General features: G+C 39.5%; 1 protein-coding gene across 3 annotated transcripts; it reads left to right on the top strand.

The window, feature by feature from the left end:
- Positions 1 to 8,289: 8,289 nt before the first annotated feature.
- gpr156 (G protein-coupled receptor 156) lies at positions 8,290 to 56,953 on the top strand. Of its 3 annotated transcripts, none has more exons than XM_066706882.1 (10): positions 8,290 to 8,868; positions 24,068 to 24,241; positions 29,570 to 29,694; positions 30,142 to 30,277; positions 35,060 to 35,170; positions 41,929 to 42,054; positions 42,432 to 42,527; positions 47,564 to 47,800; positions 53,538 to 53,699; positions 54,252 to 56,953. In XM_066706882.1, the coding sequence occupies exons 2-10, from the start codon at positions 24,125 to 24,127 to the stop codon at positions 55,566 to 55,568; spliced, it is 2,427 nt and encodes an 808-aa protein (XP_066562979.1). In that variant the 5' UTR covers positions 8,290 to 8,868; positions 24,068 to 24,124; the 3' UTR covers positions 55,569 to 56,953. The 3 variants fall into 3 exon arrangements, with proteins under 3 accessions (XP_066562979.1, XP_066562980.1, XP_066562978.1); XM_066706883.1 differs by lacking the exon at positions 8,290 to 8,868 and adding an exon at positions 15,698 to 16,073 and having other exon boundaries at positions 29,573 to 29,694; XM_066706881.1 differs by lacking the exon at positions 8,290 to 8,868 and adding an exon at positions 15,699 to 16,073.
- Positions 56,954 to 60,948: the final 3,995 nt, after the last annotated feature.

Here is a 60,948-nt window from a genome sequence, read left to right on the forward strand (position 1 = left end):
ATTAAATAGGGACCTGGAGTATATTGGAACTGGTAGGGATTTCAAACCAATTAATCCAGCAAGGCTTATTTGTAGAGGTATATTCAATCACAGGCCCAGTCCTGAGCTGAGTGAGCTAATCCTGAGCTAATCATACCATTTCTGTCTATAGGTCTATAGCATGGTCTAAATGTTCCCAGACACGCACAAATAAAATATTGTGCAATGTGTGGCAACAGATGAATAAGACTTCTTTTCAAAATTAACAGAAACTAACCCTCCTCTTGCTTTTCGATAAATGGCACCACAGTGTAATCCCATTTTAGCTATGTTACTTGAATTGGGTTTTGCTGTGGTATTTTGAAACACATCTGAGTGTGTGTGGTGTTTTTGTTGTTTCATAATTACACTTAATCTGTCCGTGAGCCTGAATGTTTCCTGTGGTGTGTCTACCAGGGCAGTGGCCATCAGACTTCATGAATGTGCGTAGAGGTTTGTGTCTTTCCTTGAGCTTCGTATTTCATAACACCCTTTCTTGGCAGAGAGCCATGATTCTGTTTCAGGAGCTTTGATGGTGCTGAGTTGTGTGCGTCGGTCGCAATGATGTCCCTCTGGCTTTTTATCAAAGAAGAAAGCCCTGCAGATAAGTGTCTTTCATTGGCACAGGTGCTGCCCTTTCTGTCCGACCTCTGCCTTTTCTATAGGTCTAGAAATAAGTGCTTTTTTCTTATTTGTGCCCCGTATTCAAAACTGTGGCAAGTCCATGATCAAAACACCTGATGTAATGCCCTTTTGTTCCTGACCACTTCACACACAGGAGTGTATTAAACAACAATGCATCTTATCCTCACTGGTCTTTTTCTGCTCTCTCCTGCACTCCACTTGTGTGTAATTGTGAGTATATGTTTGTTTTTCTTGTAATTGGACTATTTTCTGAATATATTTTTGATTTTATATTTATATTGATGGACATTGATGTATGTCTATTGGCTGGCATGCAGTCTCCTATGCTGAGAAGAATGCAGGAGATGAGGAATCTGGACTTTCTGGTCAAATTCATGAATGGGTCTTTAGGGAGATAGGATCCCTAATTACATTGTACTACAGTGCGGCCTCACAATTTTCTAGCAACAGCATTCATTTACCTAAGGTTTCATACTCAATCTATGTTCTTTTACTTGAGGATCAACTTAAAAAATGTCCTGTCTCTAAGCGTCTGTGAGATGATGGAGCAAATGGTAACTCTACCTATCAATAACTGGGTGCACACATATTGAGAAGTGTGTTTTTTAATGATATTAATAAAGTCAGGGGAAAGTGTTGTAGACGACGTGATTCCCTTTCAAGTCGAAAGACAACCATTGGCAAGAGCCTTCCAACCACTGAAAACTTGTACCAAAGCTGCCCAGTAGGGGCCCTGCTGGGAGGAGGATTCCTGCCCCCTGTGTGTGAATTGTTTCCTCCTCACAGTAGTAGCCTGCCAATTCTTCATCCTGAAGGTTGTCAGGCTGAGCCTGTTTTTAAGGGAACCAGGGTTATGATAATAACCTAATGTTCCTTTTCAAGTCAAAATGGGAAGGCTATACCATAGCTGTCGCAAAGTCCTGACACCTGATTCAAGCCCAATTCGCATTTGTGGCAAGCGTAGCAGAGCTTCACAGCACTTTAGGCCAAACCACTAGTAATACCTGAGTGCCCAGGGTATGGCCCACATGGTCCACTATATTTAGGCGATAGAACCTTGTGAAAGTTTCTCAACTGGACCAGGCCGCAGCATTACCAGCGTCACAACCTTGGGTAGGAAGGCTGGGTTCAACCTCACTGTGACCCTGTCGTAGCTTCCAGAGAAGATCAGACAGGCTTTATCCACAGACAAGGCATGAATTTCACTGATTCTCCTCAACGAAGTTATCACTGCAAGGAAAGAAACCTGGAGCGAGAGAACACAGAGCTCCGTTGTTGAAAAAAGCTCAAAGGGAGCTCCGCTAAGTCCCTGAAGGACCAGTTCCAGATCTTCTCAGGGAGCAACAACAGGGTCACACTGAGGTTGAGCCTAGCCTTCCTACCCAAGGTTGTGTCTGCTTTTCACATTAATCAAACTATCATCCTGGAGACATTCCTCTGCTGGAGTCAGATGAGGACCGCAGACTTCACTCATTTTGTCCTGACAGGGCCGTATGGTGTTATATGGAATGGACTGCACACTTCTGCAGATCCGACCAGCTTTTTGTCTATGGTTCTACCACCAGAGGGTGGGCAGTGACTAAACAATGACTGGCCACTGGGTGGCAGATGCTATCCGTCTCACCTATGAAACAGCCATGGTTCTCAGCGTACTTCACAAGGGGACAGGCTATGTCGTGGGCTCATTTCATGGTGCTTCATTGAAGGACCTGTGTAATGCTGCAACCAGGTCCATTCAATACATTTTCCCAAGGTTCTATAGCTTAAAAGTATCGAACCGGGTGTGCCTTACCCTGGACACTCAGGTACTACAGGCTGCTTGCCCTCAAGCGCCATGAGGCTCTGCTATGCTTGTCATGAAGGGAAATTGGGCTTGATTCAGGTGTAAGGACTTCTCAACAGCTCTGGTATAGCCTTCCCATTCAGTAATGGCTGTCTTTGAACTTGAAACGGAACATTACATTATTATCATAACTCTGGTTCCCTGAAATAGAAAGAAAACCATTACCCTTTCAAGGTCGCTCGGTCAGATAACCTTCAGGATGAATAAATGGCAGGCTACTACTGTGAGGAGACAATTCACAGACACGGGGGCGGGACTCCTCCTCCCAGCAGGGCCCCTATTGGGCAGGATTGGTACAGGTTTTCAGTGATTGGCAGGTCAGAAGGCTCTTCCCATCCGGTAATGTTATGATAAAACTCAAAACTAAAAAGAGGGTACTCACCTGGGAGGGGGTCTGGACGGGTCTGGAGTGTAAGGGGGTGGTTTGTGTCTGCACCAGCAGTAGAGTCTCTTCCACCAGGGCTTCTTGACTTTTCTCTCTTGCAGGCTGTCCTGGGAGACGGTCCAGTAGCCCAGTGCCTGAGCTGCATAGCTCCTTGCCGCTCCACTGGGATCCTGCTGCAGGACCCGCTTCAGACCTGGAGACACGGGGAGAGGACAGGCTGAACAGGCAGCACTGGTTGTGTCTGAATGACAGAGAGAGAGCATAGCAGCAGGCTGATACACTCTGCTCAAAGCCCAGCAGCAAAGACAACCAGGATACACAACCAGGACCAGAGGAGCACAACTCTGTGCTTCAACATGACAGGGACCTCAATTGCTCGCTCCACCTGAGCCCCTATCGACCTAATTCGACAATTTCCTCACAGTACTTATAGCTTTTGATTTCATATGAAGCCTGCTGGGCTGTGACCTCTCAGGACCAGGCCTGTACACCACTGTAATATGGCATTCAATACAAATCACTGATATACATGTGTACCAGACTTTGCATATTTGCCAAAGCATGTTGGTAACAGATGAAAACTCTTACAGGCTCTAACCAACAGAGTGACAAAATATGTGTCCTGGAGGGCCACAGACCAAGTGTGGTGAGGCCCTTTAAAATAATTGTCTACACCTCAGTAGCAGCCTGGGAAAAGGGTTAGATTGGTTGTATGAAAAATCACGTAAAGTATGAAGAGTTCAGGTGGAATGAAATTCAGAAGACACTGCAGGTCCACTCCCCCATACGTAAACTTCTGAGGAGGGACTCTGGCACATGTTTAAACAGGAACCCTAAAGATTAGAGAGAGCAACACTGAATAACAATTCAACACAAAGATACTAAACAACACAAGAAAATATCATCCTGGCTGCCGCAATAGTTCCATGGAAACATTTAAATTCAATGGTTTTATCTCAGGATCTCCCCTTCACAAACCTAAAATCTAATTCCAATAATAAATTGCGGATTGTTTCTCACACCAATCCATTCTGCCATCCCCCAAACTGAGAGGAACCACTGCCAAGTAGTCTGTAGGGTTCTAGTTAATGATTGTGGTTTTGAAGCAATAGTTCTACACTGTATCTATACGAAATGCTAGCTGCACTCACTTAACAATCAAAACCACAGAGTCTACAGTGACACAGTACTATTTGAACCATGCTACAATGTCCCCTGTGTCCCCAATGTCCTCCTGTCCCCCTACAATGCTCTATTATGGGCCTATATCCTGCCCCAGGTTTTTCTGAACTCCTCACTGATAAAGATGGCTGTGCTGGCCCCAACTTGGGGAAGATTGTGGCTCAGGCAGTCCATGGAGCAGCTGAGGGTCTGGAAAAGGACCTCAGGGAAATCAGACACCTAGAAAAACAGGGAGCCGTCGGTTCCAGAGCTCAAAACTTTGAGTAAGAAAATTGAGTCAGATTCTTAGACTCTAACCAGAACTTTAACTAAAGAGCCCTGCCCCAAACATGGTGCATTTTTCTATCTTTCCTACAAAAATCAAGCCCTGCATGATGCATAAGCCATACTGCTTGTGTAGTCTGTCTAGTACTACACATCTGTCTAGGTTTCTTTCTTGAATACAGCACAAAGGAAACTGGAGTAACTGTAGAGTCTCAGGAAAATTTGAAAATTAAAATCTACTGAGAGTGGACAAACTAGAGAGACAGTGAAATAGCAATGCACCACAAGACATCATCATCTCATTCAGCTCCATTAATTGTCATAATCATGTCATTGATTGGTATTGATTGATAGTGTAACAGCCAAATCAATTGAAGAAAGTGAGTGATGCAATGCACAAGGATGCCACTTTGCACATTATGGTTATACTGGTTCTTACCAAGAATGCCGCAAGATCATCCAGGAAGGGGTGATAAACCAACTTCCACTGCACTCATTCCTGGATATCAGCCTCCTGAATGTGTTCAAGTTGAATACTGATCCAGTGTTGACCAGGGACAGGAAGCAGTTTTATGACATATTGTATTTAGCTGCCCAGCTGTATTACTTTGTATGTTGTGCTGAAATCTTGCAGTGAGCAACATCATCCAAGTGTCGGCATTCTTGGATGAGTTGTGCAAACACCCACTTCATTAGACTTTATCATTAGGCTTTATCATTGGGCTTTTATCATTCGGCGAAAGCAGAGTGAAAAATAATAAACTCGTATGGTTTCCCATTCTGACAGTGCATCTCCTTTACTCCATGTCTGAACATTTAATATATATCTCATTTAACATGGAATACGAATGATCACAGATTTAATGGACAAAATGTACAATAATAATTCATTATCATTAGAGCTTTAGTTTTTCAGTGTTTATTTTCCTTATCACTAAACTACTAATCAATTGCTATTAAGGCATATCTTCATACTAATTACAGGGAAATTGTTTCATCTCAGGTCCAGAACAAAGCACAATGAGATTACACTTTGGAAGGCAATGCTGGCCAAGGCTGAGAAAGACATTGCAGTTGAAATATGACATACAAAACATGAGATTCAAAATAGGATGAATGAGTGATTAGCTCCTGTGACAAATAAGGTAAAAAATAATTGGCATCTCAATCGAGACATGAAAGTGAAAAATAAGCAACTTTGTTTGGCCATTAACAGCTCTTTCCCGGTTTATTTAAGAAAGCAAATTGGCCTTAGATATGCTTAAATGGAAATCTGAAATCTTGAAGCCCTAATTATAATCTTTGAGGATTAAATGTGTGGATGGTTATGTGTTAATCAAACCAACAAACACAACAAAATAAACCATATAACTAAAGCGGTGTTGCAGGGAGTACAAAAATGTACAAACCCACTCCCTAAGAGCCCAGTTACTGCAGGGTTTATAGGGGTCTTTATTGCAACATTTCAAACTAATGGTTCATTTGAGCAGTTCACTAAATAATTTGTTCAATCACGTCAATATGTCAAATGAAGGTCAAATGAAAACCAGAAAGACGAAGGGGCCCCTGAGGACATGCAAAGTCCTTGGATCAAGGGATGAGACACATACTAGGATAAGAGAGTACAAATTTTCTACCCCTAATCAAAGACTTCTGTAGAAGGAAGGTATATATGTTCCATAAGACTGGCCCTCAGAGCCAGCCATGAGTAATATAGGATATCCTCCCTTATCCCCCCTGCGCTTGCCTGTTTTATTCAGGCCTTGATCCTCCCAGACCTGGTTGTCAGATTATGGGATACTGTTGAAGGTCTCCAGCTTTACTATGTGCCTCCAGCCAGAGAATCCACCCTGTCCATAATGAGACGGTATCCACAGAGAGAACGTTAAAGGCTGCAAGCACCTCTGGGACCCCTCCCTGCCATAATGATTAAATGCACCATTGGTTTCAGAGGCATGGGAGATGATAACATTCCCCTTCTTTGCTTAGATAGGAGATAAGGAAGTGTGGGCTCCCTGGCATGGTATGCCTAAAGGCAGATTAAGGCAGACACCATTTGAGATCCGTTCAACAGGATCTTCTCACAGTGGGATGGACAATCACAGCAGTAGGGTTTCACAACATGTTTTCATTTAATGTCACATGCCTGTATTAAATATAGCTGCAGACTTCAGAGTTGGAGCCATTTCCTGTTCAACTGGGTTTCATTTCCATTTCTTCCATCATTACATGAACTGTGATCCTTGTTAAGACCAAATACATTTCTAACGCCAACAATAGCACCTGCAAAGTCTTAACCACCTGCCTAAAAATGTTAATAGAATATAATACAAATAGAAGATAATCTAAAAGGTGGTTTCGCCTCCTCATATTCATGATATGACTGGATAGAATCCTTGGATCACTTAGTTATTAATGGACACCAAAAAAGTACGATGGGTCGTATGCCTCCTCTCATTTGTAAACTTTCTTATGTTCTTATGAATTAAAGACATATATAGTATATATATGTATAGTAGTATACATAGTATAGTATAGTCTCAGTCTATTCAAAGTCATTGCCTGCTTGTATAGGCTGACCCTGAGTATCATGTGACACATTCTATTTGAGTGCAGTTTAGGTTTGTTGTTCTGCAGTCCTGCATTTAAACATATTTTTAGTATGACTCATTCCAAACACATTTCACTGGAGCAGTGCTTCCAAAGGTCAGTGCAAACACAATGCAGATTAACTGTTTATAAAGCTGACCTCAAAATGCACTTTACAATGACATTACAAGTCTGGAGTTGGGATGTAGAAAACAATTGATATTATTACTGTGCCATTTAATTAAGGAGATTGTTACTCAAAATTACCTGTCCAAAATGGGAGCAGCTGTATGCAGTGGCAGAAACTCTATCAATAGGATGGAGTAAGGCTAGGTAGTGCTGTGCACCATCATGAAAAGGACTAGTTATCTATGCATATTGTTTTAAGGACAGCATTGAGTTCTATGACCCACGTCCTGGATAATAAATCAACAGACTCTTGGATTATGAACTACAGTACTTTATTTCTGAGATTTAAAGACCTAGGTAGACTATGAGTTACAGTAGTTGGTACAAGATGTAACAAAAGCATCTTTCCACCTGCAAGACATCACGCAAAATGGTTATTTCTTTGCTTTGGGCAGAGACCTCTACAGTACCTCTCTTAAATTGTTGCTTAGATGGGAAGGCCACTGGATACCGTTTCTACATAAGTGAATGAAAATGGGCTCCAAGTAATATCCCCAAACAGTATGAAAAGTCCCATGCTGCATGTGCTTGATTCTCACATGTAAAAAACATGTAAAATAAGAATGCAACAGGAAAACTAATTACACAACAGACTCGTACATTTATATTTATAGGGTCTTGTCTCTACCGTTATTTGCTGCAGTCTATAAATAAAAATTTGGAGGAGGTATGACTATATATTTCATAAGTAGTACACACTGGGGTCTGCTATTAGAATACACTAGGCACAGAGGCTTTTAAATGCAAAGCAGAAGCTTGTTTCACATTGGGGAAAAATGCACTATTCAGTCTTGTTTGTAATCAGTTTCATCCATTCACACAACTCCAGGGAGTTTTGCAAAAGAAGGCTCCCGGTAACTCTGCCTAAGATTAGTGTCCCTAGTGCTGAAATAAAGATGGTTTAAGTCTTGCTGAGCAATCCGGATAGGTTAGGACAAGGAACAGTAACACAACCACTTCTCCAGGAAAAACTGCATCAGAGCGACCTGTTAAGTTGAAAATCCAACACCTCGAAAATCTTTCTGCACTTTCAAAAAAGCAGTTCTTAAGACACTAGTAGAAGCAGGGAAACCCGGGTGCAACTACTTAACAGAAAATACGTGTTTAGTCTGGGTTGTATCACATGCAGGGCTGTAGGAGGAGCTTCCCTTTCAGATGGAACAGCAATAAGCACATAACTGGATGGCATCCCAACACCATAAATCACAGCTCTGAAGAGACTGATTAACCTTGAGAAAAAAATTGCACCAAAAAAAAAAAAGACAACAAAAATGCTGCCTGGTTGCTTTGCTAGGACGGGGCATTTGAAAACAAGTTGTGGGATGGGCAACGCAAACAGCTAGAGAAGGAACAAGTGTTTCTGTTTCCATTTGGAAGGAGCACGAGGCAATAGACAAAGTGAGGGTTCTTATTATCCGCTTCCAGCACAGAGACGATCAGGCTAAATTACGTCAAGCAGGTGGGTGGCTCTGATTACACCCGGGCAGGTGGCAGACGCTGCTGACAGCTGGAATGTGAGAACGCTGGCAGGAGAACGATGCAATGACTGCGTGGAAAGCAGAAGCTGGGGACAAAGTGCATGCCATATGTTCCAGAGGTGCGCTAGTATCAGGGCCACACATGGGGGACAAGCCCAAGGAAAGAGATGCCTCTCTCCTGTAAAGTAAAAAACGGTCATTTATTGGATGCTGGATCCTGAGAGGAACCCATGGTGACACACACACATTTCAGTCTTCTTCTCCCTCAGCGCCAGGTATGTTTGGATTTTGTTTGTTTGGCTGTTTTGTTCTGAACCCAGCTTGGAAATGAGTTTGGTGTTTTTGCTGAAGTGGCAATGCGAATACTACTAGTACTTGGAAGATTCTTAGAGTAACCAGCAGTAGAAGACATTCGATTTATGTTTGGAAGAGAAAGGACACAGGGAGATACCAGAAAATCTTTTAAATCGCACAAAGTTGTGAAATTATGGAGGAGGTGAAAGTGAAACTTTATGACAATTTGAGTTGAACTAATGACTTAATTTGGAACTCAAACAAGCTATACTGAATGACACCAACTCTCTTAGACCAGCCGTTTCTTTAAGCAATGTGTCTGACATTAATTAACGCTGTTTGAACGGGGGTGTTTCTGTCCATGTCACTCAAGGGCTTTGGTTTGTTTCATACGAGACATTTGCGCTTCATTCATTAAAAGAATCTGTCAGAATCAATGTGACTTCAGAATACAGGTGGGTGGAATGACATGCTCTGAGTGAAGTGAAATATTAGCCAGGAAAGGGTAAAGAATTGTAAGTCACAATGGTTTTATTTCAGAATCTATCAATTATAATTGTTGTTATTGTTGTTTGGCTCCACATGATTACTCCCATCCCCTGCCTGCCATTATATACATATCATCATCATCATGAGCCTATATCAATCCACTGCTGTGTTATATATATATATATATATATATATATATATATATATATATATATATATATACACAGAGAGAGAGCAAGCAAGAGAGAGAGAATGGCTTTTGTCTCACTTTCCTAGTTAGCTTTTGCATCCTCTCTAATTTTATCCTCTCCATATTAAATTGATATCTGAAAAAAATAAGAAAAAAATAAAAATAAGTAAGCAAGAAGGAGATGATATAGAAGTAGAAGGGATTGCTGAATATATAAATGCATCTGCAAAGAGAGGATTGCTGTGTATCAGCTTTGCGGTGCATACATTTGCCAGTTTATCTGTTAGACTCACTTCCCCTCACAAAACAGCAGAATGTCTCCATGAATAGAGGTGACACTTTAGATCTGAGAGTGCCTGCCTGGTGGGCTGCCAAACTCCTTCTTATTGCTTTGGACCAGACAGATATGCATATTAAGATGTCATTCAAAACAGCTCTGTAACACACATTGCACAGCAGACTCAGGATATGAAAGTAAATGAGGAGGTTGAGATAAGTTATAAATATGCACAGTCACACATAAGAGAAAACTAAAATATTTATACAAATCTTCTAACTTTAATTAATAGGAAAGATTAAACGTGCAACAATTCCAGTATTCCCAGATTTGTACAGTAAAAGCACTGTCATGACTTATTTAAGGTGGTTAGATGTGGATCAAGTTTTAAATTGCTTTCATTTATGACTATTTACACATTAAACAAACAGCAACGCAGCAAAGCACAACTGTCCAAAGTGGGAATGGTTGAATTGATGTAGAGTTAACCAAAACACTCATTAAGGTAATCCAGACATACCACCTTAAAAGAGATCATGATTCATTTCCAGCATGTACACATAGCCATGGAGGTGACTTGGAGGTAGTCTTATCAAAGAAAACTTTAAACCTGCAATTAATTCAAGAGGCACTGGCACATGCAATGTTTCTTTTATTTCATTAAGTCCTGATATGGGTGCGTATTTACTGATTGGTAACATGTGAACCAGATATGACACACTGTACACTAGTCTTGTGTATAAAGGCAGTATTGTTAAACTATCAATCTCTTTTCTTTTGATTGTCATTTCCCTGTAGTTTTACATCGCATTGAAAACACATAATCCAAGGCCATGCTAGAGGTCTCCATAGCCACTCCAACAAGTGTTCACACTGACCAGCTAGCTCACACGACCAGATTGTAAATGTAGCAAAATACAACAATGCTCTACCTATATTAAGCTGTGTTGTTTGACCATTTATTTTTGGACAAATAGCTCATATGTCAGTGGCTGCAGGCAAGCAGTCTGCATTCATCTTCTTAATTTGTTTTTAGTAGCTTTACCAACTTTGCATTCTGACCTTGTATGCTATGCAATGCTATGCCTGGTCCGTGATGAAGATGTAGACGTTTTTGGTTTTGTATTCTATCAATTTTGTTTCCTTATCTGAAGTGTCCAAAAACATACCTTGCAGGAAATTCAATTTAAAATCAGCACAAAGACAAAACCATTAAGTGTATGTATGGAGATAAAGGAAACATTACCAGTATAAATAATATTGCCTAGAACAATGGTTCTCAACCCCCTACCCACATGTATTTTGTTAAAACTGAGCTCTCAATTACTTAATTGAACCCTTAATTGTAGTAATACTTATGTAATTACGTAATTAATGTTTTAATTATTTTAAACAGGTTTTAAATTAGGTATTAAATTGTATAGTTATCATCTTATTAAGGAACCTACTTTTGATCAGTTACACAATTTAAAGAGTCAAATGTAACCAAATCATTACTTTAATTAAGGGATCAATTGAGAGCTCCATTAGAACACAAACCAGCAGAGTAGGGGGTCCCACAGGACCAGGGTTGAGAACCACTGGCCTATAATAAGCATTTTCATCTGTTTTGAACTGCAATACCGTCCAATTCCTCCAGGCCCTGCTCTAAAGCTTTTCATGAGATTCTATCACAGATTCACTGTTTTTTCATTACAAATATATTATTCATTTTTAAAAGTATTATAGAAAAGAGCCATTTTTGACAGTTATGCAAATTTCTTTTCTAATAATGAAAAAAGGAGCAGCATTCTGTGCTAAACACCATGCACCCTTAACTCAAGGCATCAGAGTCCTAAATCATGGCTGCTGACATAAAACACAGTCACTTAACTTCATTGACTGCAGCTAAGCCTGAGCTAGCCTAGTAATAAACAATTCTCATTCTCTCAGGAGATGTTATAGTTACATACAGAAGTCGAAGCCTATTCCTCCTACAGTCCTGTTGACACTTTTCGATATCCAGATTATAATCATCAGTGGGTAATGAAAATGTAATTGTCACTTACAACTCATAATGTCTGTATCCCCACAAAATACACACAATAGTTAGAAAAATATAGCCTTCCTGTGCAATGTCTTTCACAAACATTCATTATCCCAGAGAGTTGTATCAAATGAGCCAAACATTTAAATCCCCTATTTTGATTTGTCCATTGTCACGTTTTCCTGGGTGTGTTTGTGTGTGTGTATGTTAATTATTGCTTCAGAGGTCTCTCTTTCTATAGTAATATATGATCTTCCACAGCTTTGTCCTCAAGAAAAACTGGTTTCTTTATTTTCTGGAAAGAATTGTACATTGCAGACCCAGCCAGGACACAACATGCAGTAGGTACTGGAGAAAAGCGATATTTATTTCCAGTAATCGCAGGTATTTGGGGGGTGCCATAAGATATATTCAGATGAAAAAGCATAATAGATAACTTTCTGCTTTATTTATTTAGAACCAGGACTCGGTTAACACGGAGCAGTGAACTGATATGGATGTGTTAATTTGTCTTTTAGTTTTATGAGAGGATGACAATACTTTTGTTTTCTGTTTCCGATGGTTAAACGTGAGCCATTCATCTTGAAGTTCAATCTCCATGCCCACAGGTGTTTTTTTGAGCATGTCTGAATTCTTAGATACCGTTTCATCTGATCTCAGCTGATAAGATGCACTGGATCCATTCCCCTCAGGAGGCTTTCAGTAGATGTATGACTGCTATGTGCTGTAGGCATTGATTGATTCTCACTCCTCCTCCTCCCACATCTCCGTCAGGTGCAGCATTTGATGTAGCTTGTTCTGTGACTGTTGTTCCTCAAGGAAACGAGCATCAAATGACAAAAGACAAGGGAGTTTAATCCCTGGCATCCATGATTTATCTGGGCAAGTAAGCTCTAGTTACCTTTGCATTATTTATATTCTGCTTTGACATGAACAGCCTGCTTGAAAAATAAAATAATAATCATACCGAGAACAGGGAACACACAAGCAAATTCAATGGAGAAGGATAATGCACCAGGATGTATGAATAGACACAGACATGCAAAAAGAAAACTCTCCCTCCATTCAAATCTAGCGTGTCAACGTTGATCTCTTGCCATTTCTTTTTGTTGTGTACGGATTAGGACATTTTACTGCTTTTGATCAGGATATAATACAGGGATTATCTTTTTACTGTATCCACAATATCTCCCACCGCCCTGGCTCTATTCTCATACATTCATAAACACATCCGCTTACATCAGCCTTCCTGTTAAAGCTACACCTTGGCATTCCTAACACATGTGAGTTGTGGGCTCAGTCTGAAGTAGAACACTCTTGAATAGCCATCAAAAGGCATGCTTGGTACAAGAAGTGGTTAATGTGTAGTGAGTAGATTAAAAAGGCAATAATTATTTGTTCATAACTGTCGTGGTTGGGACCCAAATTCCAGGCAACATTTTATACATAGAAGTTCAGAATCCTTATAATGCAATCTTAATAAGTTTTACTAAGTCTTCCTGTTGAATATAAACATGAAAGTGTAACCGAGGGAACTACAACTGTTATTGAAGCGTGCTATTAAGAGTACAAAATCTACACCTGCATTATTGTTACTTTGAATTACACTGTATCAAAAGTATGAATGCATTTGGAGGTGACTAGCTGTTTTGCTGATTGAGCAATAAACTCATCTGTTTTCCTCCTCATGGGATATTCCCCCAAACATGACATTATGTGAAATGAACCTATAGGCTTTATGAACGAAAACTTGGATTTGAAAACAGAAAGGAACCAACCCAGACAGAAATGGTGTGATTCACAGAAGAATGAATCATGTAACCACTGTTAGATCTCTGAGCTCTCAAGCATTATTTTATTGTCGGTAGTGGTGGTAAGGTGAAGGGGTGGTTAAGTACAAATATGTGACCACTGAACAGCAAGAGCAACAGCAACAACCTACAGTTTGTACATTCTGGGAGGGAACAAAAATTTAAATAAAATGTTTTTATTTTTTTGTTTTCTGTTTTCTGCTGCTTCTTCCTCTGTTTCTCTCACTGCTGGCAAAACCTGTTCTCTCAGGTCCTGGGCTGCACAGCGTATGTGTAAGCCTTGGTAATTGACAAGTTACCTGACCAGAAACATCAAATATTGAAATGCTTGGAACTCTTTGTGCACAACAACTGCTGCACAGTAAACTTGATAGCAGGTAGTAGCACAAGGATACACCATCTCAACACATAGGCAATGTTTAAAATGTAAGCCAACCCAGGTATTTGTTTCGAAGGACAATATAGAGTTACAGATGCTTGGTGTGGATACCATAATTAAAACAAACACTTTCGTTTCAACTTGGCTCTTTTTTATTATTACATTATTTTTCTCCCTATGCTTCCTTACAGATACAAATGTCTCTGTTAGCATGATTTTATTTTTAACAGTGACTCAAAGTTGTACATATTCATTTCACACCTACAGTGGTGATACAAGTAATATATTAAAATACAGTGCTGTAACAACACAAAATTACTTTGAGATTAGCATGATTTGAAATATAGGAAACAATGACACCTATTGGCTCAGTAACATCACCTTTGTGTAACACTGGACTTCAGTTGTGTCCCCATCAGGTGGGAGATGTGGGTGACCTGCAGTAGACTTCTCCCAGGCATAATTCATGATGACAAACAGGGAGTTTTACAATCCAGTGCAAAGTTGAAGCCATAGGATTGATTAGATATTAGACCGTTATTATTAAAATACACCTTTTGCATGTAGTTTCCTGGGAATTAAATACATAAAATCATGAGTATACTTATAAGGACGTGGATGGTTGTGGTTTTCCCCAAAATGAAGTCCATATTAGGGAAAGTAGATAGTCCATTTTATCTTGAATGTTACTGGAGGTATGTGTAGGCCATGACTTAATTAAACTAGGAAGATGAGCCCTAGCGGTCTCCCTACAAAGAAATCGCAAAAGATGAGACGTCACAAATCCAGACTCTGAGAAGAAACTTCTGGAGGCATGTTCCAGACTTCTGACTACTGCTCACAAGTGTCAGTAATATGACTCATACTTACACAATCATACCTTTGCGGAGATAGTCATCAAAAGCATGATGGGTAGTTGAAGATCACCAATTTCTGTGACTGCATTCAAACGATGCCTCATTGGATAGCGCAACGAGGTGGAAACCACATGCTTCCACTGTGGATTAAGGCTGAAACATTTAACAATAGATGTGTGTACAGCCTGAATTAAACTCTTTGCAGAAATAGACTGGATTCTAGTACCGCATGCTAAAGGACTTTTCAGTGACAAAATGCACAGTCAAGAACATTTTCATTCTGGTTATATGGAAAAGTGGTCAACTGCTGAAGGTCAATGCTTAGGACATAGCTGTCGGTTTGCTTTGTTTGGGGTTCTTGCATTCAAACCTGGTGCTTGTCCTTTGGAAACGTTCTTTAGGATTTTCCATTTGTGGTGAAAACCCCTTCAGGATACAGTACTATCTTAATCGAATTATAAAGCGGACAGTTTTGTGCAGATAACTGGCAACTTGTGGCCCACTTTCAAAGTCTTCCCCAGCTTCCTGTTCTTGCCATGACTGCACCTTCCTTTGGCAGATGTGCTTTTTCTTTGTCCTGATATCCAGATGTTTTCTCCAGGCTGTGAACGATTGACAAGGACCATGCAGTTGTGGCGTGTATGGCAATGTGCACTATCCCCTAGCTGTTCTGAGGTAAACAGTTGTTATGTGGAGGTTTTGTGACATGACACACGGTTAACAACTTCATCGACCCGGGCAAACACGCTCCCTGTGCACACGCTGCAGCTGAGCTGTGAATGTGATGTGTACCCTGCTGGCTACACTTTCCTCCAGACACAGTTACAGCACGTATCCAACACAGCTCTCTCTCCTTTTTTTTCTTCCCTTTTTCTTTTTTTGACTGGCTACAGAAAATAATCCCTCTCCTTTAATTACATCTTGCCTGTTTGCCTCCCTCTCTTTCTCTGTTCTGTGCTTTGGACAACTCTTCAGTTGGAAAGGCGCTCTCTGCCCAGCGGGATGAACGGAGTCTCGCCCCCTGGAGCCGAGACTGGCGAGGAATGAGATCCTTTCAGTTGTGTGTGCGTTTTTGATCATTTCTCCAGAGATGGAGTGAAGACGGCAGAACCAACTGGACTATTATCTTTGCCTTCAAACACGCGCGGTTTCTTCAGGTTAGTTTTCATTTCAACTTCCCCCCCCCCCCCCTGAATTGAGAGTGCTATTTATTATTATTATTATTATTATTATTATTATTATTATTATTATTATTATTATTATGGTGCTGCAGTTGTTTTTGTTTTAGGTGGCATATATATATGTGTTTATTATCTTATTTATAATACCGCATTCCTGTTTGGGATAAGGTAACACTAAACGTTCTCACAATGTCATATTGTTAGCTGGGGTGTTCCTTAGTTCTTTCTACTTCACAAGTATAGCCTGTTGCATCGTTGCCATTAATATATACATTAAAGTAACACACATCCCTGCGGTTTAAATACAATGGTTCTCACTGAACACTGTAAATCATTATCTGTTTTCTTTTATATCATGATTACTAGGCGTCCATATGCATTGCACAGACGAGGCATCTGCGTGGGTGTTTCAAAATGCTCGTTGTAAACACGTCGCTGTAACGACCTTCAGTCACAGCAGATATAGTGCAACTGTTTTTATTCTTGTATAGCAGATTCCCGTGGTTGTGCACAGATCTGCACCGCATGAAACCAACGCCAGTACACGAGAAGTGCATATCTGCGCAGAACTGCGGGAATCTGCGCTACAAGAACGCGACACAAACGTTGCACACAAATAGTCAAAGTTTAAAAGGACGGAAACCTTGACCGTGGTGTTTGGTTTCCTGTAATGCAGCACTCAACTAGTTGATTAGATTGGTTCAAGTGAAGGGGCTAAACCAATCACTTGCATTCTTACACCTGATTAATTTGGGGTTTAATTGCGCAACGGATTATGTCAACAGGCGCATGTATCAATATTAACAATGGGCGCGCTTTGTCCTTTCGCAATTAATGACAATGTTTCATCCATTGCACCTTCGACCTCTATAATCTTATAAAGAGGGGATTGGCCTGTGAAAGAAGGAAAAAGTTTTTTAAAACCCCTTGACAGAATTGCTGTAGGCTATAAGAATAGGTGTATGCATTACTTGTTATTCATAATATATATTTAAATTACTAAAAACATCAAAGTAGAACTTGATATTTGTTTTTGCTGAAAATAAAGTACTGACAACGCATATCATTTACAGGTAACTTAAGGCACTCCTTCTCCTTACTTGCCTACAGCAGCAGGTTTACTGAAGAATTTGTGTGTGGTTTTAAAATAGTAAGAAGTGGGCACGCCTAATAATTAGCACTCTGAAACACCAGGACTCCCAGAGACTCCACCCGATAACAAGAACATTTTGGATAGGTTGGTTACAGCTGCGTTTCAGCTTTTTATTTGGCCATGGCATCTCTGTGTACACTGTGTGGGAAGTCACACCAAACTATTCAATTTCAGCATTAAGCATCAGGAACTTGTGTGCCTACAAAGAGTCAAACAACAAATATTTGGATTCAAGGATTTAAATAGTAGTTGTACGTGTCATGTTCTGATTGTGAAAGGGAGTGCATGGTATTAAGTTCATACAGGGGCACCATTGTGAAGACCAAGTGCATTCAGTTTAGTGTTGGTTCACCGATCTGCATTAAAATCAATTACAATTCTACCTTAGTCCTTTGAGCAAGAAAGACTGATGACCAAGTTTGATCTGTAATAACAGTGTTCCTTCTTTATTAATTGTTTTCTTGTGAGTGCTGATATAAAGACTGCTTATATCCCTTTTAGATGGTACCTCTATTCAGAAATGTAATTGATTACTGAATTGGAATGCACTGCTATAACCATCACCAATCGTAGGGACATGTAGCCCCAAGTTTGTCCTATAAGGCCTATCTCCTTCTCTGAATGCCTAGGCCTGCAGGATCTATGACGATCCCTAGGAGATCCCAGCAAACCCTGTATTTCCCAGTGACACTACACCACACACGACTGCCGTGCCTGGTCAACTCCCTTCCTAAATCATAAAACGTCATGAGCTGTTTTTAAACCAGTCTACCTAAGCTTGTAGGCCTCGTTCTGATATCTGGGCAGATCTTTCTTCCAGATGATTTCTGAGGGAGACCCCCCCCCACCCCATCTCTAGTATTTTCATGGTTGGGCTGATATTTGGTGTTTGGTAATGTCCATCATCGATCACTATTTGCTAGCCCAGGAGTGGCCGCACTTAGGTATTGATCTTTTCTTTACTGTACAGAAAGGGGTAATAAACTCCATTCCAGAGTGTTGTTGGCTTATCTTTCAACTTGAGGATACTACCCAAAGGTGGGAGGGACATTGTTGTTACCATAGGAACTCAGTGAAGTTGCTATCTTTCTCCAAGTGCATGGATACTGTTCTGTGCCCCTTGAGGAGTCAAGTGGTCCATGTCCTGAAACACCTAGATGACTGGCTGGTGTGTGCACACTCCAGGGAGCAGGTCCAGAGGGAAAAGGTTTTGGTTCTTGACCGTCTCCATGAGTTAGACATGGGACAGGGAGAAGAGACACCCTGTGCCGACACAGCAGGTGTAGTTCCTCGGACTGCCCTCTTCTGGAGGAGAGACAGTGTGACGGTGTCCCTATGTCAGAGACTCCTGGGCTTTCTGGCAGCCGTGTCCCAAACTCTACACCTCTTGCACATTGAGGATGCTGCAGTTGTGATTCTGTGCTTTTTGGATGCATCAATGACGCGGCCACCAACGCCAAGTGCTTATCACTCCAGCGTACTGGAAGGTGCTCCGATGGTGGTGGAGCGCTTCGAACTTAGCCCTCTGGGTGATCCTTGGGCCAGTCTGTCACTCAGTGGTCACGATGACCTGGAGATGACATCTGCAAACGCCTGTGGAGTCCACTGGTTGTGGAAAGAGCCCCACAGAGCTCCCCATATCTACATCCCAGAACTCTGGGCTGTACTCCTAAGATTCCTGCCAATCCATCATGACAAACATGTGCTGGTCCAGATGGATAATAGTGCAGTTGTGGCTTATATTAGTGGACAGGGAGGTCTGCAGTCACCCACGCTCAATTGCTTCATTTCACGCTTGGGTCATGGAGAGAGAAATACAAAACAGAAAGCACTCCTTGTTTGTACCATTTGTTTTGCTAGAAATATTGCTTCACTGCACATCTGTGTGAAGCTCCTAGTAACCCCAACTCTGTGTGTTTTGTGGCCTATTCTGACCTTCCTTTTAAAACAGGGATAACAGGTCAGAGTAACATGTCTTACAAAGTCTCCCTGGGATCCCCTTTGATAAGTGGGCAATATCCGGTGAGGAAGGTGACACCCCAGGTGTGAAATCGTAAATCCTGAGAAAAGTGCTTTATTCCTCATGGAAGGGAAATACTCTATATCATGGCCAGTATTCAGAGGAAGCACTAAAATATACATTGACAAGCCATAACATGGAAGAGAGTGATTTGAAAGATGGAAAGTATGGCAGAGGGGACCAGGTTATATCTATGGAGGGCTGCAAATCTTCTCTACAATTTCTTAATTAAATCATGGATGTCTGATGATGATGACAAAGCAAACTCAAACATGTCTCCAACTTTAAATTTGTCAACGAAAATGTATTGCCTAACTTTCAATGCAGAGAAGGGTGAAGCCACTAAATATGCCTTAGTTATTCAACAAGGCTATTCTGCTTGTTAAACAAAGCAAAACATAAAACAAGGATTAATACTAATTATACAGTTAGTAGGATTGTGTACATTTTTGCATTTAGAAGGCTGTGATTTTCATTTAAACATTTCATACAACTCCATGAACATTCGTTTTTGGTATACATTATTGTTACAAACTAGCGGTTTTGACAGGACGAAACACATACAATGATACACCTACAACAGTTGGAAATATAATACAACTTAAGCTGTAATGAATCACTTTGATTTCACTAATTCAATAGTGTCTGTTTTTGCTTGCATTTTCCTGTACAGTTTGGCATCAAAATACCCCCCATCTTTGACATGACTCCAGTAAAGGAGTGAGTCTGTTCTGACCAGATAATCTCAGAGAGTGTGATCATGCAATATGGTGTTATGTTATTCACTCCCCTGTCAAGCTGTCACAACATTTCAATGAGACTGAGGTCAGGTGAAGTCAGGCGACTGGGAAAGCCACAGCATTTGAGAGCCTGTTGTTCTTCTATGTTCTTCCCAGCTGTGTGTTGGGGGTTATTATTATGTTGAAAAACAAACCCTTCCTGAGGGTATCTCTTTACAACGTCACAGAATTGTATTTTGTCATTTGTTTACAAATGTACCTTGTATTTTTTTAGATTACCATGTCTCCTGTTTATGCACGTATGGCAAAATGTAAACTAGGACACACTTAACTGTTACTACATGTCACATCTGGTTTTCTTGCACATTCTATATCCTCTTGGAGATCAGAAGAGAAACTGTCGGTAGCTTTGTTTTCCATTGCTCTACTGGTTTTGTTGTCTGAACAAAGGAGTTCAAATTGCACCTTACTCTTATCCAAGTTGTATCAGTATCTCAAATATGTCTTTCCACAGTTTCATCTGACATGGAAAGATATGCCGTGGGATTGGAAGCAGACGCAAATAAAAGCCTTGTAAATGGATTAGCCTCTGACTTCTCTCCTCTTCAAGTCTTAAAACACCCATCATTCTCCTGATAAGACTTCAGTAGACTTTCCAAATGACCCCATCCCCATCACATTTACCACGACCTTATTTATCTAGAACAGTTGATCATTATATTAAGTTTACCTCACATAATTGTTAAGGCTATATGTAGTGGTTTAGTAAATCCCAGGGTACACCAATCAAGTTTATTACAGAAAACATACATACAGGTCAACCCCTAGCTCCTCTCACATGAAGTGAAGAAAAGAACTAAAGATGTGAGTTGGAGAAGCCTTTTTGCATCTTCAGATAACGTTGTAGTGAATTGCCTTGCAAAGTATCCCTATCCCCCAATAATAATAAACCAAAACATAACATAACATAACATAACACCAAGCAAAGCAAAACACAGCAAAAATAAAACAAAACATAAATGTATTAAACCTCAGACTGTATTGCAGTAGATGTAACAGATGGAGACAAAAAGAAAGCTATTGTTTATTATTTTCTTAAATACCCTCCCAGTTTGAAATTTCCAGTAGATAATCAGCTCAACTCCCAAAATGACCCTTGTGATAACACAGGAAACAGGAAGCCAACACACAGCTGTCCTCTGAAGCATGCACTGCCTATCTACCTTGTGTATTTCACACTGGGAGTCCACAGAACAAACACATTTACAGCGTGTGTGGGGGGGATCAATGCAGTCCTAGTGGATAATATTTCAGTGCTGTTCTGGTTGATCTACATGTAGTTCAATCTCAATAATACAAGAAAAACTTATCCCACTTACTCTATTTGATCTAGAAAGCTAAGGTGCTATACCCCCCTCCCACCACACACAAGAAAAACAAGAAATAACGAGGCAGCACTAATGAAATGTGTGCTATTACTCGCATCTAAAGGCAAATTTATCTATTACAACTGACACTGAAATGTTTTCATAAGCTGCCTACCTCCGGTGCCTCTGTGTACACTAATCAGACCGCATTGAAAAGATGCCCAAAAATAAATAAATAGTGGCATTAATGAAATGGTGATGATTGAAATGCACTACATTAATATACCCATACCGATGTCAGATAAGGTCGCTTTGCTAAGTGGGTTCTAAAGCAAGAGAACATCTGCTAGAGATTATTTTTTTCCACACATTGCTGTCTGCAGCCTTTTGACAAGCACAGAAAACCTGATGAATATATCTGAACTTGGAGCACATTAGTCATGAATCTCAACCAAGTTTGGTCGAGACATATCCATCATCAGTGAAATATAAACTGAGGACAGCCCTTTCTCCCGGGCATTATTAAAGTTATATTTAACTTCCGTGATCATAAACTATCTGGCCACAGTTTCAAATAAAGGTTGCGCATTCACATTGAATGTGACTGACTCGAGCAGGAATTAGACTGATGTGTTTGTGTGCAATGTTAGGTTCTGTCTGGGTTAGGGTTGTTGTTAGAGTCAAGACTATGGTTTATTGAGGAGATTACTGGGCTTCCCAAAATACATAGGTATTTTATGACACCTAATTATCCAACTGTTTAAGTCTTTATTTTGTCCCACTGGTAAATAAGTATAATAAATTAGTCCTTAGATAATTAAATAGTATAGCTCAGAGCTCCCTGGTAGGTCACTGGGCAGTTTGTTCTTGTTGTGCTATCCACTAGGACTACATTGATCTCCCCCACACACGCTGTAAATGTGTTTGTTCTGTGGACTCCCAGTGTGAAATACACAAGGTAGATAGGCAGTGCATGCTTCAGAGGACAGCTGTGTTTTGGCTTCCTGTTTCCTGTGTTATCACAAGGGTCATTCTGGGAGCTGAGCTGATTATCTAATGGAAATTTCAAACTGGGAGGGTATTTTAGAAAACAATAAACAATAGCTTTCTTTTTGTCTACCTCTGTTACTTCTATTGCAATACACTCTTAGGTTTTATACATGATTTTTGTTTTGTTAATTGTGGTCCCACAATCAGACTAATAATGCCAATTGTAAGCAGGAGGGCATGGAGAATAGGAAAAGTCTTAGAGTGTCATATCATGTAATAGTTTGTATATAAGCTTGTTGGAGAGTACACTGCATTTGTTCAAGTAGAAGATGTTGAAGTTTGTGTTGCTGATACTCTTCTGCTATCGCTATCGTTTGGACTCAGACATGAAAGTATTTTTTCACAAAGCTTTTGGATACAGCAACCTCTTGTGCTGCATTGCAGGTAATACACATGTTTTATAGCCCTGCACAGGACATAAAACCTTGTTTTGTACATTGCTGTGTATCTCAGTAACTCTAAATATGCAAGGCAATGCCCCCTTGTGGTACAGAGGAGTGTGGGTGCAAAGGAGAATTAGAGCTGTGATGCATTGCTTAATGAGTGTGGATGGATTTGAGTGAAAGTTAAACCTATTATTTGTATCAATATGGGATTATTTTTGTACAGTTTCATATGCATTCCCTGGATTGAAACTAGGTGTGGGACACAATTACATGATGTCCATTGTGGCCCCATTTGACACTGTTCTCTACCTAATTTTCATAATTGTAGAAACTGCAGTGAAAGCACCAGTGGACATCACTCAAATGACATTTTTATGACAGCAGCAGTCCGCAAACGGTTTTGCTTTTGTTACCAGAAAGCCAAATTGTGAGCTCTCTCGTCACAGCCTCGTCAAAGATGTTAGAAGTTCAAACAACCAGTAGTCAGTCACCAACTATAAATTGACTTTTTGTGGCACCATTCAACAGGATTCTTGGTCATTAAGAGTGGCAGTTAAGTCCCTACTTTAAAGGTGACGGCCTGTCTTTTGTCAGCTTGCTACTTAGTCACGAACTGTATAGTGACTCACAATTCACAGAGAACACCTGATCATTATTCCTGAGTTCTGAGCCTTAAACCAGACACCCTGGAGGTGATGCAATGTTACAGGAAGGGATCTATATAGCTAATTGGACAGATCTACACATCTCTGGCTTACTCTGTGTAACTGTGAATACAATGGACATGTCATTCAGTACATCATTGATATACATGATCTTATTCTAGAGATGAAGAACGATCCAGGATTGATTGATCTCTTTGGTAGCTCAATATGAATTATTGAATGGCATTTGTATCAATATTTTAGTAGCTGACACCTTATCCAAGTCCGCTCCCATTCAAGGACATGTTGGCCTTTTAAACAAGGCAATGCAAAACAAAGGATGTACAGTGTGCAAGAGATACAATGTGTAGAGAGGTGAAACAATACTGCATGCAACAATGTGTTATACTGTGAAACAAGGGTATAGTATGCTCAGAAAGCAATATATCATCCTTCTCAGGCTTGTGTTGTGGAACAGGGGGACAGCATATTCTTGTGTCCAGCACAGAGAGGAGTTCCTTGATGTGTTTGATTTCAAATGAGACATATTGCACAAGAGCTAATAGTTGATTCTTTTCACTCTTATAACACTTTTTTTTTACGTGCGCAGGTTGCTCTCACCCCTATTGCATGACTCCATGAAGAAAAGAGAGAGGCCCAGCTTGATATGGAGGCAGCCCTCAACTGCAGCGACATATGTGACTCCAGGGACTGCACCCTTGACCCCGACATTGACACAGAAGAAGGCTGGAAGGTTCTCCACAAGCTCTGTAGACTCCTCTCTGTAAGTGCTTGGTCTTGCATTTGTAAATGGACCCAGTCTAGTAGTTGGCAAAGAAGGGGTGAAATAAATCCAGTCTCCACTTTAACCTTCATCTGTGTGAGAATGTGTCGAGGAAAGATTCTACTAAGAAGCAGCATCTTTTCTGAGAGAGGCTCAAACAAATAATGTTAGATTTTAATGAAAAGAATAAGAGCCCAGTTGATGGAAAGTGAGGAAAAATAGGGAGTTGAAATTGAAAGGCTCATCTGTGTTTGGTAAAGTATTTGATGTGTGAATAAGAGAGGAGAGGATTGTGCAACAATCTTTCAACAATTTTGGTGTCACTGTCAAATCTCAGTATTTCTCAGCAACGTTTGCCCTAGAACTATTAATTTGAGTTCTGTGTTGTCTATTCACTTTTAAAGCATTTGTACAGAGCCGGTCCTGACCTCCCTGGGGCCCTCCTACATGACCCATGAGCCATGTAAACCATTTGCCATTGCCACACAGTCACACCTGACGCCCCAGCGCTCCCACTACAATCCTCCCTCCTTTAAAAACAGTTTGCTCCATCTGTCAGTCTAAGAATAAGTAGACCTATACAGAACAGAATGAGGTATAAACAAACAATATTTATTGAATAGAATATTTTCTATGATGAGATGAGTGAATATTAACATTAACATAAACAAGAAATTGTAGAAAATATCAAATGTAGAAAATAAAATATAACACAAAGCTTTGACTCTGCTGCCTGGTAATTAGTCCAATCTTCACAATATTATATGATTCGCTTTCTCTATACAATGTAAACATAAGCCTATAGGCAATATATTGTCTGGACTGGTCCCCACAGAGGTTGCTGCTGGAAGCGCAAGTTTCATTTCATGCACGCGCATATGAACGCATGTTCACGCGCGACACAGTTATCTTTTCCGAGCTGCAGTTTATAAACACCGTTGTCCGTTGGAGTTTATCAAACGTAATAAATAGTAGTATTTCACTCTCACTTTTGTCAGGCACAAAGTCACAGAACACAGCCCTGAAAGTGGCTGGCAAGTAAGCAAGACACAGACAGACCAAGAGATGCACTGCCCAGCTAGGTTAGCAAGACAGACAGACTAGAGAGAGATGCACTGCAAGCTAGCACATCAACTTAACGTTACTGTTATTTGCCGACATCAAACTTGGAGAGGAGAGAACACAAGTTTACCTGATTGCTGTTCCCACAATTCACTCCCATGGTGTTTTTTTTTTCTGTTTTCGTGACCAGAAGGACAGTTCCGCTTCATCCTCTCATCGAAGTTGTAAACACTGACACCTGCTTTGACACGAGGGGGAGTCAGGGCCTTTGCGTAATTTGGACACGATGCCAGGGCTCTGTAAGGCTGTGCCTAGGGAACACCAACTGGGTTTGGGTGTAAATACATTACTTTTATTATATACAGTGCTTGGTATGCTAAACCAGAAAGACAAACAAAAAGTGCAATCAAAACCCTAACTAGTGTTGAGCCTACCTTTGTACACAACAAGTCCCTAACTACAAAAAGAACAAATAACAGCGAATGATACGAAACAACAAAGTCAAATTAGTCTGTATTTAGTATTCAAATCAAACTCCATAAATTCAAGTCTGTTACCATAATCACTTCTTCACTGCCGTTCGCTCAGTCTGTCACTCACTCCCAACTCCCTGGCATTTTACTTTATTGAGTCGAGGAGCCACTTGTGAGGAAGCAGCAGGTCAGTTGCTTCCCCAATGAATTCATCTCCCCTAGGAAGCAGGGAAGTGTACCACCTCTGGGGGTGGTCTCTCCATGTCTCGCCCCGCACAGCATCACACATCAATCTTTTCAAATATTTACTTTCCACATAGAAAACTGGAACAACAGTTTAACCCTGCTTTAAATGCTCAAATTGACCGGTTATCTTTCTTTAAAATGCATTAGATTGTTTTGTTTGTTTTCTTTGACTATTTTGTTTTTTGTTTTATGTAATGCATTTGCTGTTCTTTTTCCAATGCACCAGATAGTTTCTTGATTTTAGTTTATTTTGATGTTCACTTTTTGGCACTTGACTTAGTATTTATTAATTTACACTTGATTACTTTAGTTTTGTTTAGTTCTGATTATGATTCATGTCAGGATTTTTAATGTTTTTTAGAAATGGATTTAAAAAAAAATAATCAAAAGAATTACAATTTTGTATTGTTTTTATTATTGAAATTGTAAAATACTCACCAAATAAAACAGTATTTAAATGCTCAAATCCACATATCTTCTTTCTTGTGCCTTGAATATCCATACATTCACCAGTGTTCAGTTTGAGTAATTGAGGAATTATATTTTCAAATGGTTGTCTATTCCCTATTTTTGCTCTTTAAATAGCAAATTGCAGGGCTCTGAGACACATGCCATTTTTCGTCCATCAGTAATGCACCTGCAGTTTTTCATTTCCTTGCTCACATCCTGATGAGTGATCGGCTCCTATCTTGTGCTGATGCTGTCGGGCTGTCAGCTTGCATGCATGCAGGGGGTGTGACTTGGAGGCTGCTGTCTGCCTAAGATCACTCTCAGCTGTGTTAGCAATGCCTTTCTCCCAAGCATGGTGTGGTTGCTGGGATCTTGCATTGTGGCGTAGATATGTAAAAGTATTTATGTAGGGTCCCTGTAGGGCACAACCCTGCTGCACTGAACTGCAGCTGCATGCAAAATACCCTCTTAAAATGTGAGCATGCAGGGCAATGAATTTACACATGACAAACTTGTAAGACCTCCACATGAGTCAACTGGTAAACCCTTCAAACCAGATTAATCCGTATTGCTCACACTGTGGACTTTCAGTGTGATAAGATGCAGGTGGCTTGGGTGTGCTCATATTGGAGGAGAGTTGTGTGTGTCTGTGTGTGCGTGTGCAGGCACATGTGTGTCAGTTAGCTGTGTTTAACAAAGGAGTTTGTAATCATGAGAAGACCAAAGTCACAACTTGTGATTCAAAATTGGGAGGGTATAAAAGTGCTTGAAAATGAATAATAACTGGTGAACCTAAAAATAAAAAGATGGAAAATGGTAAAGATGTGAATAATGATGCCATCAGTTACAGGCCCAGCAGCAGCAGGTGGTGATGTATAATTCCATATCCCATGGAACCCCGTTACTTGCTCTCCAGTGGGGCTGCATGCCTTGGGACGCCATTGTCATTGTATACAGTTCTGTCTTTACTTGCCGCTCAGTTGATTTATAGTTGTGTTTAATCTACATTTGGCAGGCAGATTAATCACAGGGCAAAAGGAATGTGAAAGATGTCTGCATAAGACAGAAATGCAGCCAAGGCAAAACTGGTTCATCAGTCAAAAGAGAATTTCACTCAAACCTGGATGATCTGATGTCAGGGAACACCCATTCCACACAGGAGTTTTAAAGGATAATGGCATTACTATAACTATCTCCATTACTCGTGATGTACAGTAGCTGACAATCACACAAGTCACTATAATGACTAATTGAAACATGTTTTATATTTCATCATCACTCTCCAATATGACTGGTGAAATCTGTAGTTTGATTATATTTACCACTGGAATGGAATACACAAATAACATCCATATGTATTTTGTGTATGACTCAATACATTACACAGTCTTGACATGGTATTGAGATCATGGAACATCAAGACTTGCATACATTTTCATTAAGATGTGTATGTATGGTAATGGAATCATGCTACAGCAATGATTAAACAGTCATTGTAACATATAAGACATTGTGTGTGTGTGTGTTTGCATATGTAGGTGTATACTCTCCGGTCCATTTCCAAGGTAGGTTGGGCTTTTGAGGATGCAGTCAGCATCAGTGAGTAAAGACAGTCAAGATTCAAACCCTATCTTTGATTGTCCTTCCCTTAAGCATCCAGAAATCTTTCAAAATAACTGTAGCCAATTGATTCCTCATGGCAGCTTTTCATTGTCCCAACAGGTTTTCCCAGCTTCACTCTCTTTTAGTTCCATTCCTATTTTCTTCTTCCCCTTTTCTTTTACAAATCTTCGAGAAAACAGACCCTGCAGGGTAGTGTGTGTAGGAGTGGTCAGATGTCTAAGGCTGCTTCTCTGAGTTACAGGGCTTTTATTTCTAGTAGAAAACCTTATGGAATTCAAGTGTGGAGGCTTGTGAAGAAGGTCTTACGGCCACTTTATCCACAAATGCTTCCTCCTATATCAGCTGCCTTACAAAGCCGGAGAGAGAGTTCATTCTGAACCTCGGTACGAGCCTTCTGCTTCCCAATGGCAATTTGCATTTCTGAAACTGAAGGGTTTGTTTACAGTGTAGTACTGGGTTATTGACAGTAAAGCTAGCTGTCTCTGGTTAGGGGGCATAGCAAAGGCCCAGGTGGTTTTTCAGCAGTGTGTGTGGATTGGAGATGCAGTGAAAACTGAGAGCAAATTAGACTTGGCCAGGTCACAGTTTTAGACCTAATGCCATTCACTGCAGTATGAAGAAGCCAGGAGGCATTGAAGGGAAAATGTAGCTCATGTCTGTCTACTATACATTTCTCAGTTTCTGGCATGGCTTCGTGTTACACCCCTAGTGATGGCTTCACTGTGTGCTGTGGGGTCCATGGTGTTTGGTTGTTTTGTGCTGATGAAGTGAAAAATGTGACTTCAGTAATAATCATGTGGATTTGTTAATTTCTGTTGATTCTGTCTGGTGACTATTAAGAAATGAAAGCTTAGTCTTTAAAATATTGCATGGCTTAATTTGGCCTTTGCGCTTGGCCGTAAACAAGTCACTGCCACATTATTGCAACTTGAAATACATCCACAATTGAAATTCTTTTAACTTGGAAAACATTTAATGGGTTAAAAATGCACTCTCTGTGTGAACCGTTGTTTCACTTGATGCAGTCATACCTATGTCAACTTTAGAATGAGTTTTTCCAGTGATGTACAAGAAAAGCCAAAGTAGACCTTAGCATTCAGAGAACAGATCACATCAAATCAAAGTTTCTCTCATTCATGTAAATTGCTTAATGTGGCCTACGGGGTATCAGCTTCGCCATTACTTGACAGATGTTTTTAGTTATTCATTCCTTTTATAATTTCCGGAATAAACATTTTAAAAGCGCTGCTTCTTATGTGTGTGTGCGAGTGTGTGTGTGTCTGTGTGTGTCCACATGTGTGTGTGTTTTTGTGTGAAATATTGGCTTGTTGTTTCTATTCAGTTACCAGGTGTCGGTAATGGACTACTTCATTAAGGTAGCTTAAACATTTTCTGGAAATCCTTATTTATGACTTTTGTGATTTTTGTTAAATGTCCCTTACAATTTATGGGCTGTTTTGTTTCTGGGCTACAGCAGAGTTCTGTCTCGGAGTCCACGATCTCTCCTGTCCTGTGTGCTGTGATGTGGACCTTGCTGTCCTGTGGGATACTGCTAGCTGCCTTCTTCCTGGTCTTCACAATCCGATTCAAGAGCAACAGGTACCTTGAAATTGAAATTTTGCTAGACTAAGGCCTGAAGTAGCTCAATATTTAAGCCACCTGCTCCCCACTTTTTTTGGTCTGACAGAGAATTCTTCCTTCTACATAATGGAAACATTCATATACTCTGTTTTTCAGTTGCAACTGGTCACTCTATTACAATTTTGATTAGGTCCACTTAGCTCCCCTGAGTATTCATTTAAACTTGATCTGCCACCACAGCCCTGCAACTGCCATTTTCCACAAAACCCTAAAATGGGTAAATCTATCCAAAAGTGTGCGGTTTGCTACATTTTCTCTCAGTGATACAATACAAAACACAGAGGAACAATGTCAACTGTAACACTTGGCACAGTTATTAATGTATGGTGAGTAGTAATGCAGGAATACAGGTAAGATTCACCGGTTGCCATGACGTTTAGCCTTTCTGTGTGTTTTTCGACTCAGGATTGTGAAAATGTCCAGCCCCAATCTCAACGTGCTGACGCTGTGTGGGAGCGTTCTGACGTACAGCAGCGGGGTCCTGTTTGGGATTGAGGAGAGGGCGCTTCTGTCTGGAAACACCAGGAAAACTCTCTTACAGGTACCAGCAATAATCGAATAAAGTTCAGTGGTGCTCTCCAGTGCTGGCCCTGATGGGAGCCCCCAATCCAGTGTGTTACGTTGGCCACCATCAGCCATTTCTAAAGATGTCAAACCCATGTTCGTTTTTGATCAGTTCTGCAAGTTACTTATTCATTGAAGGTAATTCTGCTCCTTGAGGGGCTGAAGGGTGTTCGGAAGTTTGAACCAAATGACTTGTTATATGACTGACTCTTCCTTGTGTTTTGTAAGTGGTTGGTTAAAATGGTATCCTATGAAACCTGCTGGATTTGTGGGCTCTCCAGGATCAAGAACTAGAGGTAAGCATAAAAAGCAAGGTTTTGAACCATGGCCACATCTTGAGATTAAGTAACATTGAGAGAGTGTAGAATGACAAACAAAAAACAAAAAAATAATCATCACATCTCAGTTTCCTCATTTGTTAACATATCCCTTCTTGTTTGTGCAGGTTTTCTATGTTTTAACCATTTTGAATGATTTGCAATTGTACAAATGAGCTCTTCAGACGAATTTTGACAAAGCTGTCAATCTGGACAATGAATGAAAATTTGACTTATAAGTGCAAAAGCACAATAGGATATCAGTAAACTGGGAATCTGAGACATATGTAATTGCATATAAATGAGGGGAGAAACGCATAACCATAAGACATTAGAACAATCTTTGAAGAATGTGTTCAATTTGTTTGTCTATTTGACAGATTTGCTGAAAAATACGTAGTTTTTTCAGGCAATTTAAAAATGAACATGAACCCTTTTTGTAAATGCCAAGGATTATAAAAAAAAACACATTGCATTATGCAGTGCTAAAATGATAGGGTGATGTAATTACACTTATTGATTTTTGTTTTTGTTTCTCTGTGAAAAGGTACCGGAGTTGATCTTTCAAAAGCTGAAAATGCCTCCTAAAACACAGCCAATAGCAACCATTTTTAAAATGTCCAAATGTAAATTAAATACAGTACACACCAAGTATCGTGATTGTCACTGCCAAGAACCACAAAAGGGAGCTGAACTATACCTGGAAGTGGCCATTTCTGAGATTTTTTTTGTCTTGCAACTGTAGAATTATTGTCGCGTGTGTTAATAATAATAATTTAAAAAGAAAATCCCTGCAATCTGTGGTTTTTAATACCACTCATTCTTAATGGAGAAAATTAAAACATTCAACCTCTCCATGCATTTTGAGTGGGCTTAGTGCTGAGCATAACTACAGGTTGTAAGCTGCATAGATATGGATCAAGCGGTGTGATTCTAATATTTACAGCATCTTTCTGGGCACACAATAAGCTGGCAGGTGTCTACTCTCCCTCTTTTTGTTAATCACATTATGAAAAAGTAGTTGAATTCATGAGCGAGAGCAAAGCACAGAGAAAACTCAACACAGTGGAGGCAAAATCAAGCAAAGTCCAAAAATGAAATATCAGTTGAAATAGGATCGGGTGGCTGAGTGATTCACGTCATTGGTTCATTCTTGTTGTCAAACGATGAATACGGCGAAATAAAATCAGAAGCTTAATCGAGACGTGAAGATAAAAACAGGCCACTGTTTCAATAGATCCTTTTTAACTACTTTATTTTTTCTATTCTGAAGTGTAGACTTTGGGCCACATTCATATTACATTCACCTAAGCTCTACGTTTACACCTGTCTCTTAAGTCCTGATAAGAAACCATGGACAACAAGTGTCTTGATTGTTCGACTATCTGAATCTGACAGCCCTGGTATAGCTGATATTTTTCAAACAGTGTGATCTGAAACAACTGCCCTGTTAAATCAAAGGAGGTTTGAAGGAATTCCTTGAAATTCTTTCTTTAAAGGAGCTTCTGAGGAAGACTATATACCTCAGATCTTGAACCAGATCTGTCTGTTCCTTCATGCTACTGTTGTGCTTTTTTCAGGCTAGACACCTAAGGGCAGTATGGCACTATATCACTACAAATGTGTTTTTGTAACCCCAAAACAGTATCAGTCATATTTTAGTATTAATTAAATGTAGATGTGCAAAGTGCAAATGTAAACTATGTAAATCACCACAGTCATGCTTTTGGAGGTGTATTTGACATCCAGTGGCTCCAAATAGTATTTACTGTATACAGTGGACTCAAAGTACTGAAGATCGCAGGTTTCTTGCATAGGAACTATAGACTTCAGAAAGGTGAACAAAGCCCTACTCTCCTAGCAATTGCAATGGAAGTTCCAAATCAAACTGTCAGTTTAATGTATTTTATTTATGAGCATTTTGTTTTTGTTTTATTTGTTAATTATAAGTAGAACTGCTTTTTGAGATATCATTCTTTGCTTTTTTTATGAGGAGTATCTTTAAATTGATCTGCTGTGTTTTGCTTTGTGGTTTTTCAGGCCTGGTTATATCACTGGCCCTGTCATAAGTTATAGTCATGGTTGACCCTTTAAAGATAAGAATAAATGGGAAATTGAAGTTTGGGAGTGTTGTGCTGCAAGTGAATTCATTCTTTTCAAATTCTATATTAAAGCCTGCACAATGAGAAATTTTTTCCCCTTTCACAAATCTCATTCCCATTTTGTGTGTATGAATGACAATGATATGCCACCATTGCACAGTTGCAATATGCTTGACAAATGGGGCTCAGACACTTGACAGTGCAGTGCAATGTCTGTGTTTATTTGTGCTGTCTGATGCCCGTCAGAGCCCGTCTGAAAAATGCACAGGTCAGTGCTTCATGGTGTTTAAGCTTTGGCAGGCTGACGATCAAATTGATTTTCTTTTTATGAGGGAAACATCAATAGATATTTTCTCTCTCTCTGAAAGATAGTGCTATAAAAAAATGAAATAAAAATATCGGTTAGGCTACAGAGAAAGATCTAATAGACATCTGACCTTTCCCTTCACTGCTTGGGGCGGATTGAAATGTGACGTAAGGGCAGCCATGTTGTGTAATATGTAAACGGGACTTCAATTTGTTATGTCAAAAGGCAAAATTGGTAGTCAAGTAACTACTACCTGGGTCACTGTTAAAGACTAATGAAATCACTAATAATTCCTTTGTTTATTCTCTGCAGAGTACAGGAATAGAATTGGCTGCTGTTCATGTGTTTCTAGGTTTAAGTGCTGATGGTATTGAATTTCCAGATCAGCTTACAGCAAGATTTAATTTTTTTTGTTTTAAGTATGCAGCTGCTTTTCTAGCCATACCACTTACTGAGGGGGAGTTTGGTTATTTACAGAAATGCCTAAAATGTTTAATCTCACCTTTTGTAGAGGTTTGAAGCAAGATACATTTTAATGAAAAGGTGTATGATCTGACAGTCTAGTAGTACCAAAATGGTATTTTTAGCCATCCAGACCACGTATTTGCATTTTTTTTTCTGTCTTTGTTTCTTTCTTGGTTAACTTTTCCACTGAGGTCATAACGTACTTGCAATTTTCTTCATACATGCCATTGTGAGTTCTTCATACATGCCATGTCTGTTGCATAAATCCACATAAATCCCATAACGTGATCCACATTTTGACCCAAATTGGCAAGCTGCTACTCCTGACTTGGAGCAGAACAGAACATTTCAAACCTAACAAATGTATCTTATTAGAATACAAATTGTTTATTGTTCCACTGGACCTATGGTCAACACCCCCCCACCACACACATGCACTCCCAGGTCGAGCAGGAATTTAGCCAGTCTCCATTTGATGAACCAACTTCAGAATACCCAGATACCACAATAACAACAAAGTTCAAAATCAATTCAGAATCTGCCTATTTAATCCATTTTACTTTTACTTACAAATAGAGACCTGTTAAGGAATTCACTTCAGTTAAAATCGAATTTGGTGAATATATTTTCACAACAGTGGTGTGGAAATCCGGAGATGAAGGAAGGAAGAGAAAAGAGATCAGATGCAGAAATGCTACAAGTTGGCTTTACCAAGTGCCAAATATGAATGAAATGCCCTGATAGATAATGACTTTTAATTTCTGTCTTAGACATATAGGAAAGGTTACAAACAAAAGGTGGGCATTGGGGTCTTTTCCTTGTTTCATTGTAAGTAGATTTGCAGAATCTTATCCAGCCATTTAGTGTAGGAACTCAGAGAGTCAGCTTTGACTATGTGGTTTGGTGACTTGTTCCAGGCACCCACTACTCTTTGTGTAAAGATATACTTACTATTTTAACTTTTAAACATATCTGCTCTTATGTTCTACTGTTGTCTTTTTGTTTCATGAGCTTGAAATAAGTGATTTCAAAGTGAGTTTCTGTTGTTTTTATTGAACACAAATCCATTGTTCCTCTTTTCAGGTGAGTTAGTTATTCTGAGCTGTCTGTGCCTGACATTCCTCTGAGACCGAGAACTGCCTCTCTTCTTTCCGGCACAACAGCATTGGAAAATATTTGTATAAATGTGTTTTATATTCACTCTGTATTTTGGAATGTGTTTGCTGGCAAGATTTACTCCTGACTTCAGTTTGGACGAACCTAGACAGGCATTGAGCTGAATGTCAAATTTCAGTCTTGGCTCGACTTGGGGTTCTGGCTATCGTTAGGGAGAAAGAAATTGCGTTGTGATTGTAAGACAATGGTGTTTAGCATCAATACGTTCCATTATGTACTGCAATGGGGTATCGCACTTCAGAATAAAGACAAGGAACATTTAGGTTGTGTTTTCCTATGCTGACTGCTTACTTGGATGTGTGAGCAACGTTGTACCTAAACAAATAAAACAACAAAATATATTTATAGAGAAACATTGGTCTATGATGTTAATGCTCAGTTGTTTTCCACAGGCACGGGTCTGGACCTTGTGCATTGGGAGCTCTCTGGTGTTTGGTCCCATCCTGGGCAAGACATGGCGTCTCTACAAAGTGTTCACCCAGCGTGTGCCAGACAAGAGGGTGGTACGTATGCCTCCATCCTACTTTTTTCCACGGGGACACTGTTTCATATTGACCAAAGCCTTTTCTTTGCTAATATCTCCCTGAAAATAAATTAAAGTACACATGCCTCTTACTCTGTTATTCTCCTGGTGGATTTCACCCCAATAGCTGGATTGAGGTATTGAGGCTTCCGATTGATTTGGATGAACAGTTTCCCATGTAAGTTTCACACAGGTCTAGCTAAGGAAGATCTTCCAAGTCCTGTTCCCTTAGACCCTGAATTCCCCAGGTTTCAATACTAAAAGATAAAAAACAATTACATAATCTGTAATTGAACCATTAACTGAACAAAATATGTGTTTAATATAGACTTTTTCTCATGTTTTATAGCTGCAGAATGCCTGGTGATCTTCAATTATCTATACAATATATAAATAAGCTGAAATCTGAAAGCCATTATTAAAGGTCTGTACATATCAGTTAAGGAACAAAGGGGGCAGCTGGTACGAAATCCAGAACGCATTACTGAGCCTAGGAAAAAGATAGATAATCACTGGGATATTAATGGATACATTTCTATTGAGCCAGAGACCCAGTTACAAATTATCTGACCATTTTGCCTCTCATTAAATGTCTGTCTCCTAATCAATATTTATTTTATGGATTTTTTTATCTACTTTTGCTTCTTTTGGTCACTCAATATGTTTCTTTTTGCTAAATTAATCCAGTACTCTGACAGACAGTCCACAAAACACATGGTGAAGTCTAAGCTTCCTGTTACCGTTGGTATATGGCTGAGATGTAAGAACAAAACGACACACAATGCCACCCTTACTACCTACCTGGGCTCTGTCAACAGATACTATGTGTAGCATAATCTGTGCTTTTGTATCTCTATTAGGACCACAGTAATGCAACTTTGTAACACAATGTTCCTGCTCTCAAGACTGAGTGTGGTCTCTGTAAGGTGTCTTGTGTTACCTCTTTATTTTACAAATAGCTCAGGGCAATGACGCATTGGTCCCAATTAAAAATAGATTTGAAGCCTTCAGATTTTTCTACATCTGTACTCCCCCAAGGTTTGCAGCTCTCTCACATATTCTCTCTCTCTTGTACATATTCAGTTTAGAATATTTGTATTTCAGTGCCTTGAACGTACTATGTTTATCCTCGAACAACAGGTTTATGCAAGACATAAACCTCCCTTGAACTCTTTATTTTGCAACCTTTTTATCTTTTCATTTGGCTTTCAGGGTACAGATTGCGTGTTCAGTGGAGGGTCTACTTTTCAGATTTTCGGGAAGAATACGTGCCTCGTTCTTGTTCTTTTTCGTTTCGGCTAAAATCTGTATTCCGCTTTTGGAAATAAAGGGCTGAAGGAGATGCATTTAAACTCCTGTCATGCTGCACACCATATGTGAGGGCCTATTAGACTGAAGACAAAAGTGAAAAGCACATTCATTCTTCGCATGACTTTCAGAGCCTCCTGTTGTGATCTGAGCGTAGCCAGCTGCAGCATTGTTTCAAAGCACACTGGCGGAGAAAGTGACACTGCCGGATTACATGGCGGAGGGGGTTAATAGACTTAGCCAGTATTGCTGATGGAAGATGAGGTTGGCGTCCTGACCGGGGATATAGACTTTAATTTATTGCAGGGGATTGCAGTCATGCAATTTCAGCCGTGACAAATGTATTTTTCTTTTTTTAACTTTGCATTATAACAGTAGACCATGCACTCTTAAAGCCCTGTCTGTCATTTATTTCTGTATTTTTTGGAAGATGAGAATGTTTTGACTTCTCTCTAGACTTTGAAAAGGCCCCTTTCTTTCTGCTTTATATTGATTTTGACTATGTATTAATTTCTTGAGTGAAAACTGTCCTACAGTGTATATTTGAAGGAAGTCAGATTTTGAGAAATTCCCCCTAGATTCCTAAACGTCTGAGCCCATGGAGCAAGTTAAAGGTTAGCATTTTTCACTGTACATACAACAGTAAGAAACAAGGTTGTCACAAAAGCATTCTTGTTTAATTGCTTTTGGGTGGTGGGGTGGGTTGAGAACAGGTGCTCTGTATATCTGCAGGCAGTGGGTAGGCCGCATAGCCCACATTCCCTAACATTTTAATGGCCACTTTACTGAGACTTTTTAAGTGCTACCACTTATGCATCAGCTGTCTTGGAAGATTTAAGATTTTTTTGTGCTGTGTGTTCTTTTTTTACAGTCTGGAGCTCAGTGCAGGTGATTTATAAATATTCAAACCTGGGTGTCAGGTTAGGTGAAACATCATATTAGTTCTGTACCTCTGTAATCTGTCAGTATTATTATTCAGTAGTTATACCCCTTGGTTCCACTCAGTGGTAGAGTCACACTAAAAGGAAGACATCTTTATCCTGGTAGATGGAGTTCAATTGGCAGTACACTGCATGGAAAATGATTACCTTAAATTATTATTATTATTATTATTATTATTATTATTATTATTATTATTATTATTATTATTATTATTACTACTACAAATACTACTCTGTAGGTGGATGTCTTTTTGTTAGACACATCTGACACCTTCAAAGACTGTTCCTCCAGCTTTCTTGGACAAGTGTCTCTAAACACTTTCAAACTAGCAAAAAGCAAAGCTGTTGTTTTAAGAAGCAAGAAATGGGTTCTACTCCATTTCGCTCAAATACCACGGTGGACTGTAGACATCAATAAGCCCAGCTTTCAATTTCAACACTTTTCTTTTTCTCTCCTAATGTCATAAATCTTGCCTGACATTCACTCTGCTACCCAATAATGGAAATTGTGTGACTGGGAAGAGGGAAATGAGAGTGCATTGTTTTTTAGGGGCCAAAATGTGATAAGGGGCTCGCATCTCGTATTGTAGGGAGCGAAAATCATTAGAAAACAAATTAGGTTGTAGATAACGTCTGGGATGTGAGATGCCATAGTCAAACGCAGTTAAACAGAATACCTGCCCCCGCCCATCAGTCTTTCAGTTTTATGTCTTGTACAGAGATTTTTACATAAATGAGCTTCTTGTTAATTGTCTAAAGTGTGAGGTGTCCAAACGGGATGTTTATTATAGTATCTAGACATTTAAGTATAGTAACAAGTTTATGTATTTGTCTTCTTTGTAGTCGTAGTATGTTGTGTATATGTAGTTAGTGTATGTATAGCCATGTCACTTTGGATAAAGACGTGCTTAATTACTTAATAATAATAATAATAATAATAATAATAATAATAACATCATTACCATAATAATAACTTCAATCTTAATCTTGAAAGTTCTCAGACTCTGCAATGCAGGGGCTGGCCAGTGATGGGCCAAGAGGAGACCTCAAAGAACAATGTATTTCTCACTGTTGGTGGACCAATAAGTGGCACTGTTTCCCCTGGAGCAGAAACTCTACAGCAGAACCACAGTATGTTGAAAGGGGGCGCTGTGCTGCAGGATGGGCTTTGATTAGCATGCGATGTGTGCTGCATACAGTTTAGATGTTAAAAAGCACATGGAACTTCACACAGGCAATGTTTTCCATTGTTTTCCATCTAAAGCCCTGTTTTAGCTTTACCCGAATTAATGTTACAGGCTCCTTCATTTCACAGCCCCCTGTTACAAACAGATCTTAATCTCAATGGAATATCCTGATCAAAGCAAATTATATATAGTTATAATTCTAAATACACTATTCTCCTCTCGATGTCTGGGATTCTGTACGTGATCTAACCATTCTTCAGTTATAGTACTCCATACGTATTTTGATGTTTCTTCCTGGTGTGGAAACACATGGGCTTTTGTCATGTGACAGTTCTCACATTAGAGTCTCTATTGTTATAATGTATATATGTTATATATGTTATCTATGTAAATATGTAGCTCTGAATTGCTTCCCACTCCACCTTTTGCCAGTAGGTGACATAATTGTTCTAGGAGGTAGTATCTGAACACTTGCAGGTGTATCATAAAAATAAGATCCCCAAATACAAGCAGTCTTTACAAACAGGAATCTATTTACAATCAGGAAACAGTTATATTCTGTATATAGATGGGGGTGTGGGGTGGGGGCAGATAACTGAGCTTATAAACTAACCCGCCTAAATTATATGCACTCAATCAACCTCTGTTTTGACTTTGATTAAATTTATCATTTCATAAAAAGCAGTAACGGCAAAAGCTCCCAGTATGGGAATAATAGGGGTGGCTTCAGGTCTTACAGGCCTAATAATTACCATCTTATTTTAAAGAGCCTGTTGTAATATTACTAGTAATATTATTCTAACCTTGTCTAATCTTGTCCTGGAAACTTCCAATACTTCCAAAGATTCAGCAACACTAGCAATCTGCAGAAGGCTGCAGCTGGTACCTATATATTATATATGTTATACATGTTATACACCGATCAGCCATAACATTATGACCATCTGCCTAATATTGTGTAGGTCCCCCTTTTGCCGCCAAAACAGCCCTGACCCGTCAAGGCCTGGACTCCACTAGACCTCTGAAGGTGTGCTGTGGTATCTGGCACCAAGACGTTAGCAGCAGATCCTTTAAGTCCTGTAAGTTGCAAGGTGGGGCCTCCATGGAACGGACTTGTTTGTCCAGCACATCCCACAGATGCTCGATTGGATTGAGATCTGGGGAATTTGGAGGCCAAGTCAACACCTTGAACTCGTGATTCATCAGACCAGGCCACCTTCTTCCATTGCTCCGTGGTCCAGTTCTGATGCTTACGTGCCCATTGTAGCCACTTTCGGCAGTGGACAGGGGTCAGCATGGGCACCCTGACTGGTCTGCAGCTACGCAGCCCCATACGCAACAAACTGCGATGCACTGTGTGTTCTGACACCTTTCTATCAGAACCAGCATGAATCTTTCAGCAATTTGAGCTACAGTAGCTCGTCAGTTCACACGGGCCAGCCTTCGCTCCCCACGTTCATCAATGAGTCTTGGCCGCCCATGACCCTGTCGCCGGTTCACCGCTTTTCCTTCTTTGGACCACTTTTGATAGGTACTGACCACTGCAGGCCGGGAACACCCCACAAGAGCTGCAGTTTTGGAGACGCTCTGACCCAGTTGTCTAGCCATCACAATTTGGCCCTTGTCAATGTCGCTCAGATCCTTACGCTTGCCCATTTTTCACATCAACTTTGAGGACAAAATGTTCACTTGCTGCCTAATATATCCCACCCACTGATAACGAGATTATCAGTGTTATTCACTTCACCTGTCAGTGGTCATAATGTTATGGCTGATCAGTGTATATGTTTCAACTACAACTGTGGGTCTCTTTAAATTATGAAAACTTCAGGACCTTGTTAGTTCCGTTACATAATCGGAAGCTCAGGTGGAATGAGAACCGAAACAACCCGAGGTCCTGAAAGGCTCGATTTGTGCACCTGTCTCACATCTCTACAGCAAACAAAGACATTTCAGTGCGTTACCCTTTAAGATAGTAGCAGACCAAATGAAACAGGATTAGCTGTCACCAGAACAATTATAGACATAACATAACAGAACACAGAAATGCTTCCATTTATACAGACATAGGCACTGACCAGATCAAAATTGTGCCTTCCATGCGAATACCAAATTACACACCTGTACCTAGTCAGAGTAACACTTGTTGTTAGGCGCTGCTTTCTTCTGCCGATAAATAAAAACACTGCAATTTGTGATTCGTGGGTAGGTACATTTTTAGTTAGGTCTAGACAACAGTGTCTATTTTTTTCATGTGAGGGAAGTTCATGTACATTGTAACGTCCTCTCTGGCTCCAGCAATTTTAGCAAATGAGTGGGTTTCAATGGGAGGTTTGCAGTATCGTTACAGCACTGCCTTGATTGGTTTATGCGTGATTTAAGGGTGCAGTGAGAAACAGAAGTGGTTTGACGATGGGCCAAAGTCGATGACACTGTTATCCTCTGATAAGGAAAGGCCAAGTAATGACGACCTCTATAACTTTGTGTGTCTGCACTTTATCATTCATTGTGGACTATGGCACCTTGGCACTGTTTATACTAACCATTTCCACAGTACACAATCCCTTGTCAGGACAAATATAGATGTGGCACCACTGAAAAAGGTCAATACAGTAAACAAAACGTTGACCTATGTGCGGTTCGCAAATTACAATGATGTACCCTGTTGCATTTCGATTTATATATAATAAGCGGCTTCTAACAATTAATTAAACCACATTAGCACAAAGATTTGTACTTTGCAATTCACGGATATTTCAAAGTTTTGCTTTGGTCTAGCCCTTAGTTTGACAAGACTGGGTTGGGACGATGGGGGGCCCCAATGTAAAGAAAATATCCAAACTGTTGTATCAAAGGCATGAAAGGAACATGTCCCCATGTGTAACAAGGGAAATCGAGCACTTTTTACCCCATTGAGACTGCTAAGATTCCCTGGTGTAGATATAGCCAAATAAGAAAAGAATTGTATCACAAGATCATTCCTCAGTCTATATCAGACTCTGTTAGAGAAGGGTGGGGTGCACATTATTCTTCATATCCATATTCTTGTCAACCAGTAAGTCACCTTGGATAAAGGCCAATGAATTAAGAATAATTATTATTATTATTATAATAGTAATAATATATTAAACACCTCAGTATTGACGAAGAGTCCAGTCCAGTCTAGTCTAGAGAATCTAGTCTTCAGATTGCACTGGAGTTGGAGTTCCTACCATACCTCTAGAAAACACCTTCTGTGTTCTTTGCTGCAGCCTGCAGGCTCACAGAGGGAGGAGGTATTAATACGTGTTGATGTCTTTCAGATCATCAAAGACATCCAGTTGATGGGGCTGGTGGCTGGCCTGATACTGCTGGATATCCTGGTCTTGATAACATGGGGCTTCGCAGACCCAGTGCAGTGTATAAGATCAGTTGGTGCTTTAGTGAAGGTGAGAGAATTGGGGGATGGTTGAAGTGGCATTTCTAGGCCTTGGAGGAATTTTTCGGTTGAAATCGGAATGAATACCGACATATTTGACATTGTAGTTAAACAGCTATTGATTAATGCTCATAAACACTTAGGGTTTGGTTTCTACATGGTTTGTTGATCACATGTGTTTCCTTTCCATGCATGAGAATGAGAATGAGAAGCGCATCTGTTTAATTGGAGAACCGAACTTTGAGATTTGAGGTTTGCAGATAGTGCTCTTTATATATTTATGTATGGAAATGAGGCTAGAGAGTTGTTGCTTGTATAACTGAACGAGATAGATAGGGCAAGTGTAGTTTCTTTCTCACACCAAGTTCTTGTTCTGTATCAATTCAGATCTTCGAAAGGGGCGTCTTTTATTCTGTCTCGCAGTTGGAGTCCTGTGCTTCTCTCTACACCGACGTCTGGATTGTCCTGATCTCTGTACTGAAGGTAAACTATGAGACCATCCCATCCCATCCCCTGCTTCTTTCAATAAATAACAGTTTTGCTGAACAGCACCCTAGTTTCCCAGCATTGTAACAATGGAAATTCTTTGTTGGACCGGTTATTCTGAACATCTTGTTCCCATGCTTTAAAGTTTTACGATGCAGCTCCTAGCCAATACTTTCACCACTCTTCTCTCACCACTCTTTAATTCATAATGCAAAATAACCCCAGCCACCTGCACTCTATTTAATGTAATGTAGTTTCTCTCTCTCTGTATATATATATATATGCACACATACACTGTATAAATGTATACACATACATATACATATATACACACACACACGCACATGTACATGCACACACACACACAGTGGATTGCATAAGTATTCACCCTCCAAGAACATTTTGTAGTGTTACAATCTGGAAGTAAAATGGATTTAATTGGGATTTTCTGTCACTGATCTACACAAAGTATTTCATAATGTTGATTTGGGGGAAAAAAAAGTATGATCTTTTTTAATTAACTACAAATCTTGAATGCATTAAAGAGTCACATGATCTCAAATTAAATATGCCTGTTTCTGGAAGGCCCCAGAGTATGTCAGAGAGCATATCCAAACACCCACACCATGAAGACCAAGGAGCTTTCAAAACAAGTCCGAGACAAAGTTCTGGAAAAGCAGCAGTCAGGTTTGGGTTATAAAAAAATATCCCAAACTTTGAACATCCCCTGGAACACAGTTCCATTGGAAAAATTGGAAGGGATATGGCACAACCACGACTAGAACAGGCCGTCCACTAAAACTAAGCAACCGTGCATGGATGTCGGATTTTCAGAGAAACCACCAAGAGGCCAATAGTAACTCTGAAGGAGCTACAGAGTTCCACGGCCAGTATGGGAGAAACTGTCCATATATCAGCTATTACCTGGGTGCTCCACAAACCTGGGCTATATGGAAGAGTGGCGCAGAGAAAGCCATTGCTGAAAATCTGTGACATCAAATCCCGTTTGGGCCATTCTAGGACCCTCAGCTTCTTGTTTATATACCACTCCAGTGTAGCCATGGCTGTGTATTTAGGATAATTGTGTTTGGAAACTCCAGTCAAAGACCAGACTGAAATCCAATTGAAAATCTGTGGAAAGACTTGAAAGTTGGTGCCCATCGAACTTGAGAGAGCTTGAGTAATTTTGCAAAGAATGGGCACAATTTAGAGGAATCAGATGTGCAAAGCTTGTAGAGACTTACACAAAACGACTCACAGCTATAAATGCTATAAAGGTGGTTCTACCAAATTCTCAACGCATTTCAGTTTTTATGATTTTATGATTAATTAACTTTTGTTTCCCAATCCAAATATTTTGCACATTCAAGGTGTTGTGTATGTGTGGTGTTAATCAAATTGAATCCATTTTCATTCCAGATTGTAACATAACAAAATGTAGAAAAGTCCCTGGGGGGTGAATACTTATGCAGTCCACTGTATATCTCAGCCTATATCAATCCACTGTTGGATGAAGTCCTACCTAAGATGTTTCTACTTCCTTTGATCTATAGATTCCCTATAAATGCTTATTATTTAATTTTCCCATCTTTATTGTGGTTGTCATTTTTATCTATTGGGATGCATTCAATAGATTCCTTTGTCCATCTTTGTCTGTTCTTCTTGCAATGTGTCTGGCCTATTGCCATTTTAATATTTCCACTCTTTCAATGATGTCACATGTGTGTTTGTTCTTGGATCCATTTCTATAATTTTGTATGTCTTCTTGTTATTGCAAGTATACATCTTTCCATGCTTCTATGCAGTTTCTGTAACATTTTTCTGACCAGGTTTCATAGCCATGAATGAGCAGTAGTATGTATGTATGTATATATATATATATATATATATATATATATATATATATATATATATAAAGTATAAGGCTCACTTTACTTGAATTAATTGAATTGGCTAAATCAACTAAATTAAATTATAATGAAGTGCACAACATAAAATATAATGAAGCGTTGACGTAAGAGGAGATCAATTTGAAATTCACTGTTGTCAGGCTGTTAGTAGCTTAATTAAGTTTTTAACCCTGTCAATTCTTTTTTCTTTTTTTGGGGGGGGGAGGAGGGTTGACATTCTTTTGTTGAAAGAAATTACAGTGCCTGTATCTTTTCTATTGAATCTTTCCTGCCTGCGGATTCATCTAGGGATTGAGCATTTGAAAGGTCTTCATTTGCTCTTCTTGAAGGCTAAAAGACAGCTATGTTTTCAGCCCGTTGCAGGGTCTCCCTGGCTCTCTACAGGTGAATAAAAGTCAGATAAAGCGTAATCGAATCGGTTGTTGTACACTTTCCTTGCGAGTTCAAGATCTTAATGGGGAAAAGATTTTGTTCAGTCAACTTTTTGCTTATCCTAATAACGAGTCTCATCAAATATGTGTACAAAATATCAAAACAGGCCTAAAGGCACAATAATTTAATTAACAACTCATTTTACAATATCAAATGTATATTTTGAAGGCACACAAACAATTATAGCAAACAATAATTGCTGAGATCTCCCAATGTATGTGAAGGGAGGCGTATCTTCTGTACTTGTTGCCTGTTTCTGTTACCTCTGTGTAATATCTGTCTATATATGTCAACCAAACTGCATTGCAAAGCTTTCCTAATACATAAACAAATTAATAAATATAAACTTACTCTGAAGTTGAAGGATTGCAAATGTTTTACTTTCTATCTTCTACAAATGTTTGAAAATATACTGTTAAAATGCATAACTTAAGAGTGCCCAAGCACGCGACTCATTGTCCCTGCATCACACATTTGCGTGTTATGAGGTACCAGGGAAGGAGGAAAGCGTTTTGTACCAAATTTTGAACTGTTCCATAAGTGGAATCTTTGTTCTTTACCCCAGCGGAGTTTATTTCACTCTCCTTCCTCCTTTCTGTTCTCCCTTTTTTCAGTACCCACATTATATCCTGTGCCACCAAGTGCCACCATAGATTTAAAGACATTCACTACCAGGACGTCAATTAAGCTCTGCCAGACTCTTTATTAATCAACTCATGATGGATGTCTGGGAATGGCTGAGTGACCATCAGTTTGACGCAGTTCTAGGCTAACAGGAAACTCAGCTTTGAGTTTTTAGTTCTTAGTTTTAAGGTTGTTTTCAAAAATCAGATTTTAACCAGTTAAACTACACTTTATGATAAAAAAACATTCAGCTTCTGTTTAAGGATAGAACGCAATTTACCTGTTTAGTTCATCAATGGTTTCCTCTAAGTGAAAGATGACAGTACTTCCAGTTTAGATGGACATAAATTATAATTTTCAGATTTTTCTTTTTGTACTTAAAAAATAATAATAATTTTAGATCATATGTAGTGAAAAGTCATAGGTCAAAACAGAGTTAAATACATCATATAACAGTACAAACTGCAGTAGTACATTAACTAAAGTATTTGTGTGCCGGATAAATGAATAGAGAACTCAGAAAATCAATCAATCAATAAAATCCCTTTTGTTTTTTAAATATATATTTTAAATAGATTAATATTTATTTGCATTATTTAATTTCTATGCAACAAAATTATCTTTTGAAATTTGTTTTTTTCCCTGGAAAGTTCAACATGTTTCATAGGTTTACTAAGACCCTATAGAGTAAGGTCAACCCTAGATGGTTGGTTGTTGCTTTTGTCATTGTCATTTCTTGACAATAGAATGTCACCTGTTGTTACTAATTTGCATGATTGATGTAACATTGTTTTCCAAAATAGGCCTTGTGGCTTAGAGTTCAGAATAATGTAGCTGGCCACCTCCTTCTTTTCTTTTAAACCTTTGTTTAATGACAGCCTAAGCTTTAATTCCACCATGACTCTTGTGTCTTGTGTCTCATGTTTATTCCTATTAGACTGAAATGTTAAAGTTGATGCATTTCATGATTTGAAAGAACTGAAAAAAATGCATTTTCTATTAATTTCTACAATTAATTACAGCTTGTACTAAAACCACAAAAGCACCCTGGCTATAATTATATGTGTGTAGGAGCAGGTATTATCCTAATGAAACCCTCTTAGTGCAGTTGTCGATCCGTAATGTTTCATGATTAAGAGACATTTTTAAAAATATATATAATAAGAAATAATTAGCTTTCCTGGAAAAGCATAGTTGTGCAACATCTATTAGAGGTTTCACCAAAAAGTGTTTTTTTTTTTTTGCGAGAGAGATGAAAGTAAATGTTCCATCTGTCTGCTCATAATGAAAATGGATAGATAAAAATAGCATTTTTAACTTATTGAACAAGTGTCAGGCTATTTCTTGTTTGTATTTCTAAAGTGTTTTCAGAACCTTGACTGTTTTTCTTGTTAGTTGGGCAGATTCTTGGATGGGTTGGAATACAATACTGTCACTGACCTGTAGATTATAACAACCAGCAAAACACTAATCTTGGGACTAGTACTGTCTTGTATTGATTGGCCATTTTTCCAGAAACCTTTTTGTATCTCTAATATACTTAATACCTCAGACCTGTTTCTTCCTCCTTGGTATAAAACTGCTTTTCCCTGTCCGCATTCCTTAACCGTGACTATTACTATACTATTATTATAGGATATTTCCGATATTTTCAAAACAATTCAAGGAAAAAAGCACTGACATTTTCTGTGTTTGTCAAGTAAATTCACAAAAAAATTACTCTTTGTTTGTTTGCTTTGTTTAAAAATGGAAAACACTTTTCTACAACTTGGTTTAGGTATTTCAAAATCTACATTCAAAGAGTTTATATAAAAGGTATAAAGTATGCATTTGAAGCACCTTCAAAGACATAAACAAAATTACACAGTTAACTTACTTTGCAATCAACATTTTATCCTGTCTGTTTTAAGACTCAAGCTGTAAGTTTTCAAGTTTGTTGTGTTTTATTTTCATGTTTTATAGTAGTTGATATTTTATTTTGGTAGCGGGATTTAAATTTCTGTAATTTTCTGTTATCATTTTTCATGTTTTGTCCATCTGCTTCATACCATCTTTTTTGTCACACAGGGCAGTCTGCTTTTATATGGCACTTACCTGGCCGGCTTGACCAGCAATGTGAGCTCTCCACCAGTCAACCAATCCCTTACCATCATGGCCGCTGTCTTTCTCATCACTGTGTCTGCTGCTGTGGCCTTCCCTGTTACCCGGCTCCTCTACTCCTGGCCTAACTTGGTCTACAGCTTTATCTCAGGAGGGATTTTCATATGCACTCTGACCATCAACTGCCTTGTGTTTGTACCTCAGGTGAGAACTATCTAAGAGATTAACCATTCATGCCACTAGAGCTAACTCCATTTGTGTATTCAGTAGACCTGGGGATTTGCTTGCTGGGCAGTTCATATACTGATTAAAAGGGGTGAGAGGTGACTGGATTTTACTGCAGTGGTTCTCAACTGCGGTGCCCTGCTGTCCTGCTGGTTTGTGTGCCAACCGAGCTCTCGATTAATTCATTGGAATCTTAATTGAACTAATCATTTCCTGATTTTTCTTTTCAGCTGGCAAATCATTGGAGAATGCAAGTGCCTATCAGTTTACATGTAACTTGAAATCTCCAACTGTTTAAAATCCTTCAAGAGCTCAGAATAGGTACATTATGGGTTCACTGAATGGTTCAATTGAGTAATTGAGAGCTTGGTGTGAACAAAACACAGCAGGACAGTGCGACACTGAGGAATAGGGTTGAGCACCACCACAGTAGAAACCCATCACCTCTCACCTCTTTTAATCTGAATCAGTCTACGAACTGCACATCCCCTAACCAATTCAAAATTGGCTGACAAACTACAGGGAAGTGTGTACTATGTTAAATGTTAAATGATTGAGTAATTGGCTAAAGGGATGAATGCCCAGAATATGGGAAAGTTAGAACTGTTCTACATTTAGCAAAGAGACTAGGGTGAAGCAGTAAGCAGTAGCAAGTGTATTGAAAGAAACCTAGATTATCACTCCTTTATTAAATAGCACACTACGCTATGTGAGCTGTTAGCTGTAACTGCAATGTTTGAGGCTAAGAGAAAAGTGCTGATATGTAAACAGATGCTTGGAGTGAAGTATGCAGACATGCGTTGCTGTATTTTTATTTTAACTAGCTTTCACCTGAACGTGTAAACTACACTACATGGTCAAAAGTATGTGGACACGAGAGTTGGGAGTAACGAGTTAGTAACGTAACACGCTACTGTAATATTACTTGTCTTAATAACGAGTTAATATAATGCGTTAGAGTTTTAATTCGAGTAATAATATTAGTTATTTTCCGTATGTAATGAACAAGAGGTTTCTCGCTACATTCATCTAAATTATGTGGTGTTTAAATCGGAAGCAAGTATCAATACATTCCACAAGACTTATTTAATCATGTGCGCCATATCTATAACAAACAAACAGTCCGCACAGCATGTAATGTCTGTGCAGCGGCACCACTCGGACTGTTTGTTAATTAAAGAATAGCTTCCGGGTACTGGGAAAAGAATCACATGCCTTGCGCGCATGCGTGCTTGAGTACGTTCTGCTGTCGTCAGACACACAGATCTGAACTGTAAGGTAAGTGTTATTATGAAACCCAGGCTGTATTTGAAACCGCATACTCCCACATTACACATACTACATACCAAATTTACATTTAAACATGACTGAAATATTATGTATGTAGTACATACAGTGAGGGAAAAAAGTATTTGATCCCCTGCTGATTTTGTACGTTTGCCCACTGACAAAGAAATGATCAGTCTATAATTTTAATGGTAGGTGTATTTTAACAGTGAGAGACAGAATAACAATAAAAAAATCCAGAAAAACACATTTCAAAAAAGTTATAAATTGATTTGCATGTTAATGAGTGAAATAAGTATTTGACCCCTTCAACTTAGTATTTGGTGGCAAAACCCTTGTTGGCAATCACTGAGGTCAGATGTTTCTTGTAGTTGGTCACCAGGTTTGCACACATCTCAGGAGGGATTTTGTCCCACTCCTCTTTGCAGATCCTCTCCAAGTCATTAAGGTTGCAAGGCTGACGTTTGGCAACTCGAACCTTCAGCTCCCTCCACAGATTTTCTATGGGATTAAGGTCTGGAGACTGGCTAGGCCACTCCAGGACCTTAATGTGCTTCTTCTTGAGCCACTCCTTTGTTGCCTTGGCTGTGTGTTTTGGGTCAATGTCATGCTGGAATACCCATCCACGACCCATTTTCAATGCCCTGGCTGAGGGAAGGAGGTTCTCACCCAAGATTTGACGGTACATGGCCCCGTCCATCGTCCCTTTGATGCGGTGCAGTTGTCCTGTCCCCTTACCAGAAAAACACCCCCAAAGCATAATGTTTCCACCTCCATGTTTAACGGTGGGGATGGTGTTCTTGGGGTCATTCCTCCTCCTCCAAACACGGCGAGTTGAGTTTATGCCAAAGAGCTCGATTTTGGTTTCATCTGACCACAACACTTTCACCCAGTTCTCCTCTGAATCATTCAGATGTTCATTGGCAAACTTCAGACGGGCCTGTACATGTGCTTTCTTGAGCAGGGGGACCTTGCGGGCGCTGCAGGATTTCAGTCCTTCACGGCGTAGTGTGTTACCAATTGTTTTCTTGGTGACTATGGTCCCAGCTGCCTTGAGATCATTAACAAGATCCTCCCGTGTAGTTCTGGGCTGATTCCTCACCGTTCTCATGATCATTGAAACTCCACAAGGTGAGATCTTGCATGGAGCCCCAGACTGAGGGAGACTGACAGTTATTTTGTGTTTCTTCCATTTGCGAATAATTGCACCAACTGTTGTCACCTTCTCACCAAGCTGCTTGGCGATGGTCTTGTAGCCCATTCCAGCCTTGTGTAGGTCTACAATCTTGTCCCTGACATCCTTGGACAGCTCTTTGGTCTTGGCCATGGTGGAGAGTTTGGAATCTGATTGATTGATTGCTTCTGTGGACAGGTGTCTTTTATACAGGTAACGAGCTGAGATTAGGAGCACTCCCTTTAAGAGAGTGCTCCTAATCTCAGCTCGTTACCTGTATAAAAGACACCTGGGAGCCAGAAATCTTGCTGATTGATAGGGGATCAAATACTTATTTCCCTCATTAACATGCAAATCAATTTATAACTTTTATGAAATGCGTTTTTCTGGATTTTTACTGTTGTTATTCTGTCTTTCACTGTTAAAATACACCTACCGTTAAAATTATAGACTGATCATTTCTTTGTCAGTGGGCAAACGTACAAAATCAGCAGGGGATCAAATACTTTTTTCCCTCACTGTATAGTATGGGTAGAATGCGGTTCTGAATACAGCCCTACTCCTTCTCCGGGCAAGACATGCCCACACACGATTCAAAATGCTGGCATTGGTCGTTGGAGTAACTGTCAATCATGTTTTATGCAGCCAATCACTTTTCAGGACATTATTGTCAATCTTTTATTTAACACAACCAGTTACTTGCAGAAGACACTTGTCAGTCTTTTGATGTGGTCAATTGTCTTCTTCATTTATAAAAGAAAGTTGGGATTCAAAAACTTTTCATTCAAGCTTCATGTAGTTTAATACAGACAACAGTGAACATAAGCCTTTTCTAAGATTTCTGCTTTTTTATTTCCTGGTATGGGTTAGAGATGTCATGTTTAATTTCTACATTGATATATATTGAAAGGTTATTTCAATTAAAGTAAATGATTAAGTGCGCTGAGTTTTGCAAATGGTTATAATGAAGCTCAATTTGTATTTACTGTTTTAATTGTTATGCAGTTTATAGCAGACTACCGCCATATTACTTTGTTTTCTATTTTTGCCGAGCCTTTGTAATGACTTTGATGATTAATAAAACATGTGTGGAAGTAAGATAATATCGTCCAGCCAGATTCATTCACAGTTTTCTACACTTCTGACCCGAGAACTAAGGTTACCCATGGTTTAAGTTTATTTTTGGCACACATTTAAAACACACATTACCAGAACATGGAGATTAGTCACATTGTTTTGCAGGGCACAAGGAAGGAATGTAGCAAGTAATATATATAATGAGTATTATAACGCGCTACATTATGAATTAACTAATATTACTACTTTTTTCTCAAATGAGTAATGACTAATATATTACGTTTTATCAGTAACTGACCCCAACACTGGTGGACACCTGCTCTTCGAACAACACATTCCAAATTCTTGGGCATTAATATGGAGTTGATCCCCCCTGCTATAACAGCCTCCACTCTTCTGTGAAGGCTTTCCACTAGATGTTGGGGATTTGCTTCCATTCAGCCACAAGAGCATAAGTTAGGTTGGGCACTGATGTTGGGCAATCAGGCCTGGCTCACAGTCGGCGTTCCAAAGGTGTTCGATGGGGTTGAGGTCAGGGCTCTGTGCAGGCCAATCACGTTGTTCCACACCGATCTCAACAAACCACAGTGGGGCAGAAATTTGACACTGACTTGTTGGAAAGGTGGCCTCCTATGAGGGTGCCACGTTGAAAGTCAATGAGCTCTTCCATACAGCCCATTCTACTACCAATATTTGTCTATGGAGATTGCCTGGCTGTGTGCTTGATTTTATACATCTGTCAGCATGGGTGTGGCTGAAACATACAAATCCATTCATTAGAAGGGGTGTCCAAATACTCTTGGCTATGTAGTAACATCTGCCGAGTTACTCCAATTACCATTCCTATACTACAATAAGCGTTTCCATAGACCATGCCATTTTTTCCTCTTGATTTTTTCTTCCTGCTTTTGCTATAACTGCCTGATTTCACAGATGGCTGACCTCCCCCCCCCCCCCCACTGTCTCTCCTCCTGTGACAGAACCATTGCTGGTACTCTTTAACTTGCACATTTTTATTCTCAATCTGAAGAAGGAACTGCTTTATTCGATCTCACTTGAGGAGTCCCTCATACATTAATTATTGTGGTGGGCCATTTTGAACCCAGGCCAGCTATCATTAATCATCCTGAGAACCAAGCCGAGTTATTTTCGCGGCAAAGGAATACCTAATGCAAAGCTAGGTTGTGGCTGCATCATTCATTCATTGTGTATGTGTTTCACGTGCCCTGGTTCGGGCCTTGTGATTAATACAGAGGAATGTGATTCGAAGCTGGAATGCTGCTGTCAATGGCAATCTTGGAGAAGGGCTCTCAGCTGATGAGGTGAAACACAGTCACAAAGCAGCAGAGTTAACGAAAGGAGGTCTAGGGGATAAGGAATGAAAAGAAAGAAAGCTCATGTAACCAGAGAGAGTGTTGGCTGGCAATTAATGCAATGGAACAGAAACGATCGTTTTTGTGGGGGGGTTAGGAGCTAGAGTGGTCTTACAGAGTAGTGGAATCCACCATTTCATAAAGCCCATATCCCTCCTGCTTTTAGAGGGAACACTTTCAAGAGGCACTGAAGACATTACTCCTGATCAGACCTGTACCTGTAATACAGCAGCCTAATCTCCTGGGCTGTTCAGCACTCTTGCTCTTATGCACTTTATTTTTTATTATTTTTAATTAAACTTTGTTCCTTCATGCTCCTGAGTAATGCTATAGTTATGTATTGTAAGCACTTCTATAATTGTACTGCAATTTCTCCTATGCCTTCCCCACCCTTTAGCACTTGCCTGGGGTTGAACTGTATTATGTCTACACTTGTTAGCTAATTTGAACTAGGATCTATGCTTAGTGTATTTTGTGTTTTCTATTGATTGTATTTCACTGCCCTTTGTAATGCTTTGAAATGTCTTCTTGTAAAGTCTCCACAAGAAACAAGAGCATCTGATAATAAATAAATAATAATAATTGTAAACGTGGAAATTATGGTTCTTCCAAAAAAGAACCATAAGAAACAAATTGGCAAACAGAATGCAATGAAACTGAGCAGGATGGAAACATATTTGGTAGAAAGTAGGATGCCGCCATGAAACACCACGATACTCAATGATTAAATTGTTCTAGTAACAAAGATCCAACGTTTGGATCTCTTCATTGACCAACCATGATTGTGATTTGGTTCCCTGAGCAGCTGATGCAGTGGAAGCAGTTTGAAGATGAGCTGAACCAGACTCAGGCTCAGATGGCAAAATACTTCAGCAGCCCAAGCAAGAGCATTCGCTCCATGTACAGTGAAGATGAGATTTACTACCTCCTGGGGGAGAACAGCTCCATGAAACAGCTTCTAACAGAGGTAAGGAGCAAAGGATCAGAGGGTCCCTTTTGTCCAATGAGACTCAGGATTCAGATCACACCCAATCACATGATGTAAGGGGAGACAGAGAAAGAGCTTGGAAAAGTACTGACTTGTTTGACCATTTTCTGAGGCACACATCACATTTCTTTCATAGCAGGAGGTCGCATAACTTTTGTTTCAGGGGTCTTTTGTTATTGATGCAAGCAAGCAGGACCTACACTCAACTGTTCTGTTTCTGCATGCCTAATTGTCTGTAAATAAGTGTTGCACCCCAGCTTTTGTCTTAATGCAAATCTGGTCCCCAACCTGACTGCAAGTGAGGGCTACTCCCAACCATTGTGTTTAATATAGGAAAGTTCATTCAGTTCTGGCTGTAGCTTGAAGTATCAAAGTCATTCAAAGGGTTCCATGAAGTTGTGTGCCTCAAGACAATTTCAGTGTTCATTTCCTCAGCTGTGTCATTTCCTCATTTCCCATTACAGCGACTGATTCTCCTGACCGCCGTCTGCGAGGGTGTTGACTTGTACTTGTTTTTTTCTCCTTTCTTAGAAAAACGCTGTGATCGACAGCTTACAAGAGCAAGTGAACAGTGCCAAAGACAAGCTTATGAGACTGATGTCGGCACACAGCAACAGCGAGGACGATGAGTTCAACTCCGCGGTCATCCTGAATTCGGCCTCCACTCAGGTGACAGAGGTGAAACTGGAAGCCTCTTGGCAAGGGCTCGATTGCATGCAGGTGATAATGCAGCCACCTCCCTCCACAGACACAGCCTGCATCCCAGGTAGTGTGAGCCATTCACAGAAGGAACTAGAATTTTCTTCCGATTCTGTGAAAAATACAAAGCAGCCATTGAACAATGACTCAGCTCGTGAAAAGCAAAATTCCAACACAGGTGGTGCTGAAGATATGCAAGAGCAACCTCAGGCTGTTAGTCTGCCAAACAACATTACAGAAACTGAATCACGGCCCTCCTGTGACTTAAGCCCTGCCTTGCTTGTTCAATCCAGTACCACACTTGCAGAAAACTCTGGCTCTCTCAAGGATGAGTCGTTGGCCAACAAGCACAACTACGTCAGCAGTGAAAAGCTGCAGGAGATCCTCCAGGACCTTAGCATAGATGCCGTCAGCTCCCTGAGGTCACCGAACCGGGTCAGAAAAGCTCCAGTTTCTGCAAAGGCCCAAATCCAGTATTACTATTCAAGTATTTCTCCATATATCATGAGGAAAAGGAGACCCCCTTTCAATTCTGCCAGAGGTGGACCCCCTCGATATTGCTTTCCAGGGTCTGTACCCTTATGTCCAGGTCCTGCCATGAGTGGAGATCTCATCGGAACTTGTGGAAGCAATGATGCAACTCCTGAACTCGGAAGCAACACTCTGCCAGTGCAAAATCCCAATTCAAACGTTGTAAACCATTCGTTGATCACCGTCAGCGACGAAGGAGAACCCTCCTCCCATGACTCAAAGACTCTACCTCCCAGATGTGCTAAACACAAAACCAGGCACGGCAACTGTGACCTGCACATAGGATCTGCGCAGGCCCGGAGGTGTAGCATTACCCCTTTTTCAGAGTTCCACTCTCCCCACTTTCCCTCGGAAAAGGAGAACTCGCACGCAGACCAGGAGCGCTATCCGTACGATTATTCAGACACGGACTCCAGTAGCTCTGACGAGAATTATTGCTATTACCACCGGCCATACTGCAGCACCTGTTTACAGAGGCCATACGATTCCACCGAGAGCACCAGCTCTGAAACCTCAGACAGTGAGTTTGCTGCACTTCCAAATCGCTGGCGTAGGCCGCACAGTAAGAATCACCCAGTGGTCAATTTTAAAGAAGACCTAAAACCCACATTTGTATGAAAAGCTTTCTAGTTTGGCAACGTCAGACGGTGAAAAATGGTTCCTGGATTTTGGCCTGAAGTGGCCTGAAGTTAACCACGTTAATCCATAAACCTCCTTTGTATTTTGTCACTTTGGCAATGAAAATGATGACATTTCATTATATTTACCTTCTAATTAGTTTAATTTTTTTTTACTGCTGCCCCGATGAGATTAGAATTGTTTTGTGTTTCTCAGGATTATGCTGTTAGGTTGATGCTCCAGTCCTTTAATAAAATGTTGAATGTTTGCCTCTTTATCTGACACATCACAAACCCTTTCAATTATGTATAAGGTCTGAAGGGATTTACAATTTACATGGTCTGATCCTTTACTATTACATTATTCAGGAAGACGCACCTTAATGTGCATTTCAGTCTAGAAGGAGGAGCTCTGTCTGAATTTATATAATAATCTACTATCTTCCATTAGAGCTGTTTATACCATCAGTTGTTATAAAATTGTATATTGATGATTACATATCCCTTTATGTATTGTTTACTTTGGTAAAAAGCTAAGAACGTATTGTTCAAAAACATATTCAAATTCCCTATACCCTTTGATTCAATCCTACGTTTTAAGAATAAAACCATTCTTTTTTTACTATATAGAAATTATTTTTGTGAAGTCACTAATTCAGTATGAGATTTTCATCTTCCCTGTGCAAATCATGCACTTTTCCACTGTGGTTTAGGAGCCAGCTAAATTAAGCTTGAAATGTTTATGACAGTTCTCCAGCTGGACAGAAGCAAATAAAACATTTATTTTAGCTAGTAGCAGCAATATGATACCAAACGCATCAACTCAGCCTCGAATAATCAATGTGGTATCTCCTTTAAGTATGAGTAAGCCACTTATTGACACCACTGTAATTTTAGAGATGTTTCCAAAGAAACAAAACGATTAGCCTTTCCTTTTATCTGGTGTACTTCAGATAAGTGCTAAAATAGTTTTCCAATTAGAGGAACTGAAGAAGTTCTGTAAAGCGATTGACCATGAAGTGGTTTAACACAAACTTCAACAAAATGTCTCCCTCAATGGCAGCTTTATGTTCACCATAGATATTTCTTGTGTGTACCCAGCTGAAAACTACCATCATTTATAACTGGCATTTTTGTTTTTTATTCAATGTGGCACTAACTTCTTGTTAAGTTATGTATATTGTCATTAATGTAAAAAAATGTTTATTTGTGCTTAATTGAGAGGATTTAATTTATATCTAGCATTATCTTTTTCGTTTTTTGCCTACATTGTTTGATTTGTTGTTGTTGTTTGTTTTCTTTGTGTCCTATAATATGTTATAATATGAATTTTGCATTATAAAGTATCATGTGTTTGTTTGTTGGTTGGTTTAAACTGTAAATAAAAGCTTTTTCTACAGTTTGTGCTTCCTTATCTGCTATGGACTACAACAGAACATACAGACATAAGTGTCTCCTGCAGCTGTTCAACATACAGGATTTAGTTTTATCTTTTTTCTAAATAGGGTGACCATATGGGTTGATAGCCAGCAAAATTCCCTGAAATGTATTAGGTTTTAAATTAAGCATTATACCATTATACCATACTTCCTGAAAAGGAATATTATCCTGTAATCACCCAACACATTCGTTACTAATCAGGTAAAATAAGATAAATGGTTGTTTCGATTAATAGAACACTGGATATAAAATGTAATGTGCAAATTATGTTCCAAATCATTCACACAGATTCAGTTGTTCATTCAGTCTGATTGGTTGCAGTAATAGTGTAACAGCTGATCTGCTTTTATCTGTTTGCTCTGCACTGTAATGGAGTGCTAATATTCTTGCCAAAGGTATATGGCTTCATTTTCATGTGAATGGCCTGTTTCGAAGGGTCCCGGTCACCATACTGCCCCATGGTTCCACAGTTTATAAATTAGTGATGGACCCTTGTTACCACTGTTACGGGTCCTGCTCTCAAGTTCTGGTGATTCCAGACAGAATTGTGTTTCTGCAAGTTGCACTTGGTGAGAAAATGATCCAACAGATGATGATTAGGTATTAATTATTAAAAATATGCCTTTGTTTGTCTGTATTGTCTCCGAACTGATATCTGTCCCTTGTTTGGCATAAGCATTAGGTAACTTAATGCACATGGCACTGCATGCGCCCTTATTCTTGGAAATGCATTCTTAATTCAGACACTGCTGGTTGTGTAAGAAGCCAGTTCTGTTCATTTTATCAGTGCAGCAGGACAGTTGGAAAATTCAATTTCAGAGGGAAGAGAGAATTGCATTTTTTCTTGTTGTCGTTTCTGTTTGATAAGCTTTGGAGCTGCTTTCTTCTGTATTCACTGGGGAACAAACTCTGATCCTTATGAAACCTGTAGCCCCAACCTGACAATAATGGATGTTAATGTTTAATTAAATGTGTTGTCCTAAGCAGGCAGCATCTGTTAGAAACATTAATATCATTTCAGACTTGCTGACTCACTTAATTACATTTGCAAAAGTTATCCTATTCCCATATAAACTAACTTTACCATCACTAAACATGAATTTATAATTAGTATAGCGCCCCCTTAACAATATGTTGCCCCAGAGCACTTTGCATTGAAAAAGGAAAAAAAAACAAAAGCCATTAAGCAGGCAAGGAGAGAAAAATGAAAAAGCTCCTACTGTATAGGAGCTAGAGAGGGTGAGTAAGAGAGAGAGAGAGAGAGAGAGAGGGAGAGGGAGAGGAGGGACAATAGATATATATAACAGAATGACCGAATAGAAGCTATTGTAATTAAGACAGTATAATTAATGCTAGTATAATTCTAGAAATATTTCCGGTCTTCAAGTCCCACAACATGTTGCTATGGTTATTCATTTTTGGCTTCATTTCTATGCTTTTTTTAGGTGACATTTCCAATTAATAGAGTTTTTTCTTCTCAGTTTATTCCTGTATAGATTTCACCATCTACTTCTTATACAGCATGCTTCATTGCAATCTTGTATCAGCAGGCGGTTATTGATTGTGAGGCAGTGCCGGGTACAAAGAGCCCTGGTCTGCCATGTTGTCAAGACAAGGGAAATGGTACAGTATGTGTAACTCGCAGGGAACAGGTTGTCTTCTACTCTGCCCCATACGGACCCTCCTCTTTCAAGCCCCTGAACCTTGTAGTCCCCCGAGTACCAGTCGTGACCTTTTCACCAAACCACACTTCCTGCGTATGGCTTATCCCTCCTCCCTCACACCGGAGAGCTGCCCTCTTTTCACAATGGAACACATGCTTTCCCCAGGATACATATCTGTAGATGAAAACACTTTTATAATAAATACATCAAGCTTAGTTCGGCTTGGTTGGGCCTGGGAAAAATGAGCTTTCAGGATCGACTGCATCTTGCCGCTCTCCGTTCCCCGCATGATAAATGGTCTTGTGACACTTTGTTTATGCAAAACGAAGTGGAGAACAGAGAGGGGAAATAGGTTGTTTTGCAATGGAGTTGGGCATGTAGGGCGTAAAAGGGCTGTGATTATTTGTGCGCATGTTTGAGTATAATTTAGGATACGTAGGATTTAACAGCCAGGATTCCCAAATACATCCATTGAGATGATTTATTTAGGTTTTTATTGCTGTATACAAAAAATCTTCATTCAACCTTCAATCATATTCAGTGGGAAGGTGAAAAATACATCTGTTATGTCCCTACAGCGCAATCTATAAATTCTGTGTCTATCTGTCTGTCTATCTATCTGTAGTTGAATTAACCTAAAGACAAGACAATAGCTGTAATACAACTCCAAGAAACTAATAATTAAAGTAGCTATATACACACTAATGATTGTTTATAGACAAAACAGAATTAACAACATTAAACCATTAACAATATAACGAATATAAAGAAAATAAATGTATGTAAATGTATTACATGTCTCTCTGTCTGTCCATCTTTCTATCTGCCTAGCAGTCTGTTAAGACAAGTAGATGGACCGATATGGACATGTATTTGTGCCTTGCAAATATAACTGTAGGGAAACCGCAGGCTCATCAGTAAAGCATTCTTTAAACAATTCAATGTGAGACTTTGTCATTACTTCTGTGATTTATCTTTAATGCTGACCCAGGCGCTTTCAACAAGCATTGATTTCTTCACATTTTCTTTTTTTATTATTGTTGCTGGGTATTGGTGTATGTGTGTGTAATAAACCTGTAAAACTGTAACCAAAAAATGAGCTTCCCAGTCAACTGTTTTGGGTGAGGGGTATTTGAACAGGGCTTGTGATTTTGCTCAAGCCTCCAAGCTAACTTGATGTGCTCTAATCAATCTCTATTTATAAAGCAGTACCAATTATGTGCCAGAGACCAAGCCTAAATTAAACTGAGTATTGCACAGCTGTGGCACTATCTATATCTCAAAATAAGTCTGTAGTGGGAAAATTTACTTTTATATTTTTGTATACTGTTCATGGCTTCATGTTCTTAATTCCATTTTGTCTATAAAGCAATCAATTTGTATTTACTCCATCCTGGAGGCTACTTTAATTATTAATTTCTTGGATTGTATACAGCTATTGTCTTTAGGTTAATTCAATCAACTTGTGTCTTTAGGATATTCAATCAACTTAAACCGTAAAGGTTGCGTTTTTTGGGACACAGATATATGTTTGAGGACTTAAAACAATGTCTTTGATAACATCTGCTGACTGAAGACCGCTGACTAGCACCAATCAATACAGGAAATACAAGAACAACAGTAATAAACTCAGGTCTGTGTTAATTATTATGCATGTGGTAAATTATTTTGTACAACTGTATTTTAATTAGATGTAATCACTTCTGATAGATAAAGTCCCTAAAAGTCCCAAAATCAATAGCCTAGACAATAAATGACAAGTCTTCCAAAATTTCACACTTGTATTCTACTGTTAATATAATAATACCAATTCATTTATGTGTAATAATGAGGTTTAGCTAATTACATTTTGCCTGTATTAGGTCTAACGGACAAGCATCTCATTTATAAGCCTCTATTTTTTGGTCTTGACAAAACCTTTACAACTTCTTTGATAATTGTTTATTTTTATTTTTCTGCCAAAGAAGTTACAAGAGTTCAAGAAATGCCTTTACGAATGTTATACCTTAAATTAAAACATGTTTTCTTCACCCACACAACAACAAATAAAAAAGCTTAAGGCTCTTCCTTGGAAGCCCAGATGGAAGGTTTATCTTTAAAATGTTATTCAGCAGGTTAGTCAATTTATATATAAAAAATAAAATAAAAAATTCCTTGGGACAGAAACAACTGTATCCACAAAGCATAACAATTAGAGGGAAACTCTATAAGCTTTTGGCTTAGGAAGAGGAGGGGGAAAAAGCCATGCACACACATGTGCACGTCCACAGGCCTAGG

The sequence above is a fragment of the Amia ocellicauda genome, chromosome 6 (genome assembly GCF_036373705.1).
Source record: "Amia ocellicauda isolate fAmiCal2 chromosome 6, fAmiCal2.hap1, whole genome shotgun sequence".
Classification (NCBI taxonomy): Eukaryota; Metazoa; Chordata; class Actinopteri; order Amiiformes; family Amiidae; genus Amia; species Amia ocellicauda.

Coding starts and splice junctions, on each gene's coding strand:
- gpr156 (XM_066706882.1), top strand. CDS start 24,125: ATGGAGGCAGCCCTCAACTGCAGCGACATATGTGACTCCAGGGACTGC. Junction 30,278..35,059: donor CCAGGAAAACTCTCTTACAG/GTACCAGCAATA, acceptor TGTTTTCCACAG/GCACGGGTCTGGACCTTGTG. Junction 42,528..47,563: donor TCCTGATCTCTGTACTGAAG/GTAAACTATGAG, acceptor TTTGTCACACAG/GGCAGTCTGCTTTTATATGG.